The 72,089-nt window shown below is 46.0% G+C and overlaps 1 long non-coding RNA gene across 1 annotated transcript; it reads right to left on the reverse strand.

Moving 5' to 3' along the window:
• Window positions 1-23,566: 23,566 nt before the first annotated feature.
• Window positions 23,567-48,202, reverse strand: LOC135057727 (uncharacterized). The gene is made up of 3 exons (XR_010244326.1): window positions 48,124-48,202; window positions 24,751-24,886; window positions 23,567-24,045 (listed from the first exon to the last, which is right to left on the reverse strand). It is a non-coding gene; the product is annotated as an uncharacterized LOC135057727 (long non-coding RNA).
• Between the last annotated feature and the right edge of the window lie 23,887 nt (window positions 48,203-72,089).

Consider the following 72,089-nt stretch of genomic DNA (forward strand, 5'->3'; position numbering starts at 1 on the left):
GCTATTTCTAAGGTAAGCTTGGTTTGCTTATTTCATTTGTTGTGTATTCATAAATAGATGTTTTGCCTTTTTTACCAAAATCCATTACTCGGAATGTGTCTGTCTCCTTGACACATACAAACATACCCACGCTATATGAAAAACAAATGTCGCATGTGTATTGTGTGTATTTTTAATCTCAAAACAACAGATTATGAGTGGCATGCATTAAGTCTGGATAAGTGATCGTAAACTTGCAGTGCTAATTTCTTACAAGCCCACATCATCCATTTAGTATTTCACTTTATCATTGTGTGTAACGTCCTAATGCACAGGTTCACAAACTCGGCCCTCAGGACCTATCAGGTCCGGGTGTTTTTGTGAATCCGTTAACCCGGGACCAACCACAGGTGTAGGTGCTGGGGTATGAAGAAAGCAGGGAGGACGAAGAAAGTTCCGTTTCATATATTTATTAAAAATAACAATTCAGTAAAGAGTTAAATGACAAGTTGTTAATCATCATATTATACTGAAGTATTGCAGGAATGGCAGAAATAATATGCAGAATGAATCTCAAAGACAAATAAAAGAAATGTTCATGGAACTGTATATGAAACAAGCTGATAAATAAATGTTGAATTGTCCAAATATAAACAAGCTTTGATGCTGAACGGCAGAATGTGTTTAACTGGGTAATGCAGACATGAAGAAATAACTGTAAGGATTTGCAATGAAGTTTTGAGAGTTAACTGAGGGCTGTGAAGAATTATCCTTATTATGGTAACATAGAAAATAAAAGTACTTAATTGGGTTACTTGCGGGTTCCGGAGATCACTGTGAAAACTGTAGCAGATGACAAGGTGATGAACGGGTTAAATGCAGAGTAGAACAAACGAACAGCTGAGGGTAGTGGAATCCTCCAAACTTTGTATGGTTGAAGACAGGCAGACAAGGTAACCTCATGCAGGACTCTGGGAATCCAACTATTTCCAGTAGGTGTGCAATTAACTGATAGCACAGCGGAGAGCCGGTGGATCTTTAGCAGTGAAGGCTGCAGACGAACCTCTGGGAACGGAGGCGATATCTGGACCACGGGAATCACACAGGAATGCACGGAGAGAGCTCAGAGCTAGAGCACAGCGTTGATACAACAAAGCACTGGCCCAGAGTAACATAATCCCAGCCTACTTAAAGGCAGCACAAGCACGGGATTGGCTTACACCTGCCCACAGGTGTTTTCACAAGTGCTCTGTATTACCTATTTGGTCTCCAACATGGCCACCTCCTATACAGCAGACACACCGCAGTGCCTTAGGCCATTTGGTCCCCGCACTCACAGTTCCCAGACTCTGCATTACCTGTGCCACTGATCACGCCGCGTCCCCACACGGGCGCACAGCACCGCGAGCAACCGCACTGGCAACGGATGAACCCCAGAACCCGCAAAGGTGAGAGACCGGTTCGTGACAGTACCCCCTCTTCTACGGGTGGTCTCCGAACACCTTTGAACCTTGTCAGGATTTTTGGAGAAGTATTTCTGTAACAGTCTTGGAGCATGAACATCTTCAGAGAAAACCCAGGATCTCTCCTCCGGACCGTAACCCTTCCAGTCGACCAAAAACTGTAAACGTCCATATCGGGAACGTGAGTCCACAATCTCTTTAACTTCAAATTCCTCATTCTGCAAAGAGTGAACTTTAGGAGATTTGGACTGGGTAGTACGGAACTTATTGAGAATCAAAGGCTTCAGTAAAGATGTATGAAAGGCGTTAGGAATTCTCAAAGACGGTGGCAACTTGACTTTGTATGACACAGGGTTGAGTACCTTTACAATGGGAAATGGACCAATAAACTTGGGAGCAAATTTCTTAGAAGGAACTTTGAACCTGAGATTGTGCGTAGAAATCCAAACTTGGTCTCCCACTTTGTAATTCGGTACAGCTTTACGTTTTCTATCTGCAAAAGATTTATAACGAGCGGAAGTTTTGACCAAGGACTTACGTACACAACTCCAGATTCTAGATAGACGTTGAAGCTCTTGATCTGCAGCTGGAACCTCTAGGGCTGGCAATGGATGGAACTCTGGCACACGAGGATGAAAGCCGAAGTTAATATAAAAGGGCGTAGATTCTGAAGATGAATGGAAGAGATTATTATGAGCAAATTCTGCCAATGGAAGGTAGTCAACCCAATCATCCTGTGAGGACGATATATATAGCCGGAGAAATGTGTCAAGGTCTTGGTTGACTCTCTCAGTTTGTCCATCTGTCTGAGGATAATATGCAGAAGAAAAATTCAACTTGACATTTAAAGATGAACAAAGCGACCTCCAAAACTTGGCCACAAACTGTGTTCCCCGATCAGAGATAATCTCTCGAGGAAGGCCATGCAACTTGAAGATTTCAGAGATGAACAATCTGGCTAGTAAAGGGGCTGATGGTAACCCAGTTAATGGAATGAAATGTGCCATTTTCGAAAATCGATCCACTATCACCCAAATGGTATTTCGCCCTTTTGATGGAGGTAGATCGGTCACGAAATCCATTGAGATATGAGTCCATGGTTGTTTGGGTATGGATAATGGATGTAATAAACCTGGTGGAGAACTTCTTGGACTCTTATGTTGGGCACATTTAGGACATGCTGCTATAAACTCTTGGACATCGGCTTTGAGACGTGGCCACCAATAAGACTGTTGAATAAATTTGAGAGTCTTTAGAACCCCAGGATGACCCATGAAGGAAGAGGAGTGAGCCCAGGTAAGCAGCCGTTTTCGAAGACTTGTGGCGACAAAGGTCTTGCCAGGCGGAGGAACTGGAGAGGTTCGAGTCATTAAAAAGGACGTAGGATTCACAATGGCTTGATTCGTGGTAGCATCATTTAATTCAGAAGAAGCAAAGGACCGGGAAAGGGCATCTGCCTTTTTGTTCTGAGACCCTGGACGATAGGTGAGCTTGAAATCAAATCGTGTGAAGAAAAGCGCCCATCGAGCTTGTCGTGGATTCAAACACTGAGCTGACTGCAGATACAGAAGATTCTTATGATCAGTATAAACTGTAATGCGATGTTGTGCTCCTTCTAGAAGGTATCTCCACTCCTCAAATGCCAACTTGATGGCAAGTAATTCTTGCTCACCGAATGCATAATTACGTTCTGCCGGGAGGAACTTACGGGAGAAATATCCGCAGGGATGGACCTTTTTATCATCAAAGACTTGTGATAACACAGCTCCTACTGCTTCTGTAGATGCATCCACCTCTAATAGAAAGGGACGATTCAAATCAGGCTGTCGAAGAATGGGAGCTGACCCAAAGGCTTGCTTTAAATCAGAGAAGGCTTTGATTGCTTCAGAAGACCAGTTCGTAGGATTTGCTCCCTTGCGAGTTAGGGCTGTGATGGGAGCAGCTAACGAAGAATAATTCTTACTGAATCTCCTATAGAAATTAGCAAAGCCAAGAAATCGCTGAATCCCCTTGAGAGTTGTTGGAGTGGACCAATCTCGGATAGCTTGTACCTTACCGGGATCCATACATAGCTCTGATCCAGAAATGATGTAACCAAGGAACGGTATGGAAGATACTTCAAAAGTGCACTTCTCTAACTTACAATAAAGTTGATTTTTCCTCAGACGTGTCAGTACCTCTTTAACTTGGTGACGGTGAGCCTTTAGATCCTTAGAGAATATTAGGATATCATCCAAGTACACTACTAGACACTTGTAGAGAAGATCACGAAAAAGTTCATTCACATAGCTTTGAAAAACTGCAGGTGCATTACAAAGACCAAAAGGCATTACAAGGTATTCGTAATGCCCATCCCGGGTATTAAAAGCAGTCTTCCACTCGTCCCCTGCCCGGATGCGGATTAAATTGTAGGCCCCTCGGAGATCCAATTTTGTAAACACAGTAGCTCCCTTTACCCGGTCAAATAATTCTGGAATTAAGGGTAATGGGTACTTGTTTTTCACAGTGATCTCATTGAGTCCACGGTAATCTATGCATGGTCGTAACCCACCGTCCTTCTTCTTAACGAAGAAGAATCCGGCTCCTGCAGGTGAAGAAGACGGTCTGATAAATCCTTTGGTTAGATTTTCCTGTATATAATCAGACATAGCTTGCGTCTCTGGGATGGATAGCGGATAAATTCGTCCCCTAGGAGGTGTTTTACCCGGAACCAGGACGATTGGGCAGTCCCATTCGCGATGAGGAGGTAGAGAGTCTGCTGCTTGTTTACTGAAAACATCCGCAAAAGATTGATACACCGGAGGTAGGTCGGGAAGGCTAATTGACCGGAGAGGTACAATTGAGGCTAAACAGTCCTTGGTACAAGATTTACCCCACGAAAGGACTTCCATGGTTTGCCAATTAAGTTGAGGATTATGCTTCTGCAGCCAAGGTAAACCAAGTATCACATCTTGAGAGGCTTTGGGAATCACGTAGAAGGAGACGTATTCGGAATGGAGCACACCAACTTTCATCTTGAGACATACGGTTCGATGAGTAATTATACCATCTGGAATTCGACTTCCATCCACTGCTGTAACAGCAACTGCTGCTTCCAGAGGCATGGTTTGAACTTTAGACCGTAAGACAAAGGCTGAGGAGATGAAGTTCTCGGCTGCCCCGGAATCTAGGAGAGCTGAAACTTTCACTGTAGAACTTGGAACTTCTAATTGAATAGACAAGGTCGGCTCTTTCCCAGAACGTGATTCTAAAGTAACTTCTAGCTTAACCTCTCTTGAATAAGCTAGGAGCGAGAGTTTCCCGGCCGGAGTTTGCAGAATTTAACTAAGTGTTCGGAGGACCCACAGTACATGCAGAGGTTACCCTGTCGACGACAAAGTCGTTCCTCCTCTGTGAGGCGAGAGCGCCCAATCTGCATAGGTTCTTCTGTCGTTACCGGAGACTGTGATGAAGAATCTTGTCGAGGCCTAGGATGATAACGTGGACTGGATCGCTCTGCCCTGGATTTCTCGAAACATCGCTCCCTGTAGCGTAGGTCAAGTTTGTTACAGAGAGAAATCAATTCATCCAGTTTAGTTGGCACATCCCGGATAGTTAAATCATCCTTGATTTTCTCTGAAAGTCCATTCCAAAACGCGGCGATCAGGGCCTCCTCATTCCAGTTTAACTCTGAAGACAACGTGCGAAACTGAATAATATATTGACTGACAGGACGTAAACCTTGACGTAGACGGAGAATCTCCAAAGATGCTGAGGTGGTCCTGCCTGGTTCGTCAAAGATTCTCCGGAAGGATGATACGAACTCCTTGTAATTAGAGAGGATAGAATCACCTCTTTCCCATAATGGTGATGCCCACTCCAGAGCCTGACCGGAAAGGAGGGCAATAATATATGCAACCTTAGAACGAGCTGATGGGAAACTGGCGGACAACAGTTCGAACTGGATCTCGCATTGATTCAGGAATCCTCTGCAAAGTTTTGGAGTTCCGTCAAACTTACTCGGAGAAGGTAACTGCAAGCGGGACGTAGGCAGCGTCACAGGAGAAGCTGTAGTGGTAACTGGGACAACCGGAGTTGGAATCAGGACTTGAGACGTTTTAATAGCCGTATGAAGAGTCTCTAAACGGTCTGCCATAGTTTGCATAAACTGTACTATTTGTGTCTGTATAGACTCCTGGTTTTCCAGACGGGAAAGGATATCTGACGTAGCACCGCCTCCTGCGAATTGGTCACTTGACGGATCCATGTGGCCAGTGCTTACTGTCAGGTCCTGGTGTTTTTGTGAATCCGTTAACCCGGGACCAACCACAGGTGTAGGTGCTGGGGTATGAAGAAAGCAGGGAGGACGAAGAAAGTTCCGTTTCATATATTTATTAAAAATAACAATTCAGTAAAGAGTTAAATGACAAGTTGTTAATCATCATATTATACTGAAGTATTGCAGGAATGGCAGAAATAATATGCAGAATGAATCTCAAAGACAAATAAAAGAAATGTTCATGGAACTGTATATGAAACAAGCTGATAAATAAATGTTGAATTGTCCAAATATAAACAAGCTTTGATGCTGAACGGCAGAATGTGTTTAACTGGGTAATGCAGACATGAAGAAATAACTGTAAGGATTTCCAATGAAGTTTTGAGAGTTAATTGAGGGCTGTGAAGAATTATCCTTGTTATGGTAACATAGAAAATAAAAGTACTTAATTGGGTTACTTGCGGGTTCCGGAGATCACTGTGAAAACTGTAGCAGATGACAAGGTGATGAACGGGTTAAATGCAGAGTAGAACAAACGAACAGCTGAGGGTAGTGGAATCCTCCAAACTTTGTATGGTTGAAGACAGGCAGACAAGGTAACCTCATGCAGGACTCTGGGAATCCAACTATTTCCAGTAGGTGTGCAATTAACTGATAGCACAGCGGAGAGCCGGTGGATCTTTAGCAGTGAAGGCTGCAGACGAACCTCTGGGAACGGAGGCGATATCTGGACCACGGGAATCACACAGGAATGCACGGAGAGAGCTCAGAGCTAGAGCACAGCGTTGATACAACAAAGCACTGGCCCAGAGTAACATAATCCCAGCCTACTTAAAGGCAGCACAAGCACGGGATTGGCTTACACCTGCCCACAGGTGTTTTCACAAGTGCTCTGTATTACCTATTTGGTCTCCAACATGGCCACCTCCTATACAGCAGACACACCGCAGTGCCTTAAGCCATTTGGTCCCCGCACTCACAGTTCCCAGACTCTGCATTACCTGTGCCACTGATCACGCCGCGTCCCCACATGAGCGCACAGCACCGCGAGCAACCGCACTGGCAACGGATGAACCCCAGAACCCGCAAAGGTGAGAGACCGGTTCGTGACAGGACCACACACAGTGCATGTTTTTCTCGTAACCCAGTAGAAGCACAGGTGTATGAATTACTCACAGACATATGTTAAAAGGTTCACAGGTGGAGCTAATTATGTCACTTGTGATTCTGTGAGGAGACCTGCAAAACATGCACTGTGTGGGTTCCTGAGGGCCGAGTTTGAGAACCTGTGTTCCCAAAAAACACTCCTCAACATATAATATGTTAGCCTTGAGGAATACATGTGTCCCTATGTGTGATGCACCATCATATTTAAGACTCACAAACTTACTGTAATCAGGAATAATTTATTTCCTAATGTTTGATGCTGTAAACTTGATGATGTGTAAGTAAATACAGTTTGCCACACATATACATTATTATACACAGTTTTTGTTTTTTGTTGTAAAAGTACATATTTGTTTGTTTCAGCATCATGGGGGTGATTCCGAGTTGTTCGCTCGCTAGCTGCTTTTAGCAGCATTGCACATGCTAAGCCGCCGCCTACTGGGAGTGAATCTTAGCTTAGCAAAATTGCGAACGAAAGATTCTCTAAATTGCGAATAGAAATTTCTTTGCAGTTTCTGAGTAGCTCGACACTTACTCTGCCACTGCGATCAGTTCAGTCAGTTTCGTTCCTGGTTTGACGTCACAAACACACCCAGCGTTCGCCCAGACACTCCCCCGTTTCTCCAGCCACTCCCGCGTTTTTCCCAGAAACGGCAGCGTTTTTTCACACACACCCATAAAACGGCCAGTTTCCGCCCAGAAACATCCACTTCCTGTCAATCACATTACGATCACCAGAACGAAGAAAAAACCTCGTAATGCCGTGAGTAAAATACCAAACTTCTTAGCAAATTTACTTGGCGCAGTCGCAGTGCGAAATCGCTGCGATGCGAAGAAAATTACCGAGCGAACAACTCGGAATTAGGGCCCATGTGTAAAAACATGCTTAATAATTTTTTACACACACAAACATGTCCCAACAATACTGACATTCATTTGGACAATGTTTTTCAAACAAAACAAAGGCAACATATTACAAGCTTTTTACGCAACTCAATTGTGTTCTTCTTGTAATGTTGTATAGATAAGATAGCTAAGATATGTATCACTAACATTGTAATTTGGATTGTCTGCAGGCAAAGAGAATGATTGGAATCTAGAAAGAGTAATGATTAGAAAAAAATCAAGTGGTCAGTTTACTTCCTGCTAACATGTATGTGTGGCTCCATCAACATTTCCCTCCTCCAATACCAAAAAAAAATGTTAATTAATAAATGTGCGTACTAAATTTATGTGGTTTTTTTGGCCCACTTATAATTAATGATGTTGAAAAAAGGGTCAAGGAGCTAAGTGTTATATTTTTTTAGCAACAAAAACACTTGCTAACTATTTTGAGTTACTTATCACAAATGTCTAACTTGTTTTTTTCACGTTTTTTTGGGTGGCTGCTTGTCCTGCCCTTTGCCTTTAGCACTGTCATGTTGTCATGCTCTGGTGGACCGTCTTGGTGGTGATGAGACTGGCGTGATATTTGGAGTAGTCGTACCAGAACTGCTGCTTGTTTGCTGTTGGTGCATGCATCTGAGTGTTTCATTCAGGTTAGTGAGGGTGGCATTGAGTTCACGTGTCGCAGCATTTTGATTGTCTACTATTCGGAATAAACTTTCATTAATCTTTTGATTGTTTTGAAAAATGCTCATATAACTTTGCTGTTGTCTGTGCTGTTCTTCCATTATGCGCTGTAAGTTGCCCATGACCTGTGTAATGTCTGTACGCATGAGTTCCATGGTATTGCCTATTCTGGTTGTTTGTTCATTTTGTCTACTCAGATTTCTTGATATTCTTCTGAGGTGAGATGGTAGGCTTGCAAACATTTATGTCTGCTTACGCAGGCAATCTTCATTAGTGGCCTGCTGTCTAGCCCAAATAGTCCAAAACACCTGATCAGGGCCTTGTGCTCCTGGTGTTGTTGGGCTGTGTTGTGGTGGTGGTGTGCTTTGCTGTGGTGGTGTACTCACAGGTGCTGGGGGTCTCATTCCTTGCATTAATGGCTGCATTTCTAAGATGTTTGTCTCCTCCATGTCACTGTGTTGCTGTTGTTGCGGAGGGATGCTGTTCCCAGGACTCGAAGCTGAAATGTTAAACAAATCTCCGTTAGCTATCCATATGTTTGTGAAATGTAAAAAAATCACTACACATGGAACACGTCATTCACTGTTGCTTTCAACTATTCTGGCTAGCAACATCATCACTCATAGCTTAAATACATACATATGCCTGTTTGAGGCAAATGTGTCTGGTTACTTAATTGTGAAAGCAAACACTTTAGTTTTATTGTAGCTCACACATACTCCACCATAAAAACACATTGGAATACATAATGTGTTACCTTATGTTATGATTCCTGTACTCCAGACCGGAGGAGATCTTATGGCAGGGATCTGAGTACAGGAAAATAAGCTGGTTGTGGGAGCTGGATAGCCTAGTAACCCCTGGCGCCCTAACTCCGTTGTCTCGCCCGTGTTATCAGAAATCCCCTGCGAGACTATGGTTGCTTGAGCCCATGGCAGCCGCGTTCGAAGGGCGGATTATGTCTGCCCAACCCCGATGCCCCCGCAGGTCTTAATGGGAGACAAGGGGAAGTCCGAGACAGGGTGATAACAAGGGGCCCTCTGACTAAGCAACCAGGCCAGGGGTTACAAGCTAACTAACTAAATCAAAAGGTATGTGCGGACTAGCCGCCAGGAAAAAGGACAACCAAGGATCCACTGATCCGACACTCCTATCCGGCACCGCCGGACACCAGAGTGGATCTGTGGAAGCGGAATCCTCCGCAAAGCTCCAGAACACAATTAAACAAAATAATAAACAGAAGCGGACAAGCCGCAACACACGGCTGCGCCGCGACTCACGAACACCACCAGATGTTAAAGGTGCTCGGTCAGACTCCAGGAACAGATGGTAACTTCCGAGTACAGGATCTCTGAGGACAGGAACAACCGAAAAGACCGGGACTGGGAACTCTCTGCAGCAGACACAGGCAAACAGGAAGCTATCACCGGCGTCTGTAAGAAGTCCTGAGGGTGCCTTTATTCAGGCACCCTCCAATCAGGATCCAGACAGGACAATCAAATAGAAATGCCGTGCAGCTTGCATGCTGCACGGCCAGCACATAATCAGGGTAATGAGAATAGACCCAGCAACGGGGAACGCGGCTGAACGTGGCGTCCCCGTTGCTAAGGTCAGAGCGGCTCCGTGCGCCCGGCGTCTTAGCGTTGCCAGGGAGCCGGCGGCTGAACGCGCACGGCGTCCCTGGTTGCTAGGCGCCGAGCCGCACGGCCGAGCGGACCCCGGCGCCTAACACCTTATAGCTTTGTTCAAACAAACATAGTAATGTTTTTATATGTATTTTGCAATGTTACCTCAAGCACACATGTGAATTTTGGAAAAACAACCTTACTTTTTGCAAACAAACCAACATGCTTTTTTGTTGCAGCATCTTACACCCAATGTCATACTGTATGGCTCAAGTGGACATACATATCTTTACTGGATGTGGACAAGGCCATTTAGCTTGGATTCCATTTCAGCTTTTACTTACTGCGGTAAGTATTTTAGTTTTGGATGTGTTTTGACTTAATGCGGTTATGACTTATTTTGATTATGTTCTGACATTTTACACATTTTTTTCAGTTTGATACTCACAATCAAGATGAAGGGAGTGTGGATGACGTCTTGGAGGTGTGTCCAAAATTTGGAGTGGGGGTACAGAACATACGGACGATAATCTTCGTGGCGGGGTAGCCTGCTGTGTTTGTGCCGGGACATACGACCTTGCTTTCTTTTCGGCCACAGTTTTTTTGTGGTGATGTCTTACAGAAGTGCCACTTCTGCTGCTCCATACTTCTTTTGATGGACCTTTTAATGAAAGTGCAATTTTGTTATGCCCATTCCTTTACAAGCATACCCTATACTACAATGGACACTTTACCTGCTTCCACAGCGTCATCATCATCAGATGTGATAGGAGTTACTGGCCGACGAGTAGTACTGCTTTTTTCAGACACTGTATAAAATGAATTATATAAAAAAATCATGCTATTGTGTATACATCCACCCATTATGCTTATAAACATTTATTCTTTTAGAAATGCTTGGTTTTTATTTAAAACAAACATAAGGACCAGAAATAAAAAAATAAAAAAAAAACAATGACCAAAACACATATGCACTATGGCAACATCAACACAGGAAAACATGTACAGGACACTGACATAGGCCACAAGTTCAAGAAAAGATTTTTTTTAAAAACACACAACTTCATTTTGTATTGGAAGGAAAAATATTACAGATGCAATATATAATTTGCTCTGTGATGTGACACTCCAAAGACACATTACCACTATATGAGCAAAAACAAAATGCAGCGATTTATAAAAAAAATTACACTGCAGTGTGGTGTCACGGTACAAATACAAGCAAAAAAAAATAAAAAAATATTGTTTTTTAAATTAAATAATTAACATTATCTAAAGATGACATTACACATGTAAGTGGTTTCCAAACCACTTTCCAGTACTCCAGCCTCTAACATGACAACCACTTTTTAAAAAAAAAATTGCACATGGATCATTTAAATATAAAACATAGTCACAATTTTTTATAAAAAAATGCCCAAAAGGATAACATTATTGCAGGACAATTCAGAGACACACCAAGTCCAAACTACACATGCAAAATATCTGTCTGAAAAACACATGACATACAATAAAGTAAGATGTTACATTGGCTTTTATATAAAACATTAACCAAAACAATGTATTTTCTGACACACACTTGAAGATGGGAGTAATATGCAACGTCACATGACACACATTACAACAACAAAAAAAAGAATGTAAATGCAAATACACATGCTCACCATTCTACCTGGGCCTATCTGAATCCCGGACATGGGTTGCAGAGACAACTTCTGGAGGTATTACACTCCGCATGGGCTCCTCATACTCCGGATAACTTGCAATATAGGGCTGCCCACCACCGGTTTTCCGAGCCGACTTGGCCTCCTTGGCCATTTTGGACTTGACACGTCGCTTTATGTCATAGTACCGTTTGCGGCACGTGTCCTCCGTCCGCTTGACCACCCCCTCACTATTGACAGCAGCAACTACTTTCGCCCACAACACCGTCTTCCTCCGTGTTGGCACCTTGGCGGACTCAGGGCCAAATAGCTGCCTCTGATACTTCATCAGCTCACGCACCAATGCCACATTTTCTGCAAAACTAAACTTAACATTCCGCCCAGTCTTAGTAGTGGTGCGTGGCTGCGGAGCACTCTGACTGTCACTATCACTTGAGGCTGCTGCAGCAACCTCACCCACCTCCTCCACCTCACTAACCTCACTAACACTCACCTCCTCCACCTGACCAACCTCCTCCCCCTCACTCACACCCTCCACCTCTGAGTCACACATAATTGTGTGTCTAAACAGTTAACACAGAAAAAAAAAGCCAAACAACACACTCCTCTACTACCACTACACAACTCACACACACACCCACACACACACACACACAAACACTGACAAAGGACTATAAAGAAAAATAACTTGGACTAAAAATGAGACAAAACCACAAAATACAAGACAACAAGAATGACAAGATGACTTCCAAACACAATACCACACTCAGAAATCGCTACCAACACTCCTCACCAAAACACAAATTCACCTACCTCCACAGCACAACCTCCCTCCTCCTCACCACTAACTAAACCCACGAGGTGCGGACGGTTTGGGGCGTATTTATATGGTTGCGCACAGACACTCCTACCATCTGAAACACAACCAATCACGAACGGGGATGAAAATCGAAACTGCTAGTGAAAATGCGGCCGCGGGAAAAAAAAAACCCTGCCGCGTTTAACTTAGGGGAAAAAACAGCAAATACAACAAAAACACGTACGCAAACGACAATGACGGCCGTAAATGTGTCAAAAAAAAACGACTGGCATCGACATCGGAAAACGCGAAGACCATAAAGTCGACTGCTTCGTAACTTTGCGTATATGGGCCCTCATTCCGAGTCGTTCGCTCGGTATTTTTCATCGCATCGCAGTGAAATTCCGCTTAGTACGCATGCGCAATATTCGCACTGCGACTGCGCCAAGTAATTTTACAATGGAGATAGTATTTTTACTCACGGCTTTTTCATAGAGATGAGCGGGTTCGGTTTCTCTGAATCCGAACCCGCCCGAACTTCATGGTTTTTTTCACGGGTCCGAGCAGACTCGGATCCTCCCGCCTTGCTCGGTTAACCCGAGCGCGCCTGAACGTCATCATGACGCTGTCGGATTCTCGCGAGATTCTATATAAGGAGCCGCGCGTCGCCGCCATTTTCACACGTGCATTGAGATTGATAGGGAGAGGACGTGGCTGGCGTCCTCTCCATTTAGATTATAAGAGAGAGAGATTTACTGGAGCTTAGGACTAGGAGGAGTACTGTAGAAGTGTAGAGAGTGCAGAGAGTTTACTAGTGAGTGACCACCAGACAGTGCAGTTTATTTAATATATCCGTTCTCTGCCTGAAAAAAGCGATACACACAGTGACTCAGTCACATACCATATCTGTGTGCACTGCTCAGGCTCAGCCCAGTGTGCTGCATCATCTATATATATTATATATCTGTCTGACTGCTCAGCTCACACAGCTTATAATTGTGGGGGAGACTGGGGAGCACTGCAGTGCCAGTTATAGGTTATAGCAGGAGCCAGGAGTACATAATATTATATAGTGAGTGACCACCAGACAGTGCAGTTTATTTAATATATCCGTTCTCTGCCTGAAAAAAGCGATACACACAGTGACTCAGTCACATACCATATCTGTGTGCACTGCTCAGGCTCAGCCCAGTGTGCTGCATCATCTATATATATTATATATCTGTCTGACTGCTCAGCTCACACAGCTTATAATTGTGGGGGAGACTGGGGAGCACTGCAGTGCCAGTTATAGGTTATAGCAGGAGCCAGGAGTACATAATATTATATTAAAATTAAACAGTGCACACTTTTGCTGCAGGAGTGCCACTGCCAGTGTGACTGACCAGTGACCTGACCACACTGACCACCAGTATAGTTAGTAGTATACTTATATTGTGATTGCCTGAAAAAGTTAAACACTCGTCGTGTGACTTCACTTGTGTGTTGTTGTTTTTTTTATTCTATAAAAATAAAACTCATTCTGCTGACAGACAGTGTCCAGCAGGTCCGTCATTATATAATATATAATATATACCTGTCCGGCTGCAGTAGTGATATATATATATTTTTTATATCATTTATCATCCAGTCGCAGCAGACACAGTACGGTAGTTCACGGCTGTGGCTACCTCTGTGTCTGCACTCGGCAGGCAGTCCGTCCATAATTGTATACCACCTAACCGTGGTTTTTTCTTCTTCTTTATACATACATACTACTACGACATCTCTTTATCAACCAGTCTATATTAGCAGCAGACACAGTACAGTACGGTAGTTCACGGCTGTGGCTACCTCTGTGTCTGCACTCGGCAGGCAGTCCGTCCATAATTGTATACCACCTAACCGTGGTTTTTTTTTCTTTCTTCTTTATACATACATAGTTACATAGACATCTCTTTATCAACCAGTCTATATTAGCAGCAGACACAGTACAGTACGGTAGTTCACGGCTGTGGCTACCTCTGTGTCTGCACTCGGCAGGCAGTCCGTCCATAATTGTATACCACCTAACCGTGGTTTTTTTTTCTTTCTTCTTTATACATACATAGTTACATAGACATCTCTTTATCAACCAGTCTATATTAGCAGCAGACACAGTACAGTACGGTAGTTCACGGCTGTGGCTACCTCTGTGTCTGCACTCGGCAGGCAGTCCGTCCATAATTGTATACCACCTAACCGTGGTTTTTTTTTGTTTCTTCTTTATACATACATAGTTACATAGACATCTCTTTATCAACCAGTCTATATTAGCAGCAGACACAGTACAGTACGGTAGTTCACGGCTGTGGCTACCTCTGTGTCTGCACTCGGCAGGCAGTCCGTCCATAATTGTATACCACCTAACCGTGGTTTTTTTTTCTTTCTTCTTTATACATACATAGTTACATAGACATCTCTTTATCAACCAGTCTATATTAGCAGCAGACACAGTACAGTACGGTAGTTCACGGCTGTGGCTACCTCTGTGTCTGCACTCGGCAGGCAGTCCGTCCATAATTGTATACCACCTAACCGTGGTTTTTTTTTCTTTCTTCTTTATACATACATACTACTACGACATCTCTTTATCAACCAGTCTATATTATTAGCAGCAGACACAGTACAGTACGGTAGTTCACGGCTGTGGCTACCTCTGTGTCTGCACTCGGCAGGCAGTCCGTCCATAATTGTATACCACCTAACCGTGGTTTTTTTTTCTTTCTTCTTTATACATACATAGTTACATAGACATCTCTTTATCAACCAGTCTATATTAGCAGCAGACACAGTACAGTACGGTAGTTCACGGCTGTGGCTACCTCTGTGTCTGCACTCGGCAGGCAGTCCATAATTGTATACTAGTATCCATCTCCATTGTTTACCTGAGGTGCCTTTTAGTTGTGCCTATTAAAATATGGAGAACAAAAATGTTGAGGTTCCAAAATTAGGGAAAGATCAAGATCCACTTCCACCTCGTGCTGAAGCTGCTGCCACTAGTCATGGCCGAGACGATGAAATGCCAGCAACGTCGTCTGCCAAGGCCGATGCCCAATGTCATAGTACAGAGCATGTCAAATCCAAAACACCAAATATCAGAAAAAAAAGGACTCCAAAACCTAAAATAAAATTGTCGGAGGAGAAGCGTAAACTTGCCAATATGCCATTTACGACACGGAGTGGCAAGGAACGGCTGAGGCCCTGGCCTATGTTCATGGCTAGTGGTTCAGCTTCACATGAGGATGGAAGCACTCAGCCTCTCGCTAGAAAAATGAAAAGACTCAAGCTGGCAAAAGCAGCACAGCAAAGAACTGTGCATTCTTCGAAATCCCAAATCCACAAGGAGAGTCCAATTGTGTCGGTTGCGATGCCTGACCTTCCCAACACTGGACGTGAAGAGCATGCGCCTTCCACCATTTGCACGCCCCCTGCAAGTGCTGGAAGGAGCACCCGCAGTCCAGTTCCTGATAGTCAGATTGAAGATGTCAGTGTTGATGTACACCAGGATGAGGAGGATATGGGTGTTGCTGGCGCTGGGGAGGAAATTGACCAGGAGGATTCTGATGGTGAGGTGGTTTGTTTAAGTCAGGCACCCGGGGAGACACCTGTTGTCCGTGGGAGGAATATGGCCGTTGACATGCCAGGTGAAAATACCAAAAAAATCAGCTCTTCGGTGTGGAGGTATTTCAACAGAAATGCGGACAACAGGTGTCAAGCCGTGTGTTCCCTTTGTCAAGCTGTAATAAGTAGGGGTAAGGACGTTAACCACCTCAGAACATCCTCCCTTATACGTCACCTGCAGCGCATTCATAATAAGTCAGTGACAAGTTCAAAAACTTTGGGTGACAGCGGAAGCAGTCCACTGACCAGTAAATCCCTTCCTCTTGTAACCAAGCTCACGCAAACCACCCCACCAACTCCCTCAGTGTCAATTTCCTCCTTCCCCAGGAATGCCAATAGTCCTGCAGGCCATGTCACTGGCAATTCTGACGATTCCTCTCCTGCCTGGGATTCCTCCGATGCATCCTTGCGTGTAACGCCTACTGCTGCTGGCGCTGCTGTTGTTGCTGCTGGGAGTCGATGGTCATCCCAGAGGGGAAGTCGTAAGCCCACTTGTACTACTTCCAGTAAGCAATTGACTGTTCAACAGTCCTTTGCGAGGAAGATGAAATATCACAGCAGTCATCCTGCTGCAAAGCGGATAACTGAGGCCTTGACAACTATGTTGGTGTTAGACGTGCGTCCGGTATCCGCCGTTAGTTCACAGGGAACTAGACAATTTATTGAGGCAGTGTGCCCCCGTTACCAAATACCATCTAGGTTCCACTTCTCTAGGCAGGCGATACCGAAAATGTACACGGACCTCAGAAAAAGACTCACCAGTGTCCTAAAAAATGCAGTTGTACCCAATGTCCACTTAACCACGGACATGTGGACAAGTGGAGCAGGGCAGGGTCAGGACTATATGACTGTGACAGCCCACTGGGTAGATGTATGGACTCCCGCCGCAAGAACAGCAGCGGCGGCACCAGTAGCAGCATCTCGCAAACGCCAACTCTTTCCTAGGCAGGCTACGCTTTGTATCACCGCTTTCCAGAATACGCACACAGCTGAAAACCTCTTACGGCAACTGAGGAAGATCATCGCGGAATGGCTTACCCCAATTGGACTCTCCTGTGGATTTGTGGCATCGGACAACGCCAGCAATATTGTGTGTGCATTAAATATGGGCAAATTCCAGCACGTCCCATGTTTTGCACATACCTTGAATTTGGTGGTGCAGAATTTTTTAAAAAACGACAGGGGCGTGCAAGAGATGCTGTCGGTGGCCAGAAGAATTGCGGGACACTTTCGGCGTACAGGCACCACGTACAGAAGACTGGAGCACCACCAAAAACTACTGAACCTGCCCTGCCATCATCTGAAGCAAGAAGTGGTAACGAGGTGGAATTCAACCCTCTATATGCTTCAGAGGTTGGAGGAGCAGCAAAAGGCCATTCAAGCCTATACAATTGAGCACGATATAGTAGGTGGAATGCACCTGTCTCAAGCGCAGTGGAGAATGATTTCAACGTTGTGCAAGGTTCTGATGCCCTTTGAACTTGCCACACGTGAAGTCAGTTCAGACACTGCCAGCCTGAGTCAGGTCATTCCCCTCATCAGGCTTTTGCAGAAGAAGCTGGAGACATTGAAGGAGGAGCTAACACGGAGCGATTCCGCTAGGCATGTGGGACTTGTGGATGGAGCCCTTAATTCGCTTAACAAGGATTCACGGGTGGTCAATCTGTTGAAATCAGAGCACTACATTTTGGCCACCGTGCTCGATCCTAGATTTAAAGCCTACCTTGGATCTCTCTTTCCGGCAGACACAAGTCTGCTGGGGTTGAAAGACCTGCTGGTGACAAAATTGTCAAGTCAAGCGGAACGCGACCTGTCAACATCTCCTCCTTCACATTCTCCCGCAACTGGGGGTGCGAGGAAAAGGCTCAGAATTCCGAGCCCACCCGCTGGCGGTGATGCAGGGCAGTCTGGAGCGACTGCTGATGCTGACATCTGGTCCGGACTGAAGGACCTGACAACGATTACGGACATGTCGTCTACTGTCACTGCATATGATTCTCTCAACATTGATAGAATGGTGGAGGATTATATGAGTGACCGCATCCAAGTAGGCACGTCACACAGTCCGTACTTATACTGGCAGGAAAAAGAGGCAATTTGGAGGCCCTTGCACAAACTGGCTTTATTCTACCTAAGTTGCCCTCCCACAAGTGTGTACTCCGAAAGAGTGTTTAGTGCCGCCGCTTACCTTGTCAGCAATCGGCGTACGAGGTTACATCCAGAAAATGTGGAGAAGATGATGTTCATTAAAATGAATTATAATCAATTCCTCCGCGGAGACATTGACCAGCAGCAATTGCCTCCACAAAGTACACAGGGAGCTGAGATGGTGGATTCCAGTGGGGACGAATTGATAATCTGTGAGGAGGGGGATGTACACGGTGATATATCGGAGGGTGATGATGAGGTGGACATCTTGCCTCTGTAGAGCCAGTTTGTGCAAGGAGAGATTAATTGCTTCTTTTTTGGGGGGGGTCCAAACCAACCCGTCATATCAGTCACAGTCGTGTGGCAGACCCTGTCACTGAAATGATGGGTTGGTTAAAGTGTGCATGTCCTGTTTTGTTTATACAACATAAGGGTGGGTGGGAGGGCCCAAGGACAATTCCATCTTGCACCTCTTTTTTCTTTTCTTTTTCTTTGCATCATGTGCTGATTGGGGAGGGTTTTTTGGAAGGGACATCCTGCGTGACACTGCAGTGCCACTCCTAAATGGGCCCGGTGTTTGTGTCGGCCACTAGGGTCGCTAATCTTACTCACACAGTCAGCTACCTCATTGCGCCTCTTTTTTTCTTTGCGTCATGTGCTGTTTGGGGAGGGTTTTTTGGAAGGGACATCCTGCGTGACACTGCAGTGCCACTCCTAGATGGGCCCGGTGTTTGTGTCGGCCACTAGGGTCGCTAATCTTACTCACACAGCTACCTCATTGCGCCTCTTTTTTTCTTTGCGTCATGTGCTGTTTGGGGAGGGTTTTTTGGAAGGGCCATCCTGCGTGACACTGCAGTGCCACTCCTAGATGGGCCCGGTGTTTGTGTCGGCCACTAGGGTCGCTAATCTTACTCACACAGCTACCTCATTGCGCCTCTTTTTTTCTTTGCGTCATGTGCTGTTTGGGGAGGGTTTTTTGGAAGGGACATCCTGCGTGACACTGCAGTGCCACTCCTAGATGGGCCCGGTGTTTGTGTCGGCCACTAGGGTCGCTTATCTTACTCACACAGCGACCTCGGTGCAAATTTTAGGACTAAAAATAATATTGTGAGGTGTGAGGTATTCAGAATAGACTGAAAATGAGTGTAAATTATGGTTTTTGAGGTTAATAATACTTTGGGATCAAAATGACCCCCAAATTCTATGATTTAAGCTGTTTTTTAGTGTTTTTTGAAAAAAACACCCGAATCCAAAACACACCCGAATCCGACAAAAAAAATTCGGTGAGGTTTTGCCAAAACGCGTTCGAACCCAAAACACGGCCGCGGAACCGAACCCAAAACCAAAACACAAAACCCGAAAAATTTCAGGCGCTCATCTCTACTTTTTCATCGCTCCGGCGATCGTAATGTGATTGACAGGAAATGGGTGTTACTGGGCGGAAACAGGCCGTTTTATGGGCGTGCGGGAAAAAACGCTACCGTTTCCGGAAAAAACGCAGGAGTGGCCGGGGAAACGGGGGAGTGTCTGGGCGAACGCTGGGTGTGTTTGTGACGTCAAACCAGGAACGACAAGCACTGAACTGATCGCAGATGCCGAGTAAGTCTGAAGCTACTCTGAAACTGCTAAGTAGTTTGTAATCGCAATATTGCGAATGCATCGGTCGCAATTTTAAGAAGCTAAGATACACTCCCAGTAGGCGTAGGCTTAGCGTGAGCAACTCTGCTAAAATCGCCTTGCGACCGATCAACTCGGAATGAGGGCCATGGATTCAAAAAGTTGCATGAAAATGCACCCGATACAAAACGAGTTTAAACACTACACAAACCGACTCAAATACGAATATTAGTAAATATTGCCCATAGACGGGACCAAGGGACATATAGTAAGGAATCATAAGCCATATAGAAAACACAGATTCGGCTAATGGGAAGAACAAAATAAATGCAACATTACCCTTTGACAAAACTTGCTGGGGTTAAGATGGGGCCTCTAAACTTTTGCTTCTTTTTCCTAGCAGAAATGGCCCGATTAACTTAATTTTGTTAGATATGATATACATATACTGTGCTCCCGCTCAGGAAGTACAAAGTATGTTAGACACCCACGAAGACTAATGTCGCATTCTACTGTTCTAGATACATGTCCATCACAGGTAGAGGAAATTATCTCACAGATACCGGGTTCCCTATGAACTTAGGATGGACAGGACACTGGATTGATGGCTGGGATAGTCCCAATAGCGATACGATAAATACAGAATTTTTTTAAGGGGAGTAGACCAAGTAGAGAATCACTTCCCCGTAGTGCCCAATCCAGTTGTCAAAATTTTATAAAATCTTCTCCACCTCTACAAACTCATCCATCACCAACCTCTATTCTGTTTCTCTAGTTTCCTCTTCATCTTTTGCGTTCACACAGGGTGGTACAATACATGGACCCAAGTACAGTTCAAACTCCACATGCCTAGGTCCTTCAGAGTTCTGCCCAAACCCAGTATATCTCAACAGCATGATAACACCAGTATTACTGCAGTGTGCCTTGTCATGCACAAAGGGTGGAGAATGGGAATACTGGTGAAGGGAAATTTTGTATAGACACTGATATGCCTGTTGGTGAATGGCAAACCTGACATTTTCTTTTTCATTTTCTTCTTCCTTCTCTCCTCTAGAGATGTTTCTTTTTTCTTTTCTTTTTTTGAGTTATGCTCATGGTACTCTACATTGCAAACACACGATAGTAAATTAAAATGAAAAATTTGTGTTCCGTACAGGAAAAGGCAGTCTGGAGGACAAAGGGGTATGGCCAGGAGTCCTCAGGACTGTGGACAGGTGGACACTGTAAGCCAGTAGCCCCCAGAGCATACCTTCCAAGTCTAGCTGAGGTGGCACACGGTCTGACTCATCCAGGCAAAGAGGGTATGTGCAGGCTGATGAGAGCCTACTGGTGTGCGCCAGGATTCTATTCTCATGCAGGTAAGAGAGCAATTACCTGTCTTGCTTGCTTGAGGAAGAATATTGGTAAAGCAATACCAACAGAGCCATCCCATATCCCTCCTGCAGACGGATCTTTTCAGGAAATACAAATCGACTTCGTACAGTTAACACCCTTTAGGAATTATTGTTATGTATTGGTGTGCACTGATGTTTTCTCAAACTGGGTAGAGGCATTTCCTGCCGCCACGGATGCTGCTGTGTTTACCGCAAAGAAAAATTGCGCAGAAATTTGTGTGTAGATAATGGTACCCCTAGAAGTAGGAGCAAAGCTTGAAATTGTACTATTGTGATCATAGATACTGCCACTAGTATTATGTAGCATCAGAACCACTCCCAGATCTTCAATTGACGAATCACCCTCTTTGAAATTTGTTTTTGTTTTTGTTTTGGTATTTGTGTCTTTTTGGGTTGTTTTTGGAAGACAACCTCATGTCATGATTGATCCGCACAATGATCAGAAATACACCAATGAGGTGACAGTACAGTACCTTATTGAGATGAGCCAGCATTTGAGAACTTGACAAAAGAACTTGAAACTGTTGATTGCTGGTATGCCAAATACTGTCTTGATTGTGAACCAAGAGACTGTGTGATTGTTCTCGCGCTCAGGTTGCCTAATAGACAGGTGGGAAGGACCATACCAAGTTTTGTTGACAGCACTATCCCAGTGAAAGTAGCCGAGAGAGAGACTTGAGTGCACGATTCCCATTGCAGGAAAGTCGGTAGTCCGGAAGGAACTCGTAAATGGAGTGAGATCGCAAAAGTATCACCAGAGACTCTGTTCCGTGAAGACTGAGGCGGCACTGTTGAACACTACCTGAGCATACTAAAGGATTGCAGAAAGACCAGTCATTGTAATTGATTTGTTATGAACAAGAGTTGTTTTGTTCTATTTCTCTTTTCTCTCTTTCCCGCTGACAAACATTTTTTTTCAGGATATTCTATTTTTGCAAGGTTTTTTTATGAGGAGTCGAGTGTGGGACTGGAATTGGTTCTGAAGGAAGGAGTGATTTCCTTATAGGATCCCAGGATTAGCCGATCAGTTTGTTAAAGTCAGAGAAAAATCAAAGGTCTAGTAGTTATGGAGTTCAGAGGTAATCAGGAAAATCAGGAACAATCAGACAATGGCTATTCACACGTTGCAGATAAAGAGCTCATTAATATATGTGGAAGAAAGGTTTATGAGTGGCTCTCCTCGAACTCCGAAGGTTTATGTTATTTAGGAAGGACACTACTTATAACCCTTGTTCAATTATTAAACAGACCTAGCATACGTTCCAGAAATGGAAACAATGTTCAGAGAATGATAGGAATATGTATATCATGAAAATTTTATATGTCACTTTCACGGTTTGTTTGTGTCTTCTTCATCTACCCAGTAGAACCTTAATCGAATCCAAACATCAGTGTACAAAGACGTAGGTACATGTATGTGTGAAATGTTCGTTGCAAATCAGACATTATAGGCCAAAGCACTGTCCCAGCATACTCTATAGGTTTAATGTTGTCCCACACCCAACCAGTGGTCCTGTGACCGCCGAGTGCATATAGAGAATGTCTCGTCCTCCTCCCTGTCTTCCCCAAATATAGTCAAGTGTCTGATTTGCGAAATGAATACATACTTGTGTCTAGGTCACCGATTATTGTATGAAATATATATATATTTTTTCTTATGTTAATAATTGATGGCAGTTATTGTTTACTGCCAAAGGGTGGACTGTCAAAGTCAAAAATATTACATAAAAAGAACATACAAACTACACACATTATGAGTCGCTATACTTGCAAATACGCGCAGCGAGCACAGCAAAATATGGTAACACACGCATTTACACGGACATGCCACAGAGATTGATTCAACACTTATTTCATGCAGTACATAATTATAATACAGGTTGAGTATCCCTTATCCAAAATGCTTGGGACCAAAAGTATTTTGGATATCGGATTTTTCTGTATTTTAGAATAATTGCATACCATAATGCGATATCACGGCGATGGGACCTAAGTCTAAGCACAGAATGCATTTATGGTTCATATACACCTTATACACACAGCCTGAAGGTAATTTTAGCCAATATTTTTAATAACTTTGTGCATTAAACAAAGTGTGTATACATTCACACAATTCATTTATGTTTCATATACACCTTATACACACAGCCTGAAGGTCATTTAATACAATATTTTTAATAACTTTGTGTATTAAACAAAGTTTGTTTATATTGTGCCATCAGAAAACAAACATTTCACTATCTCACTCTCACTCAAAAAAGTCTGTATTTCGGAATATTCCATATTTCGGAATATTTGGATATGGGATACTCAACCTGTAATATCAAGCACCAGACATCATGATTTAAAATTATATAATGAAGTAATGCCATGTATGTGTATTATTTGAACGAAGCAAGATACACCAGTCATATTTGGTATTTAAGCAACCAGATTAATGTGTAGATTCATTTGATACTTGTTATTAAGTTGTAGGACATTGCAACAAATAGTTATGATCAAATGTATGAAAGCTAAAAATCACTCTTATTAGTACAATGGACAGGAAACTCAGGCCAGCCCCTTTGGATGTCTTCAAGGCTGAACGTGTGGAGCATATACAAATGGACTAGTGACTCATCATGAATGAGAAAGTCCCCTCCCCCAAAAACTAGATAACACATTGTTGATCACACAGGAGGCAGTTGCTGTTTTTGTCCCAGACGATGATGGAGTGCCTGCATGATTTTACAGAGAGAGAGAGAGAGAGTGATATGGAGAGACAAATTTATATGAGAAAGATAATGGTATTGTATGCTGGCCTGTAACTGTATGTATTAACTGCTTACTGTATAAATTGTAATCATGTAATTATGTGTATACTGCACATTGTAATATATTGAATCCATATCCTTTTAATAACAAATATATACATCAATGAGCTTTGGAACTCAGATAATGTGTGGGTGTATTGTTTTCTCTTATGGGATGCAGTGTTTTGCTATGTATAGTGCACATTCATGGCACATGGTAATAAGAGGTGCAGGCGTTTACAATATATATTAGAGCGGGCATTTTAAATATTTTAAGGAAACAATTTGGCATTTACAATATATATATATATATATAAATATGTGTTAATATAATATGTATATATTTGCATATATAACTATATATATATATATATATATATATATATATATATATGTATGTATATTGCCAGGTCCACGGCACTCCCAATTCCCAAAAGTCTCTGGATACAAGAGATATGGCCGGTGCCCTCCCTGGTTACAGCAGCGCTGTGTCCAATGTAGCATGCAGAATTGGGCGGCACTCACGGCGCAGGAAGAAAAACAGACAAGCAAGTCTGGAAGTCTCAATCAACGTTTCAATGTGTATTATAACATTTTCGTCAGGATAAAAAATTACAATGTGTTACTCACCCTTTTAACTCCGTCTGATGGTCCATGGCGCCTCCTGCTAGTCGCGTCCCACTCCGTCCAACTGATGACGTCATTACGAGGCGCCAGCCGCGGCGTCATGGAGCACCCGGACCGGAGCACACAGAAAACACCACCCCTGTGACAAAACAATTACAAACAAAACACACAATTTAACCACAAGATGCAGTATAGGTCACAAGAAAATCAGTGATACTATGTACTAGAAATGTATCAACTTGAAATGAAACAAAGTACATAATTGTATGTAGCAGTAAGCATATTTAACCCATACTGATTTCATAGGAGAGATGCACAGAACAAATGCGCCAATACCTACCTAATAATACTATTACCGAAAAATAAGTTATATTACAATCAGCACTACAGAAAGCTAGTAATAATCATAACTACAGAGAGCTACCAATCGCTAATTAATTATAAGAAAGCTGACAGTCCCGCTTGTTCATTCAACCCTTTAGGGCAGGCATTCCCAACCACGGTCCTCAAGGCACACTAACAGTGCAGGTTTTAGTGATATCCAGGCTTCAGCACAGGTGACTTAATTAGCACCTCAGTTATTTTGATTTAACCATCTGTGCTGCAGCCTGGATATCACTAAAACCTGCACTGTTGGTGTGCCTTGAGGACCGTGGTAGGGAATGCCTGCTTTAGGGGATAGGGTGTCCAATGTAAAAATCCACTTAGCCTCAGCTCTAAGTAAAAGTTGGGCCCGATCACCACCTCGTTTTAATGGGGGGATATGATCAATTATTCGGTGTCGCAAGACGGCAACAGAATGTTTGGCCTGCAAGAAGTGTCTTGCAACAGGTTGATCACTTCGACCAGTAGAGATTGCAGCCCTGATGGAGGCACAATGTCCAGCCATCCGTTCCTTGAACATACAGTCCGTTTTCCCCACATAGTGGAGACCGCACGGGCAGCTCAATACATATACTACAAATTTGGTAGTGCAGGTGACACGATGTTTTATCCTAAATTTTTTCCCCGTAAAGGGGTGATAAAAGGAATCACCTGTCAACATGTGGCTGCATGTAGTGCAGCCCAAGCATTTAAAACATCCCGGACAGGAAGACTTAAGAAAAGTGGTTATAGGAGTTTTTTTTGGTGTACTCTCAACATTTGTCTTAACTAAAAAATCACGAATATTTTTGCCTCTGCGATACGCTGGCATTATCCGTGTATTAGGTTGAAGACCAATTTTCTTGTCAGTTTGTATAATAGGCCAAATTTTTTTTGTTATTTTACTGATTTCAGGGCTCTGGGTATTAAATTGATTGATATGTATGTATATATATATATATATATATATATATATATATATATATATATAATACAGTAGAAACTGTGGAACTCCAGAATATGAAAAAATGTTTTAAGTAGATTACATCCATAAATAAAAATGCCCTTCTGGCCGACATTTCGGTGCCGCAAGCACCGTTCTCAATGCAGGCAATAAAACATACACTGAAGGCACCCACCCGATGAACTTTCCAGCGCTGAGTGACGGTTTTATTCTGCATTTATATAAATATATATATATATATATATATATAAATCTTCTGTGTGGAACGTAGCAGCTACCTCTATTGAAGAACATAGGCAGCACTCATATACCCCTTTCACACCACACAAATAACCCGGTTTCGACCCAGTATATTGCCGGGTCGACATGGGTCGCTGTGCAGTGTGAAAGGGACCATGGACGAATTCCCGGTTCGCCTGACCCGGTAATTCAACCCAGGTTATAAGAAGGGTTATTCCTGGATAATTACCTGGTCAGGCGCACGGTGAACAGGTTACCCGGTAACCGTCCACTGCATAGGGAGAGGCAGCACAGAGATGATGTCATCTCGCAACACTGTCTCCTCCCCCGCCCTCACTGCCAGCTCCGTCCCCGCCCCCTGGATGGCAACCTGACATGGCATGTAGCCGGGTCGGGATTGCGGTGTGTATAATGCCGGGTCCCACCCGGGAAGGGCCCTGTTTCCAATTCCCAGGTGGGACCCGGTATTGCGATCTGAAAGCAGTTAGACTGGTTAAAAAAAATTTAAGTATTGTTCAATCAAACCATTATGGGGTAGATGTATTATGCGGTGATCCCAAATAGGGTCACCATCCCAGGACTGGAATCCTGACAGCCAGAACAACCAGCCACCAGGACATGTAAGTTGTGTGGGAGGGGTATTTACAGGTTTAGGCTCCAGGGTAGGGTTAGAGTTGCGCTGCACTCGGGGATGGGGCGGAGTTAGGTTTAGGCTGCTGGGAGGGTGGTTAGGCACCCCCAGGTAAAGTTAGGGTTAGGCAGCGGGAGGAGGAGAGTTAGGTTTAGGCTGTGGGGAGGGCGAGGTAGGGTTAGGGTGCAAGGGGGGGAAGGTAAGTATACATAACTTCCCCTGATGGGATTCAGATCTTCGGGATGCCGTGGTCGGTATTCTGACCGCTGGCATCCCACCTGCTGGCAAATCAATACCAACCTGTTTTGAGGCCCGCAGGACTTTTCATCAGATCATGCAATGTTGTGCAGTACAACAAAATCAAACAAGAGCAGAGAGGGCCATGTCTTACCTTAAATAAGATTTTAATGGTGAGGTTATGTGTGGGTGTAGCTTTCCTCCGGCGACCGAAGCCAAAACCTCTGGGTATGACACATAGTGCCACACACACACACACACACACACACACACACACACACACACACACACACACACACACACACACACAGCCTCACCATTAACTTCTTATTATGTGTGTATTATCTTATACTAGGTGACTCATCGCACCCTATGGGTGCTCTTCACACCGTCGCAAGGGGCTATGCACCCTTAACCCTTGCACGCCCTTGAGGTGTGCCGAGGGTGGGGGAGGGGCGGGTGCATCAACTACTCACCAGAAAGTAAAAGGATTATGGCCTGCATCCAGCCACCTCTCCTATATATTTGGGCAGATCTTTGACTCTATGACTCTGACTCTGCCCAGCATTGTGACTCCACCCAGTGTTAGGAAATAAGTCACAGAGTCACAGATCTGGGCTAATATATAGGAGATGTGTGTGTATCTGTGTATTAGCAGCGTGGCTGGTGGATTAATCATATGTTTATAAATGTATCTAACTGAGATCTCTGCATTTACTATTATATAGGATGTAAAGATTTTTACTGGCCTATTAGACTGCTGGTGGAATTTGTTTTCTTGTCTACAGTAGGTTAATCCCTTCCTTTCACGCACCTGTGATGGGCTTTTAAATTTATTTCAGCAACTACAATTTTTTGTATCTCTGTTCTGAGACGCGTGGATGGGATTAGGAGTTGGAGGGTGTGCTGATCCTTGTAGTGCCGTATTGGAGGTTCTTGGAGGTCGTCCCAGTTAGTTAATTATAGGAAAACTAGCAATTTTCTGGAATGTTTGTTAAAGCAGTTTATAGATAAAAATGGTTGCATTTTATGAATAAACCATATTTTGAGTTTTTTCATTTCTTTCTTTATTAATTCAAGGGTCAGTAATATAGCAGGTGGTTTATACTTCATATAAGCAAAGAGGGGAGGGAGACTGTTGTGCTTGAAAGTTGGTGGATAATTATGCCCTACATGGTGCTAGCCACACCCCATGACAGACCACACCCCCACAGCACAGGTCACACACACCCATATCACCTCCCGCCATGCTGCTCACACCCCCTGTGGCGCCACACAATAGGCCCTTGGGAAATTTTAGCTCCAGGCCCACGAGGCCCTTAATCTGGCACTGGTTGTACTTTATTTTATGAACCGTAGTAGTGCCCTTGTATACATTATGTCACATTTGTTGCCAGTATATATTATGCAACTCAGTGCCTCCAATTTATATTATGACATGCAGTGTTTTCAGTTCATATTATGCCACATCACAGTGCCCCCAATTCATATTATGTATTCGGTATAATGCCCTCCTGTTTATTTTATACAACATTACAATGAGCAAATCCAGGGGCATAACTAGATATATTGTAGAAACCCAAGGCAAAAGATTGTAAGTGCCTCTATGCAACACCTAATGGGGAATAATGTATATAACACGTGTCTTTGACAGGGAAGATAGGCTACTCTCAGCTCTGGGTCCCATGGCAGCTGCACTCCCTACACCTATGGTGGCTATGCCCTTGCCCTCCACCCCCCCAATAGTATAATCCTGTATCGTTAACCATATCTGTGCCATATTCTCTTTAAATTTATGAGGCACAAAAAAGTAAAAAGTGAAGGCTCAATGTATTTGAACTATTGCAGTAATATTTTTAATATAGTAAAACCTTGTTATATTCTGATTAAGACTATAATCAGGGAGGTAGAGTAGAGGTTTCAGTGAGAGACCGAAGACTGCCAAGTCAAAAGCGAGCTCTGGGCTACTAGACTATTCATATAGTGCTCCGAGCCCAGTCTGCTGAGAAGCAATCCTAGGAACCAACATTAGGCACAGTATGTGATTAGAGAACTGCTTATACAGTGCAGTTTGGCAGCCAATCTGTTTATGCCACACAATGTGGTTCAAGTACCACTTTTTTATTTTTAAGCAGATGCACCTATTTTATCACTATGTTCATACATTAAGAGAAAAACTTACTTTTTTTGTGATTTTTCACAATGTTTTATCTACAGGCAGGTGATACAAAATCCCTGATAAGCCGCGGTTTGAGCCGGCTTATCGGGGCTAATAGGCTAGCCCCTGGTGAGACAATTAGCCCCATTAATTAACTGCGGCTAATTGGATAGCCCATGAAGACTCTCATGTGCCCATGGTCACCCTAGACAGTCCTATTTGTATCCACTAGGGGTCACCATCATGGAGCTGTAGCTGTGATTTCTGAGGGACAGAAATTGGTTAATGGAGAAGGAACCCAATGTTACTAGGCTGTATATCATTACACTGAGCCAGATGTTACTGATACCCCTTTTCCACTGTGTAGCACGGGTCGCAGCCGTGTCGCCTGACATGGCTGCGACCCGTGCTACAGCCCCCTTTCACACAGCGCTCACAACCCGGCATATTGCCGGGTTGGTGACGCTGCTAGTGATGCGGCAGGGGCGGCGCTGGGAGATCACTGATCTCCCAGCGCCGCCCTCCAATACGCTGTGAATGGGAGCCGTGCCGCCTCGACACGGCTCCCATTCACACTACACTAGACAGCTTAGCGGGTTGAACACGTGTTCAACCCGGCTAGCTACCCGCGTAGGATTCCCGGATCACTTGATCCGGGAATTTGCAGGGGGACACTTTTACACTAGGGAAAAACACGGGTAAATGCGCTCCCCCGCGCATTTACCCATGTTTTAAGGAGCTAGTGGAAAAGGGGTATGAGAAGAATTGTTGGGAGCGATGGAACTATGGGGCTGGTTCAGAGGTTTGCATGCAGCCTTAGGGGGAGATGTACTAAGCAGTGAAAACAGTGGAGAAGTGAGCCAGTGGAGATGTTGCCCATAGCAGTCAATCAGCTGCTCTGTATAATGTTAAAGTATGCAAATTATAAATGTTAGTTCAATGCTGATTGGTTGCCATAGGCAACTTCTCCACTGGCTCACTTTTCCACTCTTTTCACTGCTTAGTACATCTCCCACTCACTGTGATAATATACTAATTCTGCCACTGTTGGGATTTGGACAGAGATGTCCACGGGCAGCATCTCAAATCCACCACTTTCATACAAAGACGCACCATTGATTACAACTGCATATACAGACACAGTAAATGCAAGTGGCATCCCCACGAAATGCTTGCGACATGCCTGCATTTGACTAGCCCCCCCCCCCCCCCTCCTTCCCCATTATCTCCTATAAATGTACACTGACTGTCATTCATTCATTCTACTAATAGACTTGAACTGTGACTTCCATCTGTAACCAATTGTGGTGCATGCACAGTGCGACACAGACACATGAGCAGTACAAAAGAAAATGCACAACTCCACAAACGTTGTATCCACCTCTGGATTAGGCCCTATACATTTTTAATTGTAGAGTGGAGCCCTTACTATTGATATCAATCTATTACACAGTGCCACTGCTTTGTAACTTACAGTACATCCAAAGTATAGCCTCAGATTGGTGGCATGCTATAAATACTAGCCCCAAAACTGGAGGTTTGCTTTTGTAACAACTAGACTGAGCACTCACCTGTCCTGAGATGCTGGGTCCTGGGAGTACTCAGGTAGAGAAAGGGGCTTTTCCATGCTTCCTCAGGCACTAGAAACTACACATCCCAGCATGACCAAAGAGCAGAGAGATCAGAAATGATATCACAGCTTGATATCACAGCTTGCCAATTTCAGAGAGTTAAGGCTCCCATACATCAGCGGCCCCATTTTCCCAATTCGATGGCACTGCTGATCCACCCTCCGGAACCGCCGATCGGCAGCCAGTGATGATCGCTGATCCAATGGGGTATTGGGGAAATTAAACAGGTTAAAAATCCCCGATTTGCTCATCCCAACCATTTTTGGCCAGGGTCAGAGAATCAGGATCTTAAAACGTGTAATATTCCAAGTTCCCCGACTCGGCTGTGAAATTGAAGCAATTTCTCGCTGATGTATGGGAGTCATTGCACACCATGAACCATAAAGAGAAGGGGGAAAATTTACTAAGAACTGATTTTAGGTGAGAATAGAAATCGCTCCTAATCGCCAGAACAAAAATCACACATTTACTAACAAGCGTTTTCACTTGTGTCTTTGTCTTTCGATGGTGTATGTTGCTTTCTGGCGTGTGCGATTTGTGTTAATATTGCAGCTTCCACATGGGAAGTTGCTACATAAGTCACATTTGAATGTGCAATAACTCCTAGTAGACTGCCTCACAAGTCGCATGCTAGCACAAACCAACTCATGCCTCAATTTGCTGCAGATACAGTAACTTGGTGGGCTCTTATTAGCGTTCTGATTGGTTTAGTCTTAATTATAATGGTTGCTTTTTAGAAGTGGTGCATTGATGTGCGTTTTTTTTGTGTGTGATTTCAGTGGTTTTTTTTTGGTTGGGACTTAGGCAAAAAAATGGTTCACACACGTCACCATGCTTAAAAAACAGCGCATTGATTTTGTGCATTGAGGTGAGATTTCGTAGTGATTTTGGTGTGAACTGGGGTGATTTTGCAAAGATGATTCTTAGTAATGTGCAATTTCCACTGATACCAATGTTATTTGGATGATGTTTGTACCGATAGTAATTTGGAGTTCCAAGTCTCATTTGATATGATACTTCTATGCGAATTAATTAAATTCGCAATTCGCAGAACCACGACTTTTTCACAAAAAACGGCAAATCAACCAAAGCAGACCTTTAGTAAATTTCCCCCAGAAGTGTGAACAGTGAGGAGAGAGGCATGGCCATTCCTAGGACTGCAGCCTTATTGTATATGAAGTCAATGGAAGAGAAACAGTGCTGCTAATTCCATTGAACCTACAAAAGGGAACAACAACCACTGAGTGAGTATTGTGCAGAAGGAGAAGCAGACAGGCACAGTCAAGATGAGCAATGTCATTTCAGGAAGACCAAGTGCAATGTAGAAACTAAAAAGTATTTAGACAGGCCTGCAAGTCTAACAGAAAAAGCTGTTAACAGGGAGAGCTGCCAGATTACTACAGAGGGAGCTCCCAGAATCAAAGCGGTAACTACTCCATGGGAGGTTGTTTCTGTCTTACATGAGATTGCGTTAGGATATCTGTGTTCCAGTTGATAACACAGGGCCTGATTCTGAATACATACGATATGTCGATGGATAAGATGCCAGCAGTCATATGACCGACACAGGCATCCTTCCCACAGCTTAACCCTAACCTCCCCCCGCAGCCTTACCCTAACCCACCCCAGTGGTGCCAAAACCTAACTCCCCTCCCCACACAGCCTAACCCTAATCTCCCTTCCCCGCAGCCTAACCCTAATCCTCCCCCCGCAGCCTAAACCTAACACCCCCCACCCCCATGGCTTACCACTGAGGACTTCCGACAGAGGTCGATAATGTGAAGGGTGTGTGTATTCTTTTTTTCAAATATATATTTTATTAAGGTAAGGAACAAACATTAATGCAAGATGCAGAATGAAATAAGACAGAGCCGTACATAGAAAAAGATGACATGCAGTCAAGGAGACATGAAATATACAAAAGGCCTAGTCTTATTAAAAAACTAAAATTTTCCATTTTCCAACACAGAATACAGAAATTAGAAACCGGACCATTATAGGGATAATAGCAAACACGAAGTAATCAGTGAATGGTCTGATTTATCGTTAAACATATGAAGGCGTTCACCCATGTGGGGAGCGCTTAACATAACATAAACAAAAAACTAAAAGAAACAATAAACAATAGAAACAATATCTGCCAAAGCTGGAGGACCGCCAACCCATCAAAGCAGTAGTGAATGTAGCAGACAGAGTTTAAAGAGAGATCAGAGAGAATATATAAAAAAATCTAGAGGATAAGATAAGAGGTAGAGGGGGAAGAGACGTAAGGTGTTGGAAACTCATAAAAGAGAGATTGGGGGTCTATTGTCCAATAATTGATGGCAGTACCATGTAGTGCAATGAAAGCTTCATTGAATGGCCAGTTTCGTATTGGTGGACAATTTATGGATACATTTCCCCCAACACTGAAACAAGGCAGGGGTCAGAGTCTCTTTATCAAGAGACGTTTCCAACCAGTCCATAGTGAATAGAAAAAGCAGTCAAGAAGTAGCCATCGGCAGGGTAGGAGGTGTGTCATGGATCCATTGCTGAAGAATGGATTTTCTTCCAACGGCTGAGAGAAGCACTACCAGTTTTTTATCCGAAGAAGGGATGGCCGGCTGGTCAAGAATATGTCCAAAGAGAGCCCAAGAGGCAGTACAATTAAAGTGTATACCCAGCTCGGAAGAACTATATGCCTGCATCTCACTCCAAAAGGTTTGTATGTGGGGGCAATGCCAGAAACAATGCATAATATCTTGGTAGATACTTGCTGGGATAAGTTTCAGAGAGGCAGTAAAACTATCCATCACCATTTCAGGGGACATGGAAGGTATCTAGGAAGACCATTTTTGAAGGGGAGCTAAGTCGGTGGCAAGTAAAAATAAGAATTTACTTACCGATAATTCTATTTCTCGGAGTCCGTAGTGGATGCTGGGGTTCCTGAAAGGACCATGGGGAATAGCGGCTCCGCAGGAGACAGGGCACAAAAAAGTAAAGCTTTTACCAGATCAGGTGGTGTGCACTGGCTCCTCCCCCTATGACCCTCCTCCAGACTCCAGTTAGGTACTGTGCCCGGACGAGCGTACACAATAAGGGAGGCAATTTGAATCCCGGGTAAGACTCATACCAGCCACACCAATCACACCGTACAACTTGTGATCTAAACCCAGTTAACAGTATGATAACAGAAAGAGCCTCTTAAAGATGGCTCCTTAACAATATAACCCGAATTTGTTAACAATAACTATGTACAGTATTGCAGATAATCCGCACTTGGGATGGGCGCCCAGCATCCACTACGGACTCCGAGAAATAGAATTATCGGTAAGTAAATTCTTATTTTCTCTATCGTCCTAAGTGGATGCTGGGGTTCCTGAAAGGACCATGGGGATTATACCAAAGCTCCCAAACGGGCGGGAGAGTGCGGATGACTCTGCAGCACCGAATGAGAGAATTCCAAGTCCTCTTTTGCCAGGGTATCAAATTTGTAGAATTTTACAAACGTGTTTTCCCCCGACCACGTAGCTGCTCGGCAGAATTGTAATGCCGAGACCCCTCGGGCAGCCGCCCAAGATGAGCCCACCTTCCTTGTGGAATGGGCCTTAACAGATTTAGGCTGTGGCAGGCCTGCCACAGAATGAGCAAGTTGAATTGTGTTACAAATCCAACGAGCAATCGTCTGCTTAGAAGCAGGGGCACCCAACTTGTTGGGTGCATATAGTATCAACAGCGAGTCAGATTTTCTGACTTCAGCCGTCCTTGAAATGTATATTTTTAAGGCTCTGACAACGTCCAACAACTTGGAGTCCTCCAAGTCGCCAGTGGCCGCAGGCACCACAATAGGTTGGTTCAGGTGAAACGCTGATACCACCTTAGGGAGAAAATGCGGACGAGTCCTCAGTTCTGCCCTATCCGAATGGAAGATTAGATAAGGGCTTTTATAAGATAAAGCCGCCAATTCAGATACTCTCCTGGCGGAAGCCAGGGCCAGTAACATAGTCACTTTCCATGTGAGATATTTAAAATCCACCTTTTTCAATGGTTCAAACCAATGGGATTTGAGGAAATCTAAAACTACATTTAGATCCCACGGTGCCACCGGAGGCACCACAGGAGGCTGTATATGCAGTACTCCTTTAACAAAAGTCTGTACCTCAGGAACTGAGGCCAATTCTTTTTGGAAGAATATTGACAGGGCCGAAATTTGAACCTTAATAGATCTCAATTTGAGACCCATAGACAATCCTGATTGTAGGAAATGTAGGAAACGACCCAGTTGAAATTCCTCCGTCGGAACACTCCGATCCTCGCACCACGCGACATATTTTCGCCAAATGCGGTGATAATGTTTCGCGGTGACTTCCTTCCTTGCCTTAATCAAGGTAGGAATGACTTCTTCTGGAATGCCTTTCCCTTTTAGGATCTGGCGTTCAACCGCCATGCCGTCAAACGCAGCCGCGGTAAGTCTTGAAAGAGACAGGGACCCTGTTGTAGCAGGTCCCTTCTCAGAAGTAGAGGGCACGGGTCGTCCGTGACCAACTCTTGAAGTTCCGGGTACCAAGTCCTTCTTGGCCAATCCGGAGCCACTAGTATTGTTCTTACTCCTCCTCACCGTATAATCTTCAATACCTTTGGTATGAGAGGCAGAGGAGGAACACATATACTGATTTGTACACCCAAGGTGTTACCAGTGCGTCCACAGCTATTGCCTGTGGATCTCTTGACCTGGCGCAATACTTGTCCAGTTTCTTGTTGAGGCGAGACGCCATCATGTCTACCATTGGTCTTTCCCAACAGTTTATTAGCATGTGGAAGACTTCTGGATGAAGACCCCCCTCTCCCGGGTGAATATCGTGTCTGCTGAGGAAATCTGCTTCCCAGTTGTACACGCCCGGGAAGAACACTGCTGACAGTGCTATTACGTGATTCTCCGCCCAGCGAAGAATCTTGGCAGCTTCTGCCATTGCACTCCTGCTTCTTGTGCCGCCCTGTCTGTTTACATGGGCGACCGCCGTGATGTTGTCCGACTGAATCAACACCGGTTTTCCTTGCAGGAGTGGTTCCGCCTGGCTTAGAGCATTTTAGATTGCTCTTAGTACCAGAATGTTTATGTGAAGAGACTTTTCCAGGTTCGTCCATACCCCCTGGAAGTTTCTTCCTTGTGTGACTGCTCCCCAACCTCTCAGGCTGGCGTCCGTGGTCACCAGGATCAAATCCTGTATGCCGAATCTGCGGCCCTCCAATAGATGAGCCTTTTGCAACCACCACAGAAGATATACCCTTGTCCTTGGCGACAGGGTTATTCGCAGGTGCATCTGAGGATGCGACCCTGACCATTTGTCCAACAGATCCCTTTGGAAAATTCTTGCATGGAATCTGCCGAATGGAATTGCTTCGTAAAAAGCCACCATTTTTCCCAGGACTCTTGTGCATTGATGTACAGACACCTTTCCTGGTTTTAGGAGGTTCCTGACAGGTCGGATAACTCCTTGGCTTTTTCCTCGGGAAGAAAAACCTTTTTCTGAACCGTGTCCAGAATCATCCCTAGGAACAGCAGACGTATCGTCGGAAAACAGCTGCGATTCTTGGAATATTTAGAATCCAGTCGTGCCGTCGAAGAACTACTTTAGATAGTGCTCTTCCGACCTCCAACTGTTCTCTGGAACTTGCCCTTTTTAGGTCGTGCAAGTAAGGGATAATTTAGATGCCTTTTTTCTTTGAAGAAACATCTTTTCGGCCATTACCTTGGTAAAAAGGCCCGGGGTGCCGTGGATAATTCAAACGGCATCGTCTGAAACTGATATTGACAGTTCTGTACCACGAACCAGAGGTACCCTTGATGAGAAGGACAAAATTTGGACATGGAGGTAATCCTTGATGTCCAGGGACACCATATAGTCCCCTTTTTTCCGGTTCGCTATCACTGCTCTGAGTGACTTTATCTCGATTTGAACCTTTTATGTAAGTGTTCAAAACATTTTAGATTTAGACTATGTGTCACCAAGCCGTCTGGCTTCAGTACCACAATATAGTGTGGAAAAATAATACCCTTTTCCTTGTCGTAGGAGGGGTACTTTGATTATCACCTGCTGGATATACAGCTTGTGAATTGTTTCCAATGCTGCCTCCCTGTCGGAGGGAGCCGTTGGTAAAGCAGACTTCAGGAACCTGCGAGGAGAAGATGTCTCGACTCTCCAATCTTTACCCCTGGGATAATACTCGTACGATCTAGGGGTCAACTTGCGAGTGATCCCACTGCGCCCTGAGACTCTTGAGACTACCCCCCCACCTTGAGTCCGCTTGCACGGCCCCAGCGTCATGCTGAGGACTTGGCAGACGCGGTGGAGGGCTTCTTTTCCTGGGAAGGGGCTGCCTGCTGCAGTCTACTTCCCTTACCTCTATGTCTGGGCAGATATGACTGGCCTTTTGCCTGCATGCCCTCATGGGAAAGGAAAGATTGAGGCTGAAAAGACGGTGTCTTTTTTAGCTGAGATGTAACTTGGGGTAAAAAAGGTTGGATTTCCCAGCTGTTGCTGTGGTCCCCAGGTCCGATGGACCGACCCCCAAATAACTCCTTCCCTTTATACAGCAATACTTCCATCTGCCGTATGGGATCTGTATCACCTGACCACTGTCGTGTCCCTGACATCTTCTGGGAGATATGGACAACGCACTTATCTTGATGCCAGAGAGCAAATATCCCTCTGTGCATCTCACATACATATATATAGAATGCATCCTATTAAATGCTCTACATGAATAAAATATTTTCAGTCAGGGAATCCGACCAAGCCAACCCAGCACTGCATCTCCAGGCTGATGGCGATCGCTGGTCGCAGTATAACCACCGTATGTGTGTATATACTTTTTAGGATATTTTTCCAGCTTCCTATCAGCTGGCTCCTTGAGGGCGGCCGTATCTGGAGACGGTAACGCCACTTGATAAGCGTGTGAGCGCCTTATCACCCTAAGGGGTGTTTCCCAACGTACCCTAATTTCTGGCGGGAAAGGGTATAACGCCAATATTTGCTATCGGGGTAACCCTACGCATCATCACACACTTCATTTTATTTTATCTGATTCAGGAAAAACTACAGGTAGTTTTTTCACTCCCACATAATACCCTTTCTTGTGGTACTTGTAGTATCAGAAACACGTAACACCTCCTTCATTGCCCTTAACGTGTGGCCCTAATGAGAAATACGTTTGTTTATTCACCGTCGACACTGTATTCAGTGTCCGTGTCTGTGTCTGTGTCGACCGACTGAGGTAAATGGGCGTTTTTTAAAACCCCTGACGGTGTTTCTGAGACGCCTGGACCGGTCCTAATAGATTGTCGGCCGTCTCATGTCGTCAACCGACCTTGCAGCGTGTTGACATTCTCACGTAATTCTCTAAATAAGCCATCCATTCCGGTGTCGACTCCCTAGAGAGTGACATCACCATTACAGGCAATTTCTCCGCCTCCTCACCAACATCGTCCTCATACATGTCGACACACACGTACCGACACACAGCACACACACCGGGAATGCTCTGACAGAGGACAGGACCCACTAGCCCTTTGGGGAGACAGAGGGAGAGTCTGCCAGCACACACCAAAAACGCTATAATTTTATAGGGACAACCTTATATAAGTGTTTCTCCCTTATAGCATCTTTTATATATATACAATATCGCCAAAATCAGTGCCCCCCCTCTCTGTTTTAACCCTGTTTCTGTAGTGCAGTGCAGGGGAGAGCCTGGGAGCCTTCTCTCCAGCTTTTCTGTGAGAGAAAATGGCGCTGTGTGCTGAGGAGATAGGCCCCGCCCCTTTTTCGGCGGGCTCGTCTCCCGCTATTTTTGAAGTTAGGCAGGGGTTAAATATCTCCATATAGCCTCTGTGGGCTATATGTGAGGTATTTTTTGCCTCTAATAAGGTTTTTATTTGCCTCTCAGAGCGCCCCCCCCAGCGCTCTGCACCCTCAGTGACTGTTGTGTGAAGTGTGCTGAGAGGAAAATGGCGCACAGCTGCAGTGCTGTGCGCTACCTTTATGAAGACTCAGGAGTCTTCAGCCGCCGATTTTGGACCTCTTCTCTCTTCAGCGTCTGCAAGGGGGCCGGCGGCGCGGCTCCGGTGACCATCCAGGCTGTACCTGTGATCGTCCCTCTGGAGCTAGTGTCCAGTAGCCAAGCAGCAAATCCACTCTGCACGCAGGTGAGTTCACTACTTCTCCCCTAAGTCCCTCGTTGCAGTGATCCTGTTGCCAGCAGGACTCACTGTAAAGTAAAAAAACCTAAGCTAAACTTTCTCTAAGCAGCTCTTTAGGAGAGCCACCTAGATTGCACCCTTCTCGTTCGGGCACAAAATCTAACTGGAGTCTGGAGGAGGGTCATAGGGGGAGGAGCCAGTGCACACCACCTGATCTGGTAAAAGCTTTACTTTTTTGTGCCCTGTCTCCTGCGGAGCCGCTATTCCCCATGGTCCTTTCAGGAACCCCAGCATCCACTTAGGACGATAGAGAAATCTCTGTGCGGATGCGGGCATAGATGGTGGAGATAGAATATGTGCCGGAATGTAAAAGAGTGTCTAAAGGGTTAAGAAAGTCAGATTTATGTAAATTTGACAGAACAGATTATACGTAGTGAGAGGCTTGGAAATAGTAAAATCCGTGAAGGGGGCTAATGTTATATTTGGTTAGGCTTCAGCAAAAGTGAGTGGTTTATGAAGGGGGTTCAGGAGATCGCGAATATGTATAATTCCTGCAGAGCGCCAAATAGTGAAGGGAAAGGAAGCCTGTCCATTTTGAAAATTCGAATTGCCAGTAAAAGGGAGGAATGGGGAATGAGAGTAGTATAGACTCAATGATTTCCTAGACATAAGGCATGCTTTGATTGTGGACGTCAGGAGTAGATTATCAAGGCGAGACAATTTCAGTGTAGCATTGTTGGCATGTAGAATAAAGCTAAGGGATAGAGGAGCACAAAGGTGGGAGTCCAATGTAGAGTCAGCGAAGACATTCGTGTCTCGGAGCCAGTCCATGGCAAAGCAGAGGAGAAACGCCCTATTATATCACTCTATGTCCGGCAGATTCATCCCTCCATTCTGCACTGTCTGGGACAATTTAAGAAAGCTAATTCTAGGCCGTTTATTAGACCATATGAATTTAGAGATGTGCGAGTTAAGGAGGGTAATATCGGATTTTGTAAGCATAATAGGGACCATCTGGAGGACATAGAGCAATTTCGGGAAACTGGCCATCTTAATAAGGTTGCAGCGACCTAGGAGATTGATCGGTAAATTTCACCAAAGACAAAGTTCAGTATGAATTTTCGTGAGAACAGGGTGGACGTTGTAGGAATAGAGAAGGGAAGGATCAGAAGGTGAGAAGACCCCAAGATACGCTAGAAGCCCATCGAAATGGAAAAGGGGTGTCCCACCCTAAAGTGGCTTTACGGAATATATCAAGGGCTTCTGATTTATCGTAATTAATGGAAAAGCCAGCAAAGGAAGAGAAGCGCGTTATAGCGTCTTATAATGTCATCCGCAAACGCTATGATTTTTAATTCCTGGGTGTCTATTAATACACCTCGAAAAACAGACAGATTAGTAATTTAACGCAAAAAGGGCTCTAAAGCTAGGTTGAAGAGAAGGGGGGATAAAGGGCATCCCTGTCTAGTCCCTCTTTCCACAGTAAAGGGAGCCGAGGCTATATTGTTAACCAGCACCTGCGCAGAATGGTCAGTATATAGGGAAGTGACAAGGTTGCAGAATTTATCTCCGAAACATTGATAATGTAGGACTCTGTCAAGATGAGACCATGCAATCTTGTCAAAGACCTTTTCAGCGTCCAGATTTATGAGAATGTTGTTCATAAGGTTGTGAGTGCGAGAGTAGGTGAAAGCAGCCAAAGCCACTCTAATGCCACGTACCGATTGTCTATGTTTAATGAATCCCAACTGTGCAGGTGAGATAATGCGAGAGAGACACGGTTGTAGGCGGTTAGCCATTAGTTTGGTCAGAATTTTGAAATCCTGATAAAGGAGGGATATCGGCCTGTAAAAGCTAGGCAGGGAAGGGTCTTTACCAGGTTTCGCCAAGACAATTATCTTAGCTTCATTAAACCTAATCGGGGTCTGTTTGGAGGTGAGACTATGATTATAGAGGGATGCAAGGGTAGGAGCTAAATCATCTCGCAGCATCTTATAAAATTCCACACCAAAGCCATCAGGGCCGGGGCTCTTATTATTCGCCAAGTTTTTGATAGTTTCAGTAATTTCCTCAGCTGTGATCGGGCTCTCTAGGAGGTCCCTTTCGTCCTGGGATAGCATCCTCAAGAAAGGAACGGCTAGCATCAGCATTATCCGGGCCCTCAGTATAGAGGGAGTGATAGAATCGCATAAATTCGGTGCAAATAACTTCGGGATTCGAAATTATGTTCCCTGAAACATTAATGGCATCCACCCAAGTACGGGACCTGGGACCTTTAATCAGATTAGCTAATAACTTGCCCGATTTATTGCCCCACCTATGAAACCTGTTCCGCTGGTAATCATAAGATAGTTGAGCTCGTTCAGTGAGGAAAGTGTCATAAATGAGCTTGGCTGAAAGATATGCATCCTTGGGTGTCGTGTAGTTTATATAGTCTATAGGACGAGGAGAGCACTGCAATCAGTGTCCGCAGTTGTGAGGTGAATTTTTTCCTTTTGGAGTGAGTGTAGGACATAACATGTTCCCTAAGTACCGCCTTAGCAGCACCCCAAAACAGTGGTGGATCTGAACTATGGTCATTGTTATCTATGGTATAGTTAAGCCAGGATTGTTTGAGATGTAGAAGGAAGTCAGTGGAGTGGCGTAAATATGCAGGAAAGTGCCAGCATGGGGAAGAGTGATGTGGCAACGTTAATTGGATATGCAAAGATATAGGGGCATGATCAGAAATGATAATGTTAGCAATTGATGCGAGGGTAACCTTAGGAAATAGGCCGGTAGAGGTAAAGATATAGTCAATGCAGGAATGAGTGTGGGTGAGAATAGAAAGAGAAGTCCTTCTGAGTAGGATGAAGAATACGCCATGGGTCAAGTAAATCGAGTTGAGAGCAGAAAGAGGGCAGACAAAGACAGAGAGAAGAAGCAGTGTGAGTACTTACTCTGGATCTGTCCATGGATGGGTCAACCACCAAATTTAAGTCCACGCCGACAACCAAATTCCCCTCCTCCCCCCCAAGTAAGTAGCGTTGTTTGAAAAGCTGCAAAAAAAGGTGCACAAACATTATGTAAGGTATACACAGTGTTGTCAATGGAAACATCTAGCAGCATAAACCTTCCTTCAGGATCAAGAAATTTTCTACGGGCAGAATATTGTAGGGAAGAGTGAAAGAGGATAGCTACGAATCTGGATTTAGAGCGATATGGGGCTCAGATACATTCTTCAATCCAAGGGGCTTGCAGGGAATTTCTAGGATCTTCTAACCAATGTGTCTCCTGAAGAAACACAATATGAGGAGCCATGCGTTTCAAGTGAGATGTTACTTTCTTTACCTTAACTGGGTGATTAAGCCCCTCTACGTTCCAAGAGACAATACAGAGTGAGCTATCATGTGAGTCTCCATCTACATGAAATTGCGGGGACGCAGTAGACTCTATACTAGCTTATCCCCACAGATGGAAATGTTAAAGTAAACATGAGTGAGGTGAGATAGGGTCCCTCCCTGTCCCAGCGAGCGGGGGAAGGACACCACAGGAGGGAAAGGGGGCCTTGGCCAAGGCAGACATAACCTAAAAAACAGAAGAACAACATAGACAACAAAAAAGACAACAAAGATAGTAAATATACAGAAGACAGACTAGGAGTGGGCATATATCATAGATATAGCACTCGACATGCTAGACCCAAATGCACATCTAGGACAAAAATGGACTACAAACAGGTAAGGAAAGTCAATAATCAGGTGTCAGATTGAGAGAAATGCAGCTTTGCCTCTTCAGGATCATCAAAGAATAGCAGTTTGCCATCCTCGAATACCCGGAGGCAGGCTGGGTAGAGTAACAAAAATTTAACCTTGGAATCAAAGAGGTGTTTGCAAACAGGAGCAAACTCTCTGTGTTTAGTGGCTACGAGGGCAGAAAAGTCCTGGAAGATGAGAAGGCGGTCACCATTAAAAGACAGACTGGCAGTTCTGCGATAATGGCCAAGAAGTTTTATCTTATCAGCATAGTTCAGGATCCTCATTATGACAGGACGAGGACGTCCAGCAGAATTTTTTTGATCAGGCCCGACCCGATGGGCTCTCTCAATAAGAAGCGGGATCCCCTTCAGATCCATACCCAATAATTCTGGAATGCCCGACGAAAGGAGATCCATAAGTTCGTGACCTTTAATCGTTTCCGGGAACCCGATGACCCTCAAGTGTTACGAAGGCTGTGTATTTCAAGGTCGTCAACTTTCTCTGAGAGACCGGATATCTCCAGCTGTTGGGTATGTATAGTACACTTAGCTGTTGTTAGGTCATCTTCCAGAGACGATATCTGCTGTTCAGCTTCACCGAGGCGTCCAGAGTATTGGTTGAGCTGGGTCAAAGTGGATTCAATGGCTTCTTTAATACTAGCCAGTTTCTCATCCAAAAGGGGCCCCAAGACCGCCACTAGATCTTTATACTTCATTTTTGGTTGTTTGACAAGCGGTCTAAATTTGCGTGAGCGTTGAGAGGCAGAACGTGAGGTCGAGCGATCTGAATTTCCACAGGGGGTATCGTCTCTAGATGGTAATTCAGCTCCTGTGGACGTCATTGACGAGGGTATGAGCAACTTTTCCATGCAGACAAGCTGAGACAATGAGGTGACAGTAATAGGAGTATGCAGAGAGTACAAGGTTTAAAGAGTGCGACGGGTCTCACATATGAAGTATCCTAGCCGTCGTTTCGCCACATCTCGATCAACATAAACATAATGGGGGGGTGTGGCAGGGTATAGAGCAGCCTCAGGTATAGGGGGAGGTAGAGTCGACTCAGAGAACCTGCAGAGGGTTTCAGTGGGTTATAAACCAAGTCGGGATGTGCCCCTGGTATAAAAGTCCAGCACGTGGTGTATACAGGGTAAATGTAGAGTAAACTATCAATTCCAACAGGTACACAGGATAGTGATGGACTCCGTGAAATAGAATGATCCAGCAGGCTGAGTGAGTCAGTGACTGGCAGTGTGACAGTGATGAAAACCTGCGCAGGGCAAATAGAATTCCAGCAGCAGCAGTAGCACAGAATCAATAGTATGCAGGAGTAATGTTATTCATATACAGGTGCCCTGTATAACCTATATCAGGAATGACACAGGACCTGTAGAGGGGGAAATGGAAGCCCTGGCTGAAGGCACAGGAGCAGGGCGACTGTCTGCCGACGTGACTCAGGCAGCCCCACAAGTGTGTGTGGTCTCCGGCTGCCAGCAGTACAGGGAGGGTCAAATAGAGGTAGGGGAGATCTCCTTACTGGGCTGTTTGTGCACCAGCAGTGTAGGGCTCGCACTCTCCAGGGAGCGGCATGCAGGGACAAGATGGCCACCGGTCAGCCCCAAGCTTCAACGAGATAGCTCCGGGCGCTCCCAGCCGGGCCGCGGGTATAAGATGAGCATCAGTGGGGCTCTCCAAGTGCGGTGGTATGGCCGGAGAGCGCGGGTGAATCCAGAGCAAGGTAAATCTCCGTCAGCATGGAGTTTCCGGAAGTCCGGCGGGATGGCTCCAAAATCGAGGCCCCGGCTTTTGGATGACGAGCAGGCCACAACCCGCTGTAGCCTCCACGGCGCTCCCCGATTCCGCGGCACTGCTCGGACGGAGGCAGGGGGTCAGGGGAGGGAGGTAAAGAAGGAGAGTGGGGTGTATGACTAGGGTAAGGCAGGTTAGGAGGGTGTTTAGAGGGCTCAGAAGCAGGAGCTGGTGGAAGCTGCAACTGCTCTACTCCGGTGCCAAGCCATGCCCCTGGGAGTGTGTATTCTAATCCTCCCTTCCCCCGATGCCTAACACTCCCCTGGGGTGCCTAACCCTGCTGCCTAACCCTAACTCTCCCTTCCCGCAGCCTAGCCCTAATCCTCCCCCCGCAGCCTAAACCTAACCTTCCCTGCGGCTTACCACTGAGGACTCCCGGCAAAGGTCGAACGTGTGAAGTGTGTGTGTATTCTGAAGTGTGCTTTCTCTGCCTTTTTGCTGTGTTTTGGTCTAGAGTAAAACAGCAGATTGAAAAACTCTGCCGCAAAACAGCCACAAAACCTATGGGAATTACAATTCGCTGATTAATAAATTTAGCACATAGGACCTTATTCATGTCCTGATGGGGTTGCGGCGCATATCGCACAGTACCGAAGTTCGCTACTTTGTGCATGCGCCGGACCCTTACTGTGCATGTGCAATAAGGATCTGTGATGTTGGTCGCACTACAGCATCAGACTATGGCCGCAACTAGGGGAGAGTGAGGGGGGCACGTGACCCGGGTGCCGGAACTGGGAGGCACTGAGACCTCCTTCCACCTGCCGCTCCCTTGACCAGCTTGCCCTCCGAAATACCACCCGGTGCGCCTGACTGGGAGCCAAATGTGCCAGCCACGCATGCTGCACAGCCTCGGGCTTCCCTGGCTGCAGAGCGGCAAGACTGTGCGCCGCCAAGTACCACAACCCCTGGATGGTCAGCTCCCTTGCCGCTGCACCTGCATCCTGCGCCCACTGGCGGCTCCCTATACCCAGGCATGGGCTGCGACCCAACCTCCTCTCCTTCCAGCTTGTACCTGTTCAGCTGCCCCTCACAAGGACGTGCAGCTGGACCCAGGCAGCGCAGGCTCCTCCATCTCTTCCCAGGTGGAGGACAAGAACAGTACCAGGTGTCCCTATGTGAGGGCATGAAGATGGAGGGGAGCAGCCGCTTAGGGGCAGAATGTGAAGCATAGAGGAACAGTCCTCTACCCACCACATGACTACAGCAGCGGCCTCTTCCACCCGGGCAGCCTCCTGGAAAGCCAAGTCTCCAGCTTTACCCCCAAGCACAGAAGCAAGACAAGAGTATACCATGTTAAGGTACACCCCCCCCCCCCATTACATGCTGATACACATACACACACATACATGCACTCCCCCTCTCTTTCTCTTCTCTCCTCTATCTTTCCATTTTCTCTCTCTCTCTCTCTCTCTCTTTTCTCCCCCTACTCTATCTTGCCATCCTCTCTCCCCTTCTTTCTCTCATCCCCTCTATCACTCTCTGAAGTTTTTGTTTCGTTTTTTTGGAGGAGGTAGGGGCACGTGCTAAATTGCTGCCTTGCCCCGGGTGCCAGAAGTCCTAGTTTCAGCCCTGATCAGACTATCAGTGACTGATAGTCTGATGCCGTTTGGGGGCAAAGAGGGGACGGCGGCGACCTCCGTTTCTCAAAACAGAGGCATGTCGCCGCTGTTGCGGCCTGGAGGGATGAGGAAAGGAACTCTGTCAGAGGACAGAGATTTCCTAGTTTCTTGGTAGATCCTGCAGCGTCTGGCTTGCCCTGACCGCATGGGTTACGCAGATGACAGATGGTGTCAAGAGAAGATACAATACTGCATCCTAGGACTTAGCACAGATCAGTGATACATGCAGGAGGTGTGACGACACCAGCTGCATTACTATATTAGTGCTATCGCTGCTGCTTCCATGTAAGCAGCAGTGACAGCACCTCCTACAACATCTGAATCAGGTTCATAGTCACAAAATGAATCCATGAAGGGTAAGAGTGATAGCACTCATGTGAAGTAATTAGTCATAAAAGTTATACCAATTATGTATTAGCAACATTTTAAATAATAATAATAATAATCAATAATTGTATTTATATAGCGCTCTTTCTCCAACAAGACTCAAGGCGAATTACAGACATCAAAAACAATGCACATAGGGGGCAATTCCAAGTTGATCGCAGCAGGAATTTTGTTAGCAGTTGGGCAAAACCATGTGCACTGCAGGGGAGGCAGATATAACGTGCAGAAAGAGTTAGATTTGGGTGGGTTATTTTATTTCTGTGCAGGGTAAATACTGGCTGCTTTATTTTTACACTGCAAATTAGATTGCAGATTGAACACACCCCACCCAAATCTAACTCTCTCTGCCCATGTTAAATCTGCCTCCCCTGCAGTGCACATGGGCCCTCATTCCAAGTTGTTCGCTCGCTAGCTGCTTTTAGCAGCATTGCACACGCTAAGCCGCCGCCCTCTGGGAGTGTATCTTAGCTTAGCAGAATTGCGAACGAAAGATTAGCAGAATTGCGAATAGAAAATTCTTAGCCGTTTCTGAGTAGCTCGAGACTTACTCCTACATTGCGATCAGTTCAGTCAGTTTCGTTCCTGGTTTGACGTCACAAACACACCCAGCGTTCGGCCAGACACTCCCCCGTTTCTTCAGACACTCCTGCGTTTTTCCCAGAAACGCCAGCGTTTTTTCGCACACTCCCATAAAACGTCCAGTTTCCGCCCAGAAACACCCACTTCCTGTCAATCACACTATGATCACCAGAACGATGAAAAATCCTCATTATGCCGTGAGTAAAATACCTAACTTTTGTGTAAAATAACTAAGCGCATGCGCTCTGCGAACCTTGCGCATGCGCAGTAAGCGACTAATCGCAGTATAACGAAAATCGGCAACGCGCTAATAACTCGGAATGACCCCCATGGTTTTGCCCAATTGCTAACAATATTCCTGCTGCGATCAACTTGGAATTACCCCCATAATACAGAAGATTTAAGTAATACAGCAATAGATAAACCACACAGATATAAAAGAAAACCTTAAGCACACAGAAAGCATAATGCATGATTGGTGTAGGCATTTTGGGTAATAACTTCCAAGGGTTGTGTATTCAACCCTCACAAGGTACCAGGTGCGGCAGCCATCTTGGGTGCACAACGTAGGATTACTCAGAGTGGAATAGTCTACCCCTAGAAGAGATAACACACAATGGGGAGATTGCAGAGTCCTAAAGTGCAGAGTAGGGTTTCAACAAAACCATCAGGTCCATGTATTTTTAATTCCATCCACAAGCGCACCAGATAAAGAGGCTATGTTGGGTGCACTACAAAGGTTACACTGTGTGAGATGAGCCATACAAGGGCCAAATGCATGTATGGGAAAACTGACACGTGTGTAGGAGTATGCTATACCCTGCATGGAAAGATCCAAATGAAACACACCCTGCCCATGGAGGAACCATCCGAGGCAGCCATCTGGGGTGCACTGCGTAGGTTGTGCAATCAATGCACTACAGGAATAGCACAGAGTGGGGTGGAAGTACGCTGTAAGAAGAAAGAGAAGAGAAAAACACATTTGGAGGAAAACTGTAATAACATTATTTTGCGAAAATTATAAATGTCCTGGTCTCACGGGAGCAGTGCGGGTGGGCGTGAGAATGTGGGGAGTACACTAATGTCCAATGGAAATGACCCTGCTAAGCTAAGCTAAAGAGACCTTTTGCTGTGGAGTGGATGAATTTATCACATATAAGGAGGAATTCAATTAGCCATGGCAAATTACCGCCACTAAATAATCCCCGGGGGTAATTCAATTATCCCAGATAGTAGACACCATCAGGGATTTTGTGTTGTTTTTAAGGGACAGAGATTGCGAAAATACATGGATCTTGGACCTTAGAACCTCATTCAGTAAGGATTGCAGTTTCTGCTACAAAGCAGTTGCTGCGATCAAATAGTTGCTGCCCAGAAATAGAGCAAAAACGCCCATTGCAGAAATTGCAAATGCATCGCAATATGCAGGCTGATCGCAAAACTATACGCAATTCCCGGAACATCAAAGATTTTTTTTATCTGCGCCAGGCAAGTTCATCCACAATTAATGCGAAACTAGAGGCTGGAAGTGGTCATCGCTGACATCAGGCACCCTCCTTAAAAACACCTGGGCACGCCTGCGTTTTTTCAGACACACCCAGAAAATGGCAGGTTCCCGGCCAGAAATGCCAGCTTCCTGTCAAACAGCGTCTGCATTGCGATCACGATGTGTATGCATTTTCTTTCGCTATTATCACTCATCCGTGCGCAATGCGAACGCTGTGCATGTGCAGTCATTTAGTAATCGGTCAGATTGTGATTTGCAAACTTTGCAATCCTTACTGAATAAGGTCTTTATACTGGATCCAAGTATTTTTTTTATTTTTTTGCATGGGAAGGGAAACAGGCATTAATTGAATTGCCCCCAAAAAATTGGGCAAAAAATTGCGAACAAGGGTTTTTTATGTGGAAAAATTTACAGTAACTAATTGAATTCCCCGCATAGTGCTAGGTGGTCTGTGATGCACTACATCCCCTATAACAAGTGTATTGAATAGGTTTAGATAGGTCGTTTTAAAAGACTACTTTTTGATAAATATTATCATATAAAAACAATAGAAGAATCATAGGTAGTTAAAATATAAAGCTTAAAATTAAATTGCATTTGATCAATATTTAAAAATAAGGTAATTTCCTGGGATAAGATTTACATGAAATTATCATACTGCAATAAAAAGTGAGATCTATTTGAAGCAGTTACACGTCCCTGATCTGAAGCAACAGCCAGTGAGAAACATTCACTTTTATTTTTCTATTAAGATGTAGAACAAACAGCAAAAAGATCTTTGGGATAAAATAGTAAAAATACACATGACCTTTACACAGCAGCAACAATTCTCTAATTACAGGAATGTAGAACTATTTCGTAATTAGATTTTGCAATACGTATATTAAATTTTTTATTTATATATTCTACTATTTCTCAAAAGCTCAGCTCTGAGGAGTGGAGCCTCAGGGTACAACATCCATTATGTTACTTGCAATGCCTAACGTTAAGGAGGCTCCTGTGACAGAAGTTTCCATGACAACACATCATGTTGATGCTGGTGATAACAGAGAAGGCTACTTCCATGGCAACCATGTTAGCTTTAGCTGGGTCACTAAATTAGAGTAAAGAATAATAAAAAAAAAATATCTCTTTGTTGAAATTGTTAAAGGAGAATGAAGAATTGCCTACCACAGCGGTAAAAACTGAAATGTGTTTTGCACATTTTTTTCACAAACCTGGTACTATCGTTACACAATACTTTCCATACCTCTCCCCTAAACGTTCACCCAGAGCATGTCTCTGATAACAGTCACTTGAGCCTATACTATATTACTAACACTCCCCACAATTTCACAAGACTTTTGTCTCACAGAATTTTCACCATCACTGTCCCTGCATGCTCACCTGTGTCACAAATTGGAACCCGTGCGAGTGCATCACCCACCTGTCCTACAGGACGTTTTTTCCAGAAGTAATTTGCATGATGGGTGCAGCCATCTTGTCTTGAGTCAGCTGACCATACTTCCAAATTCCTGCATTACAACACATGACTGCTGCTGCCAATCCACAGCCAGAGCCCCCTGTTTAAGTCCCTCCAGGTCCATCTCTCATTGCCAGTGCAACTCCGGATGATCCTGTCTGTGCTGATTGCAGACTTCAAAGTTTAGGATCCACAGTACCGATTCCCACTGCTACTGTCAGATTTAGTTCCAGCACATACTGCTGTGCCCTGCTTTCACCCCAGTTGTTCAGTGCACTTCAAGTATCAGTCTGTTCCTGTCTACAGCGCAAGTGTCAGTCTGTTCCTGTCTACAGCGGAATACAGGTCTCACTCTGTTCCTTTTATACAGTGTACTAATAGTCAAAGTGTGTTCCTGTTATAGTGGTTAGCTACATTCCAGCCTGCTCCTGTCACAGTACACTACAGATCCCATCCTGTTACCTGTTGCCAACCTCAGCTGCAGTATCCAACTAAAAAAACAACTGGTCTTGAGGTATTTTGTGGGCAAAATACTGAAGGAGAGAAAAAAAATTAAACAGCCTGCGGACGACTGCCGATGCTCTATGCGGGGAGCAGGTGCACTGTTGTGTAGTATAGTATGTAGTGTAGTATAGTGTACTGTGTGTGGGGACCGAGTGCAGAGTGAGCGGTAGTGTAGTATAGTGTGTGCGGGGAGTGGGTGCAGAGATAGGGGTAATGTAGTGTAGTGTAGATAGTGTGTATGGAGAGACCGTGCAAGGCTAGGCGTAGTCGGGTGTAGGGTTAGGGGTAGTACCTGTCCTGTGCCCAGAGAGGGAGGAGGAGGTCAGCACTTTAGAAGGTGTGTAACTATTGACTAATTAAGCTAACTGGGAACTTCCCATTGATTAATTAGTCATTAGAGGGTCTGTCCAAAGGTTCCAGAGCAAGTCCTGACAATTTTTCATAAAAATAATGGTTTTAGGAGACCTTGCTCTGGGGCTGCAAGAAAAAAGACACAGTGATTTCTAAACAAATCACAGCGGCTCCTTTTCTCTCCATCAGTTGAATAGGAATAATCCAGCGGCCTCGTAAAATACCCTGCACAATTGAGTATGACCCATAGGATTTTACAAAAAAAAGTGTAAAAACCATAAATATTTTTTTTTCTTTTAACAACTATATGTAATAACACTCACTTTTCAACCACAATCAATTGGTGTTCTTCAGAGGCCTTTCCCAGAAGAAGATCAATTGATTGTGGTTGAAACGGCTGTTGAGCTGCTGCTGCAATAAAATTTTGACTGTATGGCTCTTTAAAGTTTTTTCTAGTAACAACCCTGCTTCTGAAATGTGAGTGCCGGTTCATTTTTCCACGACACTTATAGAGTGGGAATAGAACCTGTGGCGAGCCAGCAAGGGGCTTTGTTGTGCTGGCACCCCCACTCACCGCCGGCCATCTAATAGCCGGGATTCTGCCGTTGGTATTGTGACCGCCGGGCTCCTGACCGAAGGTCACACATACTCAACCGTTCTGAATATATTCCATTACATTCGTGCGCAAGAGGTTTCTGCACTGATTATTTTAAATGTTTACATATACCTAATTTTGTTTATTATTTAGTATTTTAATTTTTTGTTATTATTGCTACATATTTGTTTTATTATATGAATATTAAAATATTATGACATTTTGTTGCACAACATCTGTCTCCTACTCCTGATTAATCAATAGACTGATGAAGCTTGGTAACAATTAGCACTGTGTGTTTTATTTATTTTTTCTTAGTAGTTCATATGCAAATTTACACAGAGTTTGCTACAGACGCCAGCAAATTGGGCTCAGCGTGGTCGCCATAGCATTAAATTAGTATTTTCTTAGATATTAGATATTTTTATTATGTATTACAAGTCTTTGAGCACTGGAATTATTTCCTTTTGTTGCAAATAAAATAATTGTTAAAATCTAGCATGCATCAAATGTATCAGGAAAAATAAGATTTTAAACCTACCGGTAAATCTTTTTCTCGTAGTCCGTAGAGGATGCTAGGACTCCGTAAGGACCATGGGGATAGACGGGCTCCGCAGGAGACATGGGCACTTTAAGAAAGACTTTGGATCTGGGTGTGCACTGGCTCCTCCCTCTATGCCCCTCCTCCAGACCTCAGTTAGAGAAACTGTGCCCAGAGGAGACGGACAGTACGAGGAAAGGATTTTTGTTAACCCAAGGGCAAGATTCATACCAGCCACACCAATCACACCGTATAACTTGTGATATACTAACCAGTTAACAGTATGAAAACAACATAGCATCAGTCCAAGACCGATGAAAACTATAACATAGCCCTTATGTAAGCAAAACTATATACAAGTCTTGCAGAAGAAGTCCGCACTTGGGGCGGGCGCCCAGCATCCTCTACGGACTACGAGAAAAAGATTTACCGGTAGGTTTAAAATCTTATTTTCTCTAACGTCCTAGAGGATGCTGGGACTCCGTAAGAACCATGGGGATTATACCAAAGCTCCCAAACGGGCGGGAGAGTGCGGATGACTCTGCAGCACCGATTGAGCAAACAGGAGGTCCTCCTCAGCCAGGCTATCAAACTTATAGAACTTTGCAAAGGTGTTTGAACCCGACCAAGTAGCAGCTCGGCACAGCTGTAGTGCCAAGACCCCTCGGGCAGCCGCCTAAGACGAGCCCACCTTCCTAGTGGAATGGGCCTTGACCGATTTTGGTAACGGCAATCCAGCCGTCGCATGCGCCTGCTGAATCGTGTTACAGATCCAGCGAGCAATAGTCTGCTTTGAAGCAGGAGCGCCGACCTTCTTGGCTGCATACAGGACAAACAGTGCTTCTGTTTTTCTGATCCTAGCCGTTTTGGCCACGTCAATTTTCAAAGCCCTGACCACATCAAGGGACTCGGAATCCTCCAAGTCACGTGTAGCCACAGGCTCGACAATAGGTTGGTTCATATGAAAGGATGAGACCACCTTAGGTAGGAATTGAGGACGGGTCCGCAATTCCGCTCTATCCATATGGAAAACCAGATAGGGGCTTTTATGTGATAAAGCCGCTAATTCCGAAACTCGCCTAGCCGAAGCCAAGACTAACCACATGACCACCTTCCAAGTGAGATATTTCAACTCCACTGTTCTAAGTGGTTCAAACCAATGTGACATAAGGAAACTTAACACCACGTTAAGGTCCCAAGGCGCCACCGGAGGTACAAAAGGAGGCTGAATATACAGTACTCCCTTCACAAAAGTCTGTACTTCAGGTAGAGAGGCCAATTCCTTTTGAAAGAAAATGGATAAGGCCGAAATCTGAACTTTAATGGAGCCTAATTTTAGGCCCAAATTCACTCCAGTTTGTAGGAAGTGAAGAAAACGGCCTAGATGGAATTCTTCCGTAGGAGCATTCCTGGCCTCACACCAAGAAACATATTTTCGCCATATTCGGTGATAATGTTTAGATGTCATGTCCTTCCTAGCCATTATTAGCGTAGGAATTACCTCATCCGGAATACCTTTTTCCGCTAGGATCCGGCGTTCAACCGCCATGCCGTCAAACGCAGCCGCGGTAAGTCTTGGAACAGACAGGGACCCTGTTGCAACAGGTTCTGTCTTAGAGGAAGAGGCCACGGATCTTCTGTGAGCCTTTCCTGCAGATCCGGATACCAGGCCCTTCGTGGCCAATCTGGAACAATGATTATTGTTCTCACTCCTCTTTTTCTTATTATTCTCAACACCTTGGGTATGAGAGGAAGAGGAGGGAATACATAGACCGACTGGAACACCCACGGTGTCACTAGGGCGTCCACAGCTACCGCCTGAGGATCTCTTGACCTGGCGCAATACCTTTGTAGCTTTTTGTTGAGACGGGACGCCATCATGTCTATTTGGGGCAGTTCCCACCGACTTGCAATCTGTGCGAAGACTTCCTGATGAAGCCCCCACTCTCCCGGATGCAGGTCGTGTCTGCTGAGGAAGTCTGCTTCCCAGTTGTCCACTCCCGGAATGAATACTGCTGACAGTGCGCTTACATGATTCTCCGCCCAGCGAAGAATTCTGGTGGCTTCCGCCATCGCCACTCCGCTCCTTGTTCCGCCCTGGCGGTTTCCATGAGCTACTGCGGTGACGTTGTCTGACTGGATCAGAACTGGTCGGTCGCGAAGTAAGGTCTCCACTTGACGTAGGGCGTTGTATATGGCCCTTAGTTTTGATGTGAAGACAAGTCTCTTGACTTGACCAAAGGCCTTGGAAATTTCTTCCCTGCATGACTGCTCCCCAACCTCGGAGGCTCGTGTCCGTGGTCACCAGGATCCGATCCTGAATGCCGAACCTGCGGCCCTCTAGAAGGTGAGCACTCTGCAGCCACCACAGGAGAGATACCCTGGCCCTGGGGGACAGGGTGATCCGCTGATGCATTTGCAGATGTGACCCGGACCATTTGTCCAATAGGTCCATATTGGAAAGTCCTTGCATGGAACCTGCCGAAGGGAATGGCTTCGTACGTCGCCACCATTTTTCCCAGGACTTGAGTGCAATGATGCACTGACACTTGTTTTGGCTTCAACAGGTTCTTGACTAGAGTCATGAGTTCCTGAGCTTTTTCTATCGGAAGAAAAACCCTTTTCTGGTCTGTATCCAGAATCATGCCCAAGAAGGTCAGACGAGTCGTAGGAACCAACTGTGACTTCGGGATATTGAGAATCCAGCCGTGTTTCTGTAACACCTTCAGTGAAAGTGACACGCTGTTCAACAACTGCTCTTTTGATCTCGCCCTTATTAGGAGATCGTCCAAGTATGGGATAATTGTGACTCCTTGCTTTCCGCCAATTACCCTGAAATTGGTAATGACAATACTGTACCGTAATTCTCAGGTACGCCTGATGGGGTGGATAAATGGGAACATGAAGGTATGCAGCCTTTATGTCTAGATACACCATAAAATCCCCCCCTTCCAGGCTGGCGATGATCGCTCTGAGCGATTCCACCTTGAATTTGAACCTTTTCAAGTATAGGTTCCGAGATTTTAATTTTAAAATAGGTCTGACCGAACCGTCCGGTTTCGGGACTACAGCCAAGGTTGAGTAATATCCCCTTCCTTGTTGAAGGAGGGGAACCTTGAGCACCACCTGTTGGAGATACAATGTGTGAATTGTATTTAATATTATCTCCCTTTCTGGGGGAGAAGCCGGTAGGGCCGATAAGGAAAACCGGCGAGGAGGTACCTCTTCGAATTCCAGCTTGTAACCCTGAGAAACAATTTCTATTGCCCAGGGATCCACCTGTGAGTGAACTCAGATGTGGCTGAAGAGTCGAAGACGTGCTCCCACTGGGGCGGACTCCCTCAGCGGAGCCCCAGCGTCATGCGGTGGATTTAGTAGAGGCCGGGGAGGACTTCTGTTCCTGGGAACTAGCTGTGCCCTGCGCCCTTACCTCTGGTAAGAAAGGACGCTCCTCGTACTTTCTTGTTTTTATGCGACCGAAAGGACTGCATTTGATAATGTCGTGCTTTCTTAGGCTGTGAGGGAATATAAGGCAAAAGATCAGATTTACCAGCTATAGCTGTGGAGACCAGGTCCGAGAGCCCTTCTCCACCCAATTCCTCACCCTTGTAAGGTAAAACCTCCATATGCCTCTTTTAGTCGGCATCACCTGTCCATTGCATGTTCCACAGGACACGTCTAGCAGAAATCGACATAGCGTTGACTCTAGAACCCAGTAGACCAATGTCTCTTTGAGCATGTCTTATACATAAGACAGCATCTTTTATATATCCTAGGGTCAATAACATGGTATCCTTATCTAGGGTTTCAGTCTCCGCTGATAAGGTGTCTGTCCACGCTGCTACAGCGCTATAAACCCCTGCCGACACAATCGCCGGTCTGAGTAGTGTACCAGAATGTGTGTAAATGGACTTCAAAGTACTTTTCTGCAGGATCCCAGAGGGTAGCTGTATCTTGGTATGTCAGCGCTACCTTTTGGGTAAACGTGTCAACGCCTAGTCCACCCTAGGGGAGGATTCCCATCGTATCCTGGCCCTAGCAGGTAAAGGATACGCCATGAGAATTCTTTTGGGAAACTGCAGTTTCTTGTCTGGAGATTCCCGCTCTTTTTCACACAATTCATTTGGTTCATGAGAGGGGGGAAATGTTATCTCAGCTTTCTTCCCCTTAAACATGTGTACCCTCGTGTCAGGGACAGATGGGTCAACAGTGATATGCAAAAGATCTTTTATTACAATAAGCATATATTGAATACTTTTCTGCCAGTTTTGACTGTAACTTTGCATCATCGTAGTCGACACTGGAGTCAGACTCCATGTCGGTATCAGTGTCTATTATTTTGGATAGTGGGCGTTTTGAGACTCTGAAGGTCCCTGCGACATAGGGACAGACATGGGTAGATTCCCTGTCTGTTCTCTAATCTTTTGTGCAATAAATTTACCTCAGCACTTAATGCCACATATCCAGTCAGGTGTCGGCGTTGTCGACGGAGACACCACACACGCACACATTTGCTCCATCTCCTCCTTAGAAGAGCCTTTTACCTCAGACATGTCGACACACACGTACCGACACACCACACACTCAAGGAATCCTCTTATCTGAAGACAGTTCCCCCACAAGGCCCTTTGGAGAAACAGAGAGAGAGTATGCCAGCACACACCCAGCGCGAATACCCCAGGAAAAACACACAATGTGTTTACCCAGTAGCGCTGTAATACTACTATTTGCTGCCAATTATGTGCCCCCCCCCCCTCTTCTCTGAAACCCCCTTTCACCGTGGATAAGCAGGGGAGAGTCCGGGGAGCTTCCTCTCAGCGCTGTGCTGTGGAAAAAATGGCGCTGGTGAGTGCTGAGGAAGAAGCCCCGCCCCCTCGGCGGCGGGCTTCTGTCCCACTTAAATATAATAAAAACGGGCGGGGGCTCTTTATATATACAGTGCCTAGCTGTATATATATCTCTTTTGCCAGAAATGAGGTTTATATTGCTGCCCAGGGCGCCCCCCCTGCGCCCTGCACCCTTACAGTGACTGCCGTGTGTGAGGTGTGTGGGAGCAATGGCGCACAGCTGCACTGCTGTGCGTTACCTCAGTGAAGATCATGAAGTCTTCTGCCGCCTCTGAAGTCTTCTTTTTCTTCTCATACTCACCCGGCTTCTATCTTCCGGCTCTGTGAGGAGGACGGCGGCACGGCTCCGGGACGAACTCCAGGGTGTGACCTGTGTTCTGACTCCCTCTGGTGTCCAGTAGCCTAAGAAGCAGAGCCTTGAAACTCACAGAAGTAGGTCTGCTTCTCTCCCCTCAGTCCCTCGATGCAGGGAGTCTGTTGCCAGCAGGCTCCCTGAAAATAAAAAACCTAACAAATATACTTTCTGTCAGGAAGCTCAGGAGAGCTCCCTGAAGTGCACCCATCTCCTCTGGGCACAGTATCAAACTAAGGTCTGGAGGAGGGGCATAGAGGGAGGAGCCAGTGCACACCCAGATCCAAAGTCTTTCTTAAAGTGCCCATGTCTCCTGCGGAGCCCGTCTATCCCCATGGTCCTTACGGAGTCCCAGCATCCTCTAGGACGTTAAGAGAAAGAATTATATTCCTTAGGGCATACTGAAATATGTTTAAACTCTATCCGTATAGTAATAGTGCATGCCATATCATTGTGCTGCATGTAATGTTATCATTGCCCAGAAGTCTTTCTGTGACAGGTGATGACTGTGCCTGTCAGTGAAGTAGAACACTGAGGACCGCCTGACAGCATACTCATGCAAGCCCTCCGGACTACAGGTATACTTGATGACTAAATGTGAACTTTATCTTCTGCTGTCAGTCTACACTACACTACCTCACTAATGCTGCATTCACACCGCAAATGCCGGGTCCTACCCGGTAAGACAAACGTGTACTTACCGGGTGGGATCCGGCATTTGCGCTCCGTTGCAGGCTTCCCGACCCGGCAATATACCGGGTCGGTTGCCATGACAACGGAGGCCGCAGCAGCAGCAGGGGCGGGGGTGGAGGCGGCGTCGGGAGATGAGCTCATCTCCAGCGCCGCCTCTCCCTATCTTGTGAATGGGAACCGTGTCGCATCGACACGGCTCCCATTCACACCGCACCTGACCCGGTAATCAACCCGGGTAAAACCCTTCTTTTTTACCGGGTTGATTTACCGGGTCAGGCGACCCGCTAAATCGCCCAGTATGCTTTCACATCGCACACTGACCCGGTTCGACACGGCAATATGCCGTGTCGGTACCGGGTTATTTGTGCGATGTGAAAGGGGTATAACTTGACATAGTTGTTGCCATTGTCTTTCATAAGACATTTAATTGATTTATATGGAAAACTACAGTATGTTTGGCTGTCAGTCTACAACACTGACAGGTACAGTCCCAGCCATCACCTGTTACAGAGACTTCTGAGCAAATACAACTTTATGGGGTATATTCAATTGAAGTCGGATCCATTCCGACATTCATTTGTCGGAATGGATCCGACCTGGGCTATTCAAAGCAATCTTATTTTGACTTTAAAAAAAGTCGAATTGAGATGCAGGACCTGAGATGTGGGCAGAGGGGGGGAGAGCAGCGCCGGAGGAGACGGGGAGGAGCCGGGGGGGGGGGAAGCCGGGGGAGTTGCAGGCAGCGTAGCCGGAGGATGTCACATCCGCCGCTCACTGCAGCGTCCACCCGGCTCCAGCAAGCGAGGTCCTGCTTGCTGGAGCTGGGTGGACGCTGCTGTGAGCGGCGGTTGTGACATCCTCCGGCTACGCTGCCCGCTGCTGTAGCGCTGCTCTCCCCCGTCTTCCCCCACCATCTCCTTCGGCGCTGCTGTCCCCCTGTGCCCGCGGCTCTCCCGTCTCCTCCTTGTCTCCTCCGGCGCTGCTGTCCCCCTGTGGCTGCAGCTCTCCCGTCTCCTCCTTGTCTCCTCCGGCGCTGCTGTCCCACTGTGCCCGCGGCTCTCCCGTCTCCTCCTTGTCTCCTCCGGTGCTGCTGTCCCCCTGTGGCCGCAGCTCTCCCATCTCCTCCTTGTCTCCTCCGGTGCTGCTGTCCCCTGTGGCCGCAGCTCTCCCATCTCCTCCTTGTCTCCTCCGGTGCTGCTGTCCCCTGTGGCCGCAGCTCTCCCGTCTCCTCCTTGTCTCCTCCGGCGCTGCTGTCCCCCTGTGGCCGCGGCTCTCCAGTCTCCTCCGGCACTGCTGTCCCCCATCTCCCCTCGGCTCTCCCCCCTCTCCTTCTCTAAGGTCCCTCATCTCAGTCCGACAGTTTTTTAAGTCAGACCGAGATGGTCGGAAACGGGGCCAAAACCTGTCGAATTTGGCCCCGTTTCCCTCAAAAGTACGTGAATCAGCAGCTACTGTATACCGCTGATTCACGTACTATTCGACAAGTCGAATTCCCCGACTTGTTGAATAAAAATACTGGAGATTGAATAGGTCGAATCCCGATTCGACCTTAAAAAGTCGAAAACTGCCGTCTTTTTGACAGACGGCAGCTTTCGACCCTAACTGAATATACCCCTATGTGTAGCACACAGATGCAGTATGCGGTTTCCCCATAATTGTGTCTGCTTGTTCACTGGAACTTGGCCTCTCACTTGAGATGTCTTTTCAAACAGGCCTGCCCTACCTGTGGCTCTCCAGCTGTTGTCTAAACTACAAGCCCCAGCATGCCCTGCCACAGTTTTAGCATTCCATAATAGCAAAAATGTGGAAGGACACAACAACTGGAGAACGACAGGTTGGCCAGGCCTTCCAGTACTCATCTGCACTTGCAAGATTTTATTGATAAAGGGCCTTATTCATGTTTGTTTGTATGTAAATAAGAAAAGCAAGCAACTGGGCAAAACTATGTTGCACTGCACATGTTTAAACGAGCCGGCACCACAATGAACGAGCGCGGGGCCGCGCATCGTTCATCGCTGGTGCCTACACACTGAAAGATATGAACGGTATCTCGTCCATTAATGAACGAGATTGTTCATATCTTTCACTGGTATCGGCCAGTGTGTAGTGCCCATACACACTAATGGGCCATACACACTGGATGATAATACTCAAAGGTATGAACGATCTTGTTCATTAATGAACAAGATACCGTTCATATCTTTCAGTGTGGAGGCACCAGCGATGAACGATGCGCGGCCCCACGCTCGTTCATCGCTGGAGCCCCGTTGCTTCTGTATGCAGGCCAATATGGACGATCTCGTCCATATTTGCCTGCACTGCTATGGAGCCGGGTGACGGGGGAAGTGAAGACACTTCACTCCCCCCGTCGCTGCCCCCCCCCCCGCGCAGCCGGGTCGCCCGTCGGCCGTATCCGCCGTTGGGCAGCTTGGCGGCGGGTCGCGCAGTGTGTAGGGCCCATTAAAGACTTAAAAGATGAACAATTTGGAAGATGAGCAATTTCCTTTGAACTCCCTGACAAACGAGTTTGAGTGAACACACTGAGCGATTTTACAAACGATCTGAACTATGAACGATCTGCTCTGCTGTGATTGAGGGAACTGAGCTGCATGCATGGACGACTAACGACCTGCTTCAAACGTTCGCTGTTTACACACTACACGATTTGAACTATGAAGTGTTCAAAACCGTAGTTATCGCTCAAAACGCTGGAAAAAAATTGAATTTTAATACCTACCGGTAAATCCTTTTCTCTTAGTCCGTAGAGGATGCTGGGGATGCTTCAAGAACCATGGGGTATAGACGGGATCCGCAGGAGACATAAGCACACTATAAGACTTTGAATGGGTGTGAACTGGCTCCTCCCTCTATGCCCCTCCTCCAGACTCCAGTTATAGGAACTGTGCCCAGGGAGACGGACATTTCAAGGGAAAAGGATTTATTTCATTTTAAACTAAGGTGAGATACATACCAGCTCACACCACTAACACGCCGTACAACATGGCATTCAACAACAACGCATGCAACGACATGACCAACAACAGTCACAGATTGACTGAACTCAACGCAACATGAGTGTAACTATAACCAAACTGCAGATACAGCCCGCACTGGGACGGGCGCCCAGCATCCTCTACGGACTAAGAGAAAAGGATTTACCGGTAGGTATTAAAATCTTATTTTCTCATACGTCTTAGAGGATGCTGGGGATGCTTCAAGAACCATGGGGTTTATACCAAAGCTCTAGAACAGGCGGGAGAGTGCAGATGACTCTGCAGCACCGATTGACCAAACAAGAGGTCCTCCTCAGCCAGGGTATCAAACTTGTAAAACTTCGCAAAGGTGTTTGAACCCGACCAAGTAGCAGCTCGGCAAAGTTGTAATGCCGAGACTCCCCGGGCAGCCGCCCAGGATGAGCCCACCTTTCTGTTAGAATGGGCTTTCACTGATTTCAGTAACGGCAATCCTGCCGTAGAATGAGTCTGCTGAATCGTATTACAAATCCAGTGTGCAATAGTCTGCTTAGAAGCAGGAGCCCCAATCTTGTTGGGAGCCCACAGGACAAATAGAGCCTCTGTTTTCCTAATCTGCGCTATTCTGGCGACATAGATCTTCAAAGCTCTAACCACATCGAGAGATTTTGACTCCGCCAAAGCATCAGTAGCCACTGGCACCACAATTGGCTGGTTAACATGAAATGATGAAACCACTTTTGGCAGAAATTGCTGACGAGTTCTCAACTCCGCTCTATCAGCATGGAAAATCAAATAGGGGCTTTTGTGAGACAAAGACGCCAACTCAGACACTCGCCTTGCAGACGCCAAGGCCAGCAACATGACCACTTTTTTGAAGTAAGGAATTTTAACTCAACCTTGCGCAAAGGTTCAAACCAATGTGATTGCAAGAATTGCAACACCACATTAAGGTCCCATGGTGCCACTGGGGGCACAAAGGGAGGTTGGATGTGCAGAACGCCTTTTACGAAGGTCTGAACTTCTGGAAGGGAGGCCAATTCTTTTTGAAAAAAGATCGACAAGGCCGAAATCTGTACTTTAATAGAGCCTAACTTTAGGCCCGCATCCACACCTGCTTGTAGGAAATGGAGCAAACGTCCCAGGTGAAATTCTTCCGTAGGAGCCTTCTTGGATTCACACCAAGACACATATTTTCTCCAAATACGGTGGTAATGCTTTGCCGTTACTTCTTTTCTAGCCTGAAGAAGTGTAGGAATGACTTCACTGGGAATACCCTTTTGGGCTAGGATTTAGTGTTCAACCGTCACGCCGTCAAACGCAGCCGCGGTAAGTCCTAATACACGCACGGCCCCTGTTGTAACAGGTCCTCCCGAAGAGGAAGAGGCCAGGGATCTTCTACGAGCAACTCCTGAAGATCTGGATACCAGGCACTTTTTGGCCAATCCGGAACAATGAGGATCGCCTGAACCCTTGTTCTTCTTATAACTTTTATCACTTTTGGAATGAGTGGAAGTGGAGGGAACAAATAGACCGACTGAAACACCCACGGTGTCACTAGGGCGTCCATCGCTATCGCTTGAGGGTCCCTTGACCTGGAACAATATCTCTGAAGTTTCTTGTTGAGGCGGGACGCCATCATGTCCACTTGAGGAACTCCCCAACGACTTGTCACTTCTGCAAAGACCTCTTGATGATGACCCCACTCTCCTGGATGGAGATCGTGTCTGCTGAGGAAGTCTGCTTCCCAGTTGTCCACTCCTGGAATGAAGACCGCCGACAGAGCACTGGCATGTTTTTCCACCCAGCGAAGAATCTTCGTGGCCTTGGCCATTGCCGCTCTGCTCTTTGTTCCGCCTTGGCGGTTTATGTACGCCACTGCTGTCACGCTGTCTGACTGATTCAAGACCGGCAGACCTCGAAGAAGATGTTCTGCTTGCAGTATGCCGTTGTGGATGGCTCTTAATTCCAGAATGTTTATGGGTAGACAAGCTTCCTGGCTCAACCACTTTCCCTGAAAGTTTCTTCCCTGTGTGACTGCTCCCGAACCTGCGTCCCTCCAGAAGGTGAGAACTGTGCAGCCACCACAGAAGGGAAATTCTGGTCCTGGGAGATAGAATTATTTTCTGGTGCATGTCCAGGTGAGACCCGGACCACTGGTCCAACAGGTTCCACTGAAACACCCTGGCATGGAACCTGCCATATGAAATGGCCTCGTAGGCCGCCACCATCTTCCCCAGCAACCGAGTGCAGTGAAAAACTGACACCTTTGCCGGTTTCAGAATCTGTTCTACCATGTTCTGTATTTCCAGAACTTTTTCCACTGGAAGAAAAACTCTCTGCAATTCTGTATCCAGAATCATACCCAGGAACGACAGCTGTGTCGTTGGATCCAACTGTGATTTTGGCAAATTTAGGAGCCAACCGTGTTGTTGCAGAATCGTCAGTGAAAGAGCAAAATTCTTCAACAATTGTTCCTTGGACCTCGCCTTTAGGAGGAGATCGTCCAAGTACGGGATAATCGTGATTCCCTGCTTGCGCAGGAGAACCATAATTTCCACCATTACTTTGGTGAAAATCCTCGGAGCCGTGGACAGCCCAAACGGCAATGTCTGAAATTGGTAATGACAATCCTGCACAGCAAATCTCAGGTAAGCCTGATGTGGAGGATATATGGGGACATGTAAGTAGGCATCTTTTATGTCGCCCGACACCATAAAATCTCCCTCCTCCAGACTGGAGATCACAGCACGTAGAGATTCCATCTTGAACTTTAATTTTTGGAGAAAGAAATTTAGAGTTTTTAGGTTTAGAATCGGTCTGACTGAGCCATCCGGCTTCGGGGCCACAAACAGGCTCGAATAAAAGCCTTCCCCCTGTAGAGCCGGGGGTAGCGTGACAATCACTTGATTTTGACACAACTTTAGTATTGCAGCGCTTACTATCTCCCTTTCTGGAAGAGAAGCTGGCAAGGCCTATTTGAAAAATCGGTGAGGGGGCACGTCTTGAAACTCTAACTTGTACCCTTGGGTTATTATTTCCAATATCCAAGGATCCAGGTACGAGTGCACCCAGACCTGACTGAAGAGTTTGAGAAGTGCCCCCACCGGTGCGGACTCCCACAGAGGAGCCCCAGCGTCATGCGGTGGACTTGGTAGAAGCCGTAGAGGACTTCTGCTCTTGGGAACTTGCCACAGCCTGTGACCTTTTTCCCCTTCCTCTTCCTCTCGCAGCAAGGAAGGAGGACCCTCGTCCTTTTTTTACTTTATTGGGCCGAAAGGACTGCATCTGATAATGGGGCGTTTTCTTCTGTTGTGCCGGAACATAAGGTAAAAATTACGACTTACCCGCGGTAGCCGTAGACACCAGGTCAGTGAGGCCGTCGCCAAACAAGACCCTACCGTTAAACGGTAGAGACTCCATCGCCTTCTTAGAGTCAGCGTCAGTATTCCATTGATGAATCCACAACGCTCTTCTCGCTGAGACTGCCATGGCTTTGGCCCTTGATCCCAGAAGGCCAATATCCCTCACAGCTTCTTTTAAATATGCTGCAGTGTCCCTGATGTGACCCAGAGTCAAAAGCACACTATCCCTGTCTAGGGTATACCTCAGATGATAAGTTATCTGCCCACCTTTCAACAGCGCTAGTCACCCATGCCGCAGCAACGGCCGGCCTGAGTAGTGCCCCTGTAGTGACATAAATGGATTTTAGTGTATTTTCCTGCTTACGATCCACAGGATCTTTTAGGGCTGCCGTGTCCGGTGACGGGAGCGCTACGTTTTTGGAAAGACACGATAAAGCTTTGTCTACCGTGGGGATTGACTCCCACCTTTCCCTATCCCCAGCAGGGAACGGATATGCCACTGGAATTCTCTTGGGAACATGAATCCTTTTGTCAGGATTTTCCCAAGCTTTTTCAAAAAGTGCGTTTAGCTCATGAGAGGGAGGAAACGTTACCTCAGGTTTCTTTCACAGACCCTAGTATCAGGAACAGCAGGGTCCTCAGCGATATATAATACTTCCTTTATCGCCATAATCATGTACTGAATACTCTTAGCCAGTTTCGGATGTAATCTGTCATCACTATAGTCGACACTGGAATCAGAGTCCGTGTCGGTATCTGTATCTGCTATCTGGGTAAATGCACGTTTCTGTGACCCCAAAGGGGTCTAGGCCTGTGACAAAGCATCTTCCATGGATTTCCTCCATGTCTGGTTTTTAGACTCAGATTTATCAAATCTCTTAGCCAACTTAGTCACATTTGCGTTTAAAACACTCAACATATTCACCCAATCCTCCGTCGGCGGTGCCGACACTGCCACTCTCACAGAATTGTCTGTCTCAACTCCAGCCTCCTCCTGGGAAGAGCATTCAGCCTCAGACATGTCGACACACACACGTACCGACAGCCACAACCACACTGGGGCTATAGGAGACAGACCCACACTAAAGCCTGCCAGAGAGACACAGAGAGAGTTCTGCCAGCTCACACCCAGCGCTGAAGCCAGCACAAGACTGCCCAGACCTGCTAGCGCTTTTACATATAATAATAAATCACCAAATCGCTATTGCCCCCCCATTTTGCACCCTGTTACTTGCACAGCAGTGTGGAGGTCAGGGCCAGCGTCTCTGCAGCCTTCTGTGAAGATAAAAATGGCGCTGGTCAAAGCTGTGCGGGCTAAGCCCCGCCATCTACATGGCGCGCTTCAGTCCCGCTCAAAAATCTTTATACTGGCGGGGGTCCCTTAACTAGTGCCTGGGCACTGTTATGTCCTATGCCAGTGGTGTTTGAGGTCCCCCATGCTGCCCAGGGCGCCCCCACTGCACCCTGCAGTGCCGTGATCTGTGTGGGAGCATGGCGCACAGCGCGGACGCTGTGCGGTACCTCAAACGCGTCTTCTGCCGTCACTGAAGTCTTCTGATCTTCTTCATACTCACCCGGCTTCTGTCTTCTGGCTCTGTGAGGGAGGTGACGGCGCGGCTCCGGGAACAAGCAGCTAGGCGTACCAAGTGATCGAACCCTCTGGAGCTAATGGTGTCCAGTAGCCTAAGAAGCAGAGCCCTTGAACTTAGAAGAAGTAGGTCTGCTTCTCTCCCCTCAGTCCCAAGATGCAGGGAGCCTGTTGCCAGCAGGTCTCCCTGAAAATAACAAACCAAAAAAAGTATTTTTCTGAGAAACTCTGGAGAGCTCCTCAGTGTGCATCCAGTCTCACTGGACACAGAATCTAACTGTCGTCTGGAGGAGGGGCATAGAGGGAGGAGCCAGTTCACACCCATTCAAAGTCTTATAGTGTGCCCATGTCTCCTGCGGATCCCGTCTATACCCCATGGTTCTTGAAGCATCCCCAGCATCCTCTAGGACGTATGAGAAAATCTTCTAGTGTATATGGGCCTTTAGATTTAGGTTGGAGGTGTTCAAACTGAAACCTAAATTGAAAATAAAGTTGTCTAACATTTGTGGGCTACATGTAAAAGCAGCCAGTATTTACCCTGCACAGAAAGAATATAAATGTATCTGCCTCCCTTGCATGGCAACATGGTTTGTTCCAGATACAAAGTTACTTGCTTTTTTTTGCTTTACTTGCAGACATGAATCAGGCCCAAATTGCAGGAATAACAGGATGAAGGGGTTAAATTATCATTGCGAATGATGGACCTAATTCAGACCTGATCGCCCCTCTGAAAATTTGCAGAGTGCTGCAATCAGATAGTTGCTGCCCATAGAGTGAAAACCCGCCCTGTACAAGTGTGCAAATGCATGTGTACGCCGTGCAAAAACGTCGCCAGTCAGCGAAAAGCTGCAAATCCATTCGCAACTCACTCATCATCAAATTATTTCCAGTCTCTGCAGTCTGTGATCAGCCCAGGACTTACTCCTACAATGCTGAAGTCACCCACCATCCCAGAAAACGCTTGGGAACGCCTGCGTTTTTCCTGACACTCCCAGAAAACGGCCAGTTACCACTCCCAAATGTCCTCTACCTGTCAATCACCTTGCGTACGCCTAGCGATCAAAATTTTTGCACCATTCTGCGCATTGTGGTGCATATACATGCGCAGTCATTCGATAATCGTCCGCTGTGCGGTTTAGCAAAACAGTGATCAGATCTGAATTAGGCCCGATATCTCCACCCCTTTATCATGGGGGGTTATGGTCTTAAACAGAGAGATATAATGACTAATACATTTTGAGAAGTCAACCTCACACTATCACTGTTTTAGTCCATCAAGGCTCCCAGAGCCTACAGCAGACTCATAAGGCAACTACCAGTGACAAACGCAGGATTTTGAAAGGGGGGTACCCAAATAACTGATTACAGGTCTATGAAATAAAAAAAATAGATAAACCTCACACAGGCACCAAGACCGCCACCCCCACCTACATAGATGGCACAGGCACCATGACCACTCCCCCCTCCATAGACTGACAGAACAGGAACTATGAACACCCCTCCCCCCCACAAAGACAGACAGCACACAGGCACCACGCCCCCCCTTACATAGACAGCCAGCGCACAGACACCATGACGACCCCCCCCACACAGACATAGATACACAGCAAATAAGCACCACGACCCCCCCCCCCCCACATGGATAGACAGCCAGCACACAGGCACCGCAACCCCCTCTCCCCCACACACAGGCATCACGAACTCCCTTCCTACATATGCAGTCAACACACAGGCACCACGACTCTCCGCATACCCACATAGACAGTCAGCACACAGGAACAACGACCATCCCCACCCTCCAGATAGACAGCACACAGGCACCATGAACATCCCCACCATCCAGATAGACAGCACACAGGCACCATGACATCCCATCCCCTTCCCCCAGATAGACAGAAGACAGGCACCACGACCATCCCCCCTCTCCAGAAGACAGGCACCACGACCATCCCCCCGCTTCCAGAAGACAGGCACCATGACCATCCCCCCTCTCCAGAAGACAGGCACCACGACCACCCCCCCTCTCCAGAAGACAGGCACCACGACCATCCCCCTTCTCCAGAAGACCAGAAGAAAGGCACCACGACCATCCCTCCTCTCCAGAAGACAGGCACCATGACCATCCCCCCTCTCCAGAAGACAGGCACCACAACCATCCCTCCCCCGGTCCCACACACCAAGGAGAGCATAATTTAATCTGAAATAATGACACCCACATAATTTCGCTGCCAGGGCCGGCTCCAGGCATGTTCCAATAGAGCGGCCGAACAGGGCACCACACTTTATGGGCGCCGCTAGCTCTGGCCGCCATATTGGAGCCTGGAGCCGTCCCTACAGCAGTGTCCGTCTCCTAGCAGAGACGCGCACTGCATGCCCCTGTGTAAACCACCCTCCCTCCCGCTAACCAGCGTCGGCCCGTGAGCCAACCAGAGCTCGCGGTCCGGCAGCTGAGGCTCATGATTGGCTGCCGGACCGTGAGCTTTGATTGGCTTGCGGACCGGCGCCTAGTTGAAGCGGACACCGCCGCGGCCGCCGGAGATTGAGAGCTAGGAGAGGCGCACGCTGCGTTCTCCTCCCCGTCCTCAGCTGGACAACAGAAGTGCGGTGAGCAGCACGGGGTGGGGGAGGATATCTGGCCCTGGGGGTCTTGTCTGGCACTGGGGCTCATGTCTGGCACTGGGGATCTTGTCTGGCACTGGGGGTCTTGTCTGGCACTGGGGCTCATGTCTGGCACTGGGGGACATGTCTGGCACTGGGGTTCTTGTCTGGCACTGGGGCTCATGTCTGGCACTAGGGGACATGTCTGGCACTGGGGGTTTTGTCTGGCACTGGGGCTCATGTCTGGCACTGGGGGTCTTGTCTGGCACTGGAGCTCATGTCTGGCACTGGGGGACATGTCTGGCACTGGGGGTCATGTCTGGCACTGGGGGACATGTCTGGCACTGGGGCTCATGTCTGGCACTGGGGGTCATGTCTGGCACTGTGGGGGCATATCTGCACTGTGGGGGCATTTATGTATCTGGCACTGCTGGGGGGCATGTCACGTATAGCTGGCACTGCTGGGGGGCATGTCACATGTAGCTGGCACTGCAGGGGGGCATGTCACGTGGGCATGTCACGTGTAGCTGGCACTGCTGGGGGGCATGTCACGTGTAGCTGGCACTGCTGGGGGGCATATCATGTCTATCTGGCACTGCACATTATGTGTATCTGGCACTATACTGGAGACATTATGTGTATCTGACACTATACTGGAGACATTGTGTGTAAGGAACACTATACTGGAGACATTATGTGTATCTGACACTATACTGGAGACATTGGCCCTCATTCCGAGTTGTTCGCAGCGGATCATCGCATCGCAAACGGCAGGAAAACCTCATACTGCGCAAGCGCAAAAGCGGAAATACGCATGCGCAAAGATAGCGATACGACACTTGTGCAGAATTACTATAAGAAAAACTGCTCGTAATACACAAACGAAAATGGGGAGTGACGGAGGCGTGGCAGAGGCACGGCTTCGCAATCCTACGAAATGGGCGTGAAAGTGGGCGGCTAGTGTGGGAGTATGCATCCAGCAGTAGGCGTGTTTTTGGCAAAAATGCGTATCCTATGTTAAAAGTACATAACAAATGTTTGCTATATTGACGCAGCCGAAGAGTGAGTCTGCAGCTACTCAGCACTTGCGAAGTAATGTTACAAGTGTGTGTCTGCTCTAATTAGCAATTAATTAGCAACTGAATTCACCTGTTGAGCATTTACTCGCAAAACACTGCTCTTACAAAATAATACAAACAGCAATTATATGGCCACTTCATATTTGTATTGTTAGCACAAACAAATCTGACACACTCACAAATAATGCACTGTATTTTTTGTACCAATAAAAATTAACTGATGTTAAATGCATGTTTTAATTATTTGTTTAATAATCTCAAATGTGATTAAACAAACTTATAAACTACATCAGCTAAATCTTCTCAACATAGATATATTCCTTTGTACATACCAAATAACATGAGCACACATAAGGCAGCCTACATTTCATGTGACTTATGTTTTTTGTTTTTGTTTTTTTTTTGGGAATAAGTGTCCATATCTAATACTATTGCATGTTGCCCCTAGTAACCCAAGTTTTTTGTTTTTTTTTATATGGTCAATTAAGTGTTGTGCAAGGCATACAGATTTAAAATTACACTATGCAATGTTTGTCTTAATATTCTGATTGTTCCCTTGTTCCACAAATGTCAATATGCCATGTTCAAGTTTACAGGGCACAGTTTTCATGAGTGCATAACCTTTAATAAAACACACAAACATTTGTAAAGTAATTTTTTTTTACTTCAAAAAAAGTTCAAAATCTACAACACAACATGGCTACAAATGAGCATCACATACAGAGATGGACATAGCAGCAAGCAGATGGCATTGGGCAAATGCACATAGCAGAACCCAGTACTATGGTAACCCCTTCTTCTGACAAAATATGATGTTTTCAATTAAGTAAGTGAACCCCCAGCCAGACTAAACTTTTAGGGGAACTGAGGTAGATTCCGGAACAAACACACAAACACAAACATACACAGCACGCTAGGAAGAGGAAGATGGCTCAGGTGTAGGCACAAATAACTCACAGGCTACAATTTAAAGAAAACCTTTCACTTTGAGGGAGTTCTACATTCTGGCCACACAAGCCAAAATAAAAAAATACATCGAGGCAACATGTAAAACATGGGTGCTGCCCATCTGGAGAGACATCACTTTCTCTTTTTTTTCCCCGCCTGATGATGTTCTTCTTGGCTTGGTCTGCGGAGCGACCCTGCCCAGTGGGATGTTCTTCCTGGGCATGGTGAGGGGAGGGAGCCGATGTGGCTGGCTCTCTGCCACTGTGGGCAAGGGAGACAGCGATGTCCTGGAAACCTTGCCGAATGGAATTGTCAAGTTCATGGAAGGAGGAGGCGAGTTGATCTTGTCCCTGCCTCATCTCTGCCAGACCTTGGCAGAGTTGAGCTACACCTTGCTCCACACTGGTTCTGTGCTCAGTGAGCCGGACAGGTATCTGGCTTACCTCCCGGAGCATCCTGTCCTGAAAAGCATTCAGGCTCTCACCATACCTGGCTAATTCAGTCAGGATTTCCAGGATAGCAGAGGGTTGGGTGGGGGGGCCAGTTGGAATCTGGATGGGTGGGATTTGTGGTCCCACACTGCCAGACACACTAGGTCCCTCCACCTCAGCCACATAACCCTCCTGTGACTCTACCTGCTCACCCCCCTGTGCTGTGTTATGTGCAAAGCAAATAGAAGAATGAGTGGAAAAAGAGTAGATAAAAACAATATGAGACTTTTGTATCCAAAAAAAAATATGTGTGTAAACTTACCTGGCAAGTCATGTGCATGGAGTATTTCAGGCAGGTCCGTGTCCATATAAGACACCCCAACCCCCTCCTCGTAGCTCACACTGTCCATCGCTATCTCCTCCAGATTTGTGTATTCCAGTGGCAGCTGGTCCTCCCCCTGTTGCCCTCGAGGCATTCCACTCCGCAGACCTATTGCCCTTCAGGCGGGATTTGAAGTCGGCCCAACTACATATGTGGGGAAAAATAGGGGCAAGGTAGTGTTAAATTTTGAAAACCTGCTTTAATATATAGTACACATGCTATGCATTTGGTTGCTATAGGCAACATCACATCTAAGTTACTGTTTAATAATACTTGGCACAGAAAATGGACTGGCAATATACACTTACCGTCTTCGAACTTCCTGCGAGGTGCGGACTATTGAGCCGACTTCATTAATAGAATTAGTGATGTCCCTCCAAATTCTGTCTTTGGTTGCAGCACCCATGTTTTTGGGTCCTCAATGTATTTTTTGCATGGTCTGTGTGACCAAAATCCGTAACTCCCTCTTAGTGAAGGCGGGCTGTCTTTTCTTTTTTTTGGAAGTAGCCTGTGAGCTATCATCCTGACCTTCATCACCATCTTCCTCTTCACTAGCTGCTTGTGTAGTTTGTGTTTGAGCTGCTAGTCCAGAATCACCCT

Source organism: Pseudophryne corroboree, chromosome 3, assembly GCF_028390025.1.
Source record: "Pseudophryne corroboree isolate aPseCor3 chromosome 3, aPseCor3.hap2, whole genome shotgun sequence".
NCBI lineage: Eukaryota > Metazoa > Chordata > Amphibia > Anura > Myobatrachidae > Pseudophryne > Pseudophryne corroboree.